At 45.4% G+C, this 60,948-nt stretch overlaps 1 protein-coding gene across 2 annotated transcripts; it reads left to right on the top strand.

Annotated features, from left to right (window-relative positions):
• The first annotated feature begins 344 nt into the window (after nucleotides 1-344).
• Nucleotides 345-25,645, top strand: fh (fumarate hydratase). 2 transcript variants are annotated; one of them, XM_085980306.1, is made up of 10 exons: nucleotides 345-498; nucleotides 8,115-8,249; nucleotides 10,180-10,290; nucleotides 12,588-12,764; nucleotides 13,170-13,352; nucleotides 16,604-16,769; nucleotides 18,506-18,709; nucleotides 21,364-21,491; nucleotides 22,369-22,522; nucleotides 25,429-25,645. In XM_085980306.1, exons 1-10 carry the CDS (start codon nucleotides 388-390, stop codon nucleotides 25,569-25,571), a joined length of 1,512 nt encoding a protein of 503 aa, XP_085836432.1. In that variant the 5' UTR covers nucleotides 345-387; the 3' UTR covers nucleotides 25,572-25,645. The 2 variants fall into 2 exon arrangements, with proteins under 2 accessions (XP_085836432.1, XP_085836434.1); XM_085980308.1 differs by lacking the exon at nucleotides 345-498 and adding an exon at nucleotides 548-1,116.
• Nucleotides 25,646-60,948: the final 35,303 nt, after the last annotated feature.

Genomic DNA, 60,948 nt, shown 5'->3' with positions numbered 1-60,948 from the left:
CTTTGTAATATTATATAATATGTAACTGTGAAAACATAGAACCATTGTCTGCACGTCTCATATCAAAATAACCCTAGTTCCATTGACGTTAGCAGTATCTCGACTTTGTAAACTTTACTTTGGAGTTTTATCAATATTGCAGTTAGGCAATAGATCAAAGTTCGGGTTTCAACATGTAAACAAACAACAGTTCAGAATTCCAGAACAAGAAAAAACAGATCATGTTTTAAACTTTTTTAAAAAAAAGCATATCTTCTGGTTTCCTTTTCAGATATTTAATAACACTACATTTAATTGCGGTTGCTGCGTGCTTTTGCCTCTGTCTGCAGCTCCATCTGGCGGCCTCTCCCACTCTGCCCTTGGTCCCTCCCCGGCCTCCTCTTCACCATGTTCCGCTTTCTCCGAAACCTCCAGCGGTTCCAGGCCAAACTCCAAGTGGCAAAGACCGCGCAACTATTTGGCAGAAGCTCGCACCCGGCCGCCATCAGCAAGAGGATGGTGAGTGCAATAAAATAAACTCCTGCACCGAGAGAGAGGCGCGCGCACACACACAGGCCGAGCGGCCTCTCCCGCAGTGCGGCTGGAGCACCGAGTGAGCACCCGGCAGCTCCGCTCACACCCGGCCTCCTATCGGCACTGTTAAAAATGTTATTTCTCTTTGCGTCTTTTTGCCACCTTATTGGCTCCTGCAGTGTGCGCAGCCCGGGGTTGCCTGGGTTTCTCCGGGAGACGTTCCATTGGGCAAGGTCACGGACAACCCCATAGGGAGCCATCGGGGTCACTTTGAGGATAAAAACGTGTCCCCTCCCCCCTGCTTTTGTTTTATATTCATTTAAATAAATGCCAAAAACTATTTGGTGTTGTTTGCATTGCTGCTTTCCCTGTTACTAGTGTTTGTACTGCTGCTTTCCCTGTTACTGATGCACATAGGTCAGGAAACTATCCAGCACACCGGCCTCAGATCTGTTTACCTCGTTTTTTCTTTTTAAATAAGAACCGTACACAACACGTTTTACTTTCCCCCCCTTCCCCACCGGCTGTGAACAAATGGATTGCAATCTTCGTGCTCCTGTTCTTGTAAAAGCCTTCTTTGAGACCAGCGAAGGAGTGCATATGGTAAGTACAGCAGGCAGACATCTTTCTTTTCTCGTAGGTTATAATCTTAATTAGTATCATTGTTAGTAGATAGTTGTAGAACTACAGGATATTATTATGGAGGAGTGAAGGGTATTTACTATTTTTAAATTCATGCTGAATCACAATTATAAATTTATATAGAATTTTACAGAATAGAAAGAAGCCTTTGAAAGTGATATCCACTTAGTCTCTTTTCCCAAACCATTAAAAAATTTTAAACAAATATTTACAACTTAAAAGTATTTATCCACTTCCATTTTTAAAGTTATGGATTGGCAGGATATTCTGTGAGTTAATAATTGCTTTGAAACCAGTTTTTTATCCTGAGGATTGGAGCACCAAAATATCTAACACATTGCAATGTTTTCCAAAAGGGGGGCAGATAGATTTGTAAAAAAATGAGTTCGAACTTGATCACACGAAGGCAGGAAGTTTGAATGGTGAAATATGTTACTCAAAAGAAGGCAGAGCAGAAAGGGAGGGACTCCTCCCAGGAGAAGATGGAGTGACAGCATCAAAAGCTGGAGAGTTGCCAGCTTGATCCAATGTGTGTGTATATATACATAGTGGGCTCAGGACTGACTTCTGGAGCAGATCCAAGGTGTGTGTTCCTGCCACCAATCCTTTTTTATCAGAAATGAGGAACTGATGACAGGTTGTAAAATTAGTTAAAAAATCAACCTATCAGACTTGCATTGTCAGCTAAATGATCATTTAATATAGTTAACTGCTGGAAAAGGCTTTGAGTGTTGCAGCTGCTTTTTCAGCCATTGTAGTGCAAACCTTTGCAACATGGATTTCTTACTTTAATTGTCATTTTAACTTTACATAAAATTACAACATGTTAATGGTAGACTTGATTAATGAGGAAATGTGAGGTTATTCACTTTGGGAGGAAGGATAGAAAAACAGAATATGTTGGTGTGAAACTATTAAATGTTGGTGTTCAGAGAGATTTAGGTGTCCTCGTACAGAAAACACAGAGTTAGCAGCAGGTACAGCAAGCAATTAGGAAGGCAAATGGCATGTTGGCCTTTATTGCAAGGGGGTTGGAGTATAAGAGTAGGAAGTCTTGTTACAATTGTACAGGGCCTTGGTGAGACCACACCTGGAGTACTGGGCACAGTTTTGGTCTCCTTATTTAATGAAGGATATACTTGCCTTGGAGGCGGTGCCACAAAGGTTCACTAGATTGATCCCTGGGATGAGAGGATTGTCCTATGAGGAGAGATTGAGTAGATTGGGCCTGTACTCTCTAGAGTTTAAAAGAATGAGAGGTGATCTCATTGAAACATATAAGATTCTGAGGGGGATTGACAGGGTAGATGCTGAGAGGCTGTTTCCCCTGGCTGGAGAGTCTAGAACTAGGGGGCATAGTCTCAGGATAAGGGGTTGGGTATTTAAGACTGGGATGAGGAGGAATTTCTTCACTGAGGGTTGTGAATCTTTGAAATTCGCTACCCTAAAGGGCTGTGGATGCTGAGTCTTTGAGTATATTCAAGGCTGAGATAGATTTTTGGACTCATGGGGAATCGAGGGATATGGGGATTGGCCGGGAAAGTGGTGTTGAGGTCGAAGGTCAGCCATGATCTTATTGAATGGCGGAGCAGGCTCGAGGGGCCGTAAGGCCTACTCCTGCTCCTAATTCTTATGTTCTTATGCTGTCATTGTGTTCCTCTATGTACAAACCCAGTAAACAGATGATAGTCTCTTATTTTTCAGTTCTGATGAAGGGTACCCACCTGGAGCATTGATTCTGTTCTCTCCACAGAAGCTGGCCAACTTGCCGTGTCCCTTTTAAGAAATTGTTTTTGGTTTTATACACTTAAATTCCAATTAATAAACTAGTGAAATGCACAAAAAGGCTCTTTTGCAAATAATGTGAAAGTGAAAAGATTTTCAATATGTATTTTTAAAAATGTGCAGCCAATATATGTTACTCAAAAAGCACTGGCATCTGATGTTTGTTATCCCAAGACATAACCACATTTTAAGAAAAAGCAATTTTTTTGCATTAAGTTTTCAGAGTGCAGAATTTTCTGGGCATTAGAATACCTAATAATAATAATGAATAAAGGATACTAGCAGCCGTACTGTAAAGTGGAGATGTTAGATCTGAACATTGAGTTTGAACAATAGGTTCAACCTATGAGGAAGAGCTTGAAGTTGATCCAAGCAAGTCAAGAGAACAGCTTTTGTCAGCTAGTAACAGTGATTTTGGTTTTTATTCTGAAGTATGCTGTGGACTGAGAGAACATGTGAGGATATTTCTTTCACTGAAAACGAAAGATCATTGAGGGTTAGTCCTCAGTGTTTTGAGTCATGGAGGTGAACCTCTTCAGAGTCCTGTTCCAAAGATGACGAAGCAAACTTATTAATGCCAGGACCTGCTGGACTACTAGTATCCAGTGTCATTGCTGACTGGAATAGCTTGGCTAGGGGAGCAGTTGACTCTAGCAAACAGGATTCAGCCCTCCTGCCAGGATGTTGTCAGGCTCCATAGCCTTTGCTGTGTCCAGTGCGCTCAGCTGTTTTTTAATGTCATGTGGAGCTAACCAAATTGAGGCTGGTTTCCATCGCACTGGAATTGGGTATATCTTTGTGCAATACAGTGGCACTTTTTTAAAAATTCGCTTATGGGATCTGGGCGTCGTTGGCAAGGCCAGCATTTATTGCCCATCCCTAGTTGCCCTTGAGAAGGTGTTGGTGAGCCGCTGCCTTGAACCGCTGTAGTCCGTGTGGTGAAGGTACTCCGACAGTGCTGTTAGGGAGTTCCAGGATTTTGACCCAGCGACGATGAAGGATCGGTGATATACTTCTAAGTCAGGATGGTGTGTGACTTGGAGGGGAACTTGGAGGTGGTGGTGTTCCCATGCGCCTGCTGCCCTTGTCCTTCTAGGTGGAAGAGGTCGCGAGTTTGGGAGGTGCTGACGAAAAAGCCTTGGCGAGTTGCTGCAGTGCATCTTGTAGATGGTACACACTGCAGCCACGGTACGCCGGTGGTGGAGGGAGTGAATGTTTAAGGTGGTGGATGCGGTGCCAATCAGATGGATTGTTTTGTCCTGGATGGTGTCGAGCTTCTTGAGTGTTGTTGCAGCTGCACTCATCCAGGCAAGTGGAGAGTATTCCATCACACTCCTGACTTGTGCCTTGTACTGTAGATCACAGAATCACAGAAACCCCACAGTGCAGATAGAAGCCATTTCGGCCCATCGAGCCTGCACCGACACATATCCCACCCGATCCCCGTAACCCCTACCCCAACACATATCCCAACCTATCCCCGTAACCCCACGTATTTAATCCCCCTAACACTAAGGGTCAATTTATCATAGCCAATCAACCTAACTCGCACATCTTTGGACTGTGGGAGGAAACCGGAGCACCCGGAGGAAAGGCTTTGAGGAGTCAGGAGGTGAGACACTTGCTGCAGAATACCCAGCCTCTGCCCTGCTCTTGTTGCCACAGTATTTATGTGGTTGATCCCGTTAAGTTTCTGATCAATGGTGACCCCCAGGATGTTGATGGTGGGGGATTCGGCGATGGTAATGCCGTTGAATGTTAAGGGGAGGTGGTTAGACTCTCGCTTGTTGGAGATAGTCATTGCCTGGCACTTCTGTGGCGCGAATGTTACCTGCCACTTATCAGCCCAAGCCTGAATGTCATCCAGGTCTTGTTGCATGCGGACATGGACTTCTTCATTATCTGAGGAGTTGTGAATGGCGCTGAACACTGTGCAGTCATCAGCGAATAGCCCCATTTCTGACCTTATGTTGGAGGGAAGGCATCAAGGGGTATGGGGAGAGAGCGCGAATATGGTAGAGATAGAAGATCAGTCATGATCATATTGAATGGCGGAGCAGGCTCGAAGGGCCGAATGGCCTACTCCTGCTCCTATTTTTCTATGTTTCTTTGTCATTGATGAAGCAGCTGAAGGTGGTTGGGCCTAGGACACTGCCCTGACGAATTCCTGCAGCGATGTCCTGGGGCTGTGATGATTGACCTTCAATCACCACAGCCATCTTCTTTTGTGCTAGGTATGACTCCAGCCAGTGGAGTGTTTTCCCCCTGATTCCCATTGACTTCAGTTTTACTAGGGCTCCTTGATGCCACACTCGGTCAAATGCTGCCTTGACGTCAAGGGCAGTCACTCTCACCTCACCTCTCGAATTCAGCTCCTTTGTCCATGTTTAGACCAAGGCTGTAATGAGGTCGGGAGCCGAGTGGTCTTGGCGGAACCCAAACTGGGCATCAGTGAGCTGGTTATTGGTGAGTAAGTGCCGCTTGATAGCACTGTCGATGACACCTTCCATTACTTTGCTGATGATTGAGAGTAGACTGATGGGGCGGTAATTGGCCAGGTTGGATTTGTCCTTTTGGTGGACAGGACATACCTGGGCAGTTTTCCACATTGTCGGATAGATGCCAGTGTTGTAGCTGTATTGGAACAGCTTGGCTAGAGGCGCGGCTAGTTCTGAAGCACAAGTCTTCAGCACGATAGCCGGGATGTTGTCGGGGCCCATAACCTTTGCTGTATCCAGTGCAGTCAGCCTTGTCTTGATATCACGTGGAGTGAATGGAATTGGCTGAAGACTGGCTTCTGTGATGGTGGCGACCTCGAGAGTAAGCCGATATGGATCATCCACTCGGCACTTCTGGCTGAAGATGGTTGCAAATGCTTCAGCCTTGTCTTTTGCACTCACGTGCTGGGCTCCACCATCATTGAGGATGGGGATATTCATTGAGCCTCCTCCTCCCATTAGTTGTTTAATGGTCCACCACCATTCATGACTGGATGTGGCAGGACTGCAGGGCTTTGATCTGATCCGTTGACTGTGGGATCGCTTAACCCTGTCTATAACATGCTGCTTCTGCTTTTTAGCATGCATGTAGTCCTGTGTTGCAGCTTCCCCAGGTTGGCACCTCATTTTTAGATACGCCTGGTGCTGCTCCCGGCAAGCTCTTCTACACTCCTTATTGAACCAGGGTTGGTCCCCTGACTTGGTGGTAATGGTAGAGTGAGGGATATGCCAGACCATGAGGTTACAGATTGTGGTGGAATACAATTCTGCTGCTGCTGATGGCCCACAGTGCCTCATGGATGCCCAGTTTTGAGCTGCTAGATTTGTTCTGAATCTATCCCATTCAGCACGGTGGTAGTGCCACACAACACGATGGAGGGTGCCCTCAGTGTGAAGACGGGACTTCGTCTCCACAATGACTGGCAGCAGTGACCACCGCACAATGCTGTCATGGGCAGATGCATCTGCGACAGGTAGATTGGTGAGGATGAAGTCAAGTAGGTTTTTCCCTCGTGTTGGTTCTCTCACCACCTGTCGCAGGCCCAGACTGGCAGTTATGCCCTTCAGGACTCCGCCAGCTCGGTCAGTCGTGGTGCTACCGAGCCACTCTTGGTGATGGACATAGAAGTCCCCCAACCAGAGTACAGTCTGTGTCCTTGCTACTCTCAGTGCTTCTTCCAAGTGGTCTTCCACATGGAGGAGTACTGATTCATTGTCTGAACTGCAATGGGTATCCAGTTGTGCTAGGATTAATGCTTGACTGTGGGTCTGCGATTGATCCAAGATTGCAACATCCACATTTGGGAGTTACTTATTTTCTACAATCATGCAGCAGGTCAGAAATTGGTCCAATAGATTTGCTCATCACTGCTGTCATTAACCTTCTCAAAATCTCTCTTTCAGCAAAAAAAAAAAAATCCTGCTTAGTCAACAGTCACACAATTCTACACCCATTCGTTTTACCGTCATGTTAAAGAGCAACTCTGATAAAGAACAGCAGATGCCATGTTTCGCCCTTTAAAGCTCACACTGAAGCCGTTTGGAAAAAGTTGCTTCCTCTAATATTTATAATTTTTCAAATATTTAATTATGCACATGCCTATTTTCAGTGAAATATTTAAGTACTGTGACGTGACGTCACTGAAAAGCTCCAACTGATGTTTAGAAATGATTAATTTCACGTACCATCTAAGTGCTGGTAAAGATCCAGATAAAACCGTGGCAAAATGAGTACTGGTTGAGCCATGACTCCAAAACGTTAGGTGAGGGCACAGTAGTAATAATATTCAAACTCTTGGCGGGGGGGGGGATGATTGAAAAGGGCCATTCTAAGATGCAATATTACCCTAATTTTGTTAATGCTATCAGACACATCTGTACTGGAATTCCCTCCCTAAACCTCTCTACCTCGTTTCCTTTAAGATGCCCCTTAAAACCTCCCTCTCTAACCAAGCTTTTGGTCACCTATCCTAATACAGGAAACTCTCGATTTACCAGCACCTAAATAACTGGAAATCTCTCTTAACCGGCAAAATTCAGGAGTAGGTTCAGGTAAGTTTTACTTCATATTAGTGGCTGTTCCTGGATCTGTGGCTGTGTAACCGGGGTTCCTGCACCTGTTGCTAAGCAACAGGGACGCCTGGATCTTGTGGCCGGGGTTCCTGCACCTGTTGCTAAGCAACAGGGATGCCTGGATCTTGTGGCCGGGGTTCCTGCACCTGTTGCTAAGCAACAGGGAAGCCTGGATTTGTTGCTGTGTACAGAGCTCTCGTACCTTTTACTATACCTCACTGTAATCCGGACATTTTGATAAACCGGCACCACGTCGGTCCCATTGGTGCCGGATAAAAAAGAGTTTCCTGTATCTGTTTATGTGGCTCAGTGTCAAATAACGCTCCTGTGAAGCACCTAGTGATGTCTTACCAAGTTAAAGACGCTACATAAATGCAAGTTGTTGTTTGTTTGTGTGTAGAGGGAAACCATTTTCTCGAAACAGCCATTGCTCGCAATCGATTGAAGATTTAAAAAGATTGTTTAATTTCTGTCCATGATTTCTAACTTTAGGCATGCTTCACCTCTCATGGAGTCTCAGATTTAACTTGGAAATGACACAAAACATTTTTATGCGATTTACTGAAGGAACTGAAACAATTGATGGTCTGTTTGTTTTTCCAGGAAAGCTCTGATGGCTACAGAATTGAATACGATACCTTTGGTGAACTGAAGGTGCCAAGTGGCAAGTACTATGGAGCCCAGACAGTTAGATCAATGATGAACTTTAAAATCGGAGGGGAATCTGAGAGGATGCCAGTAAGTAATTGGCGAAGTTTTAATTTTAAAGAAAACGGTTGGCAACTGATTCTTTTAAGCGTCATAATTTCCCCCCACATTCCTTGTCTCACCTCGTATTGCAGTAAATTTTAATTATTTCTCTAATTCACTTGGTGAAAAGGTTGCTTTGTTGCAAGCCTCTGAACGTGCAGTAATTGGTCGGGATTATAACTGATTTAAAGAAAATAGCAGGATTGCCTCATTGCAGCTTCAGGCCAAAATCTTGAGAATTGAAACTGACATCTTGGTGAGAGAATTTTTTAATTATGTAATTAAATACCTTTTTTAAAAAATAAAAAAAAAAATTATTTTAGCTTTTGTATCACTGATGCACCAAAGATAATGACGTGGCACTCAAATTGGTATTGAATATGTCTAGTTTGCATGGCAACTCTGCAGGCAAATAATTTTACCTAAGTGTTAATTAAATAGTGTGGATTGAGAATCATTTTAAGTGATTTAATAAAAAAAGGAAATAACTGTGGATTTTCCAAGAGATCTCGTGTGACAGTTTTCTTCCCACTAAAAAATAAATCACAGGATAAAACCTGTTTTACAGTATAAAATGGAATTAGTGCGTGACAGTCTGAAATAAAAATGCAGTGAAGCACGCCGTATAAAATCTGCATAAATTGCACTTCACGTGTCCGAGATTGAGAACTTGGCGCTGTAAGGATCACAGGCAATGTTCCCCCTAAGCTGCGTGGCCGCGCAGTAATCTCAAAGGTCCCGCGCAGGCCACTCACCGGCTTTTCCATTGTAAAGACCGCGCATGTGCAGAAATTTAAAGGGACCGCGCATTAAAAGAAACGGGCCGCGCAGAACAAAGCACAGCTGACAGGGAACATTGACCACACGTAGAGCCCCACTTCTCAGCACTCTGTGGTGCTGCATGTTGATGCGTCACTGAATCCACTACTCAGTGCTGCAAGGGGAGGAACTTTAGGTTCATTCTGGATGCATGGGCTGAATGGCCTTCCTTATCTGTAATTATCTTGTGATACGAGGGCTGTTGTACATTACCTTTTCTTGCTGCTGAAATTGGTCCTTTTTAAATTTGGAAATTCTGCCACATTTGTTCTCGTAGCAGTAATGGTCCGTGGTCCTTTCTGATTATCCACTCACAAGCAGCGCAGACCTACACTGCTTGGGAGGGAGGATAGAATGTCCTGCAGCACTTGAAAGAAAGAAAGAAAGAACGAACCTTCATTTCTCAGCATGTCCCAAAGTGCTTCACAGCCAGTGAATTACTTTTGAAGTCTAGTCACTGTTTTATAGGTAAATGCAGAAGCCAATTTGCACACAGAAAGGTACCACAAACAACAAGTGACCAAATAGAGTTTTATCCATATTGATTTAGGGATAAATGTCAGCCAGGCCACCGGGAGAAAGCCCCTGCTTTACCTCAAAGAGTTTGTGATCTTTTTGAACTCATCTGAACAGGCAGATTTAAACTTGTTTAAATTTTCATCTGGAAAACCCTTCAGTTTAAATTTTTTTTTAATGCTGTTCAATTTCTGACGACCGAAAGGAGCTGACTGTGCCATCAGTGAATCGCTGGAAGTTTTACTGGCTGTTGGCGCCCAGCAAGCATGATTTTGTGTGTGATTCAGTAAGCACATTTGGAGCGCTGTCTTCACTGCCCAGGGATGCAAGTGAGCAGTGCAATTGCAATTTCCCCAACTGCAGCATTCAACCGGCTCTCTTTGAATTGCTTGTTCCAATATAACAGCCATAAGTGAACTAGATAACAGATCATCTGTCACTAAACTAAAACTAAACCATGAGGAAATTACATTCTTTACTAATTCAATCGACATGCACTTTCCAGGCACATTATTTTAATACAACCCTTCTGTGAAGGAGAGAGAGATGTTCCATGTTGCTTCATCTTTGTTTTTGTTCACAGATCCAAGTGATAAAAGCCTTTGGCATTCTGAAGCGAGCTGCTGCAGAAGTGAACGTGGAATATGGTTTGGATGCAAAGATTGCAGATAGTATTGCAAAGGCAGCAGATGAGGTATGAACAGCCTGAAGGGTAATGGTTTATAACTTGTATCATGGTGCATTCTGAGGGGGAATGAGTAATAAGCCAGGATAGCTGAATCGGGAGGCAGGGAGAAAAGGCAGGAGAAGCTAGTTGGGATGAGAGAAAGCAGCCTTAATAGCTTTGTCAGAACTGGGACAGACCATGGTCAATGGCAGTGGCAGGATAGAGAAGATCGAAAATGTCCAGAGGGGGGAAATGGCATTGTTGGACATCCGGGAAACTTGTAAAGGGGCAAAACCTTTTAAAAAATAAATTAAAAGGTAAAGTTAGTCCTTACTTTGCTACTTACATTTACCAGGATGGCTGACATGCTGGCGGCTGAGAAACTCAAAACGCTGCTCTATAGTGACACCCATTGGCCAGATTGTGCAGCTTCATACTTGACTCAAAGCAGTTTATTTTAAACCATAATCTCACTATAAAATAGCAGGTATTGTGTGACACTTAGTGTTATGTGTTATCAAGCATTGTGTGACCGTGAAGTTGTGATAACTTTTAATATTATAAATCCTACAGGCATAACTATTGCAGGTAAATGTGGACACTTTTATAATAGAATTTCTCTTCAGAGGAGGTTGACACAAGCTTTCAATGGAACACTTGCCCCATGAACTGAATTTAATATATAATAGATCGCGAAGACACCCTTTTAATATGAAAAATTTCAATAGTATTGGCGGGGTGGGGGGGGGAGTTTATATGTGTTACTACACCCATTTCCAATTTTGCTACGAATAGCAAATAGCGATATCTTCACCCCCTCGCCCCACCAAAAACCTCCCATTGTTCTGTGTGTGCATAGGTACAGTTTTCTTTGTATTGGGGAAACCTTCACAATGGCCGTAACCTATAGTATTTCTTGTTAGAAAGGAAATGGGGCAAAGCACTTTCTGTTCAAAGTACATCTCCTATCTCTATTTGGAAAAATTATGAAGATCAATATGTTAATTACCTTATTACAACAACACAGATTTTGCCCCCTCATGAAGGCCTCTTCATTTTGTGCCTCCTTCCCTCCAGAGTCACTCCAGCGACCTCTGATACAGAGAGGGGATGTCAGCTTCCGGGAGAAGCTTGATTCATCGCTGTATATGATCAGATTCAATCAGACAGTTGATAATACAAATAACTTTTCAGTGTTCTGCTGACTCACTAAGCATGACTTTCAGAAAATTACATTAAAAAGAAAAGATACAGAACACAATTGCAACATAAGTTTTAATCTGTATCACGAAACTTATGTCAATGTAGTGTCTTACTGGCGCCAAAGGACCTAGTAAAGAAAACACTGATTATATTTTTCTGGCTATAAGTGCCGATAATTCCATTCCTATTAAAAAGACCTTGAATGTGGTGCGATGCTCGAAATCTTTTGAGTTTAGGTGTTGTAGTGCAAATCAGTCACTTCTGTAATCCTTGCTACAATGTTTTAAGAATCACATTCCTTGAAAATAGTCAATTTGTGTAATAGGTGTTTTGGATTTTTGGGTTTATAAGTCATTGGAAATTAGCCCCTAAGCATTCAGTGCACACTGGAAACTACTAGTGCTGACCTCCAAGTCACCGGCCCAGATATTATAGTCTCAAAGAAGCAATGAATCACATCCACTCTCTGCTGCAATTGCAGAGCATAAACACTAACATGGACTGGTTGCGCCTAAAGGCCTATTTCCGTGTTGTAATTTTAATGTTGTTCTATGTAATCCCGCCCCCTTTTTCTGCCCGCCCTCCCCCCAAAAAATCCCAATACTGGAAATCTCATGGGAGAAGATAATAATTGGTTCATGGTAGCACTATTACAGCAAAATGTAGTATTTTAAGAAATGTAGTGATTATGAACTTTTTTTCTGCTTAAAAACATTTTTCTCTCTTTCCCCTCCCTTTTGGAAATTTCCCAGCAGTATTTGTTGTAATACTGTAATCTAGCCAGTGGGTGGTGTTTTGCAATTGTACAGCAGTATTTTGCAGTGCTGTCCAGCGGCGACAGTAAGTTACAATTGCATAACTTCATTGAATAAAGAAGTTTGATTAGTAGCGCGAAATATCAGTATTAGATATGATAGCACAACAAAACTTTACCATTCCACTTACGAATCCCAATGTTCTTTGACTCGTGCAATATTCTATACGTTGTGTATTATGATAGTAAGAACAGTTTATTCTGTTTCTGTTTTTCTTTATCAGTTAAGGTGAATAAAAGTTGGTGCTGTCTTGTCCACTTGGTACAAGGATCTGAAAATGAGGTTTGCTGTGTGTTTATTGCGCAGGTGATTGCTGGGAAGTTGGATGATCACTTTCCTCTGGTGGTATGGCAGACAGGTTCTGGAACACAAACTAACATGAATGTGAATGAAGTGATCAGCAACAGGGCAATTCAGATTCTTGGAGGTAAACTGGGCACCAAGGATCCTGTACACCCCAATGATCATGTTAACAAGAGCCAGGTACTGGTCTAGGCCTCCGTTCTGTCCCCTTGGAGTTTAAAACCTCTTTTACTCTTTCACGGTCCAGGAAAAGAGCAATGGTGATTTGCAGTGTTATTTTTGTTCTATATGAACACCATTTGTTATCTCAAACGTAATAGGAAATGTATTTTTTTTTATCTGGGGGGAGGGCTCTTTCAGAAATGCGACTGTCTTAATGCACTAGAAGGTTCAATTTTAATTTGATTGCAGTTATTTACAAACAAAGTTGAAATTTTGCGGGTGCTCTATAGTTTAAAGTTGTTTTAAAATGCAGCCTATAAAAATAATTTTATACTAATGGTGCATTTAATGATTAAGTTCAGTACAGAGTCAGTTTTGATCTGTGGTTTCCCCCCCCCCCACCGCTCTTTCCCTCATTGCCAGAGTTCCAACGATACCTTCCCGACCGCCATGCACATTGCTGCCGCCAAAGAGGTCCACGAGGTGCTGCTACCCGGACTGCAGAAGCTCCATGATGCACTGGAGGCCAAGGCCAATGAGTTTGCTGACATCATTAAGATTGGCCGCACTCACACGCAAGATGCTGTGCCTCTGTCATTAGGGCAGGTAGGTTAAAAGAAAACTTAATCTATTGCACCATGAAATCTCTATAATTATAATTATAATTATAATCAATTATTATTAATCATTTTAAAAAGATAAATAGAGGAAAAATGTGAATGTTTAAAATCTGACCTAAAAAGGAGAAATTGCTTGAAATGCACAGCAGGGCAGTCGGCATCTGGACGAGAAAGGCCCGTTTAGTGTTTCAGGTGGGAGCCGTCGTCACAAGCCACCAGTCCGCATGAGGAGTTTCCTTTGATTGATGCTTCTCGATCAGCGCTACTGAGATTTGGAGCTCGCCCTGTGGGCCACAGTAAGAATGACGCTCCAGCTGGGCTGGCCCAGCAGTGTGCTGTGCCACTGTTCTGCCCATAGTCCCGAGTACTAAAGCCACTTTAACTTTGCAGCAACAAAAGCAAAACACTGCGGATGCTGGAAATCTGAAGTAAAAAAACGGAAAATGCTGGGAATTACTCAGCAGGTCAGGCAGCATCTGTGGAGAGAGAAACAGAGTTAACGTTGCAGGCCGATAACCTTTCCTCAGAACTGTTCTGACCTTTCGTCAGCGGCCTGAAACGTTAACTCTGTTTCTCTCTCCACAGATGCTGCCTGACCTGCTGAGTAATTCCCAGCATTTTCTATTAAATTTTGCTGCAGCTCTAAAGCGTTGTCCAATCGAAATTGCTGACTAGCCACAGGCATGGCTATGGCTAAAACACTTTAACCACAAGCACTAATTTTAGTAGAAAACACCTTGCATGTAGTACAGGTTACAAAGATCATCTACCATTCAGTCAATTGTAAAGAAAATCAACCGAAGTAGAAAACGGGCTACCGATTCGCTAGCGCCCATTTTGTGATATCACTGAAGACCAATTTCACCCCCATTCTCTTTCACCAAAGTTTTGAATTCTGGCATGAATATCAGACAACAACAACTTGTATTTATATAGCACCTTTAACGTAGTAAAACATCCCAAGGCGCTTCACAGAAGTGTTATCAAACAAAATTTGACATGCTACATTAGGGCAGATGACCAAAAGCTTGGTTGAAGAGTTAGGTTTTTTAAGGAGCGTCTTAAAGAGCAAAAGAGAGGTAGAAAGGCGGAGAGGTTTAAGAAGGGAATTCCATAGCTTAGGACATTGGCAGCTGAAGGCAGGGGTGCCAATTGTGGAGCGATTAAAATCGAAGATACGCAAGAGGCCAGAATTAGAGGAGCGCAGATATCTCGGAGGGTGTTGTAGGGCTGGAGGAGGTTACAGAGATAAGGAGAGGCGAAGCCATGGAGGGATTTGAAAACAAGAATGAGAATTTTAAAATCGAGGCATTGCTTAACCAGGAGCCAATGTAGATCGGCGAGCGCAGGGATGATGGATGAACGGGACTTGGTGCAAGTTAGGATACGGGCAGCAGAGTTTGGGATGACCTCAAGTTTCCAGAGGGTGGAAGATGGGAGGTTGGCCAGGAGTGCATTGGAATAGTCAAGGAGCGAGGTAACAAAGGCATGGATGGGGGTTTCAGCAGCAGATGAGCTGAGGCAGGGGCGGAGTTGGGCGATGTTATGGAGGTGGAAATAGCCAGTCTTAGTGATGGCGCAGATATGTGGTTGGAAGCTCATCTTGGGGTCAAATACAACACCAAGGTTACAAACCGTCTAGTTCAGCCTCAGACATTTGCCAGGGAAAGGGATGGAATCAGTGGCTAGGGAACGGAGTTTGTGGCTGGGACCGAAGACAATGCCTTTGGTCTTACCAATATTTTTAGTTGGAGCAAATTCCAGTACTGGACAAGCAGTGTGACAATTTAGAGACCGTGGAGGGGTTGAGAGAAGTGGTAGTGAGGTAGAGCTGGGTATCGTCAGCGTACATGTGGAAACTGACCCTGTGTTTTCAGATGATGTCGCCAAGGGTCAGAATGTAGATGTAGAGGGGGCCAAGGATAGATCCTTGGGACACACCAGAGATGATGGTGTGGGAGCGGGAAGAGAAGCCATTGCAGGTGATTCCCCGGCTACGACTGGATAGATAGGAATGTAACCAGGCGAGGGCAGTCCCACCCCGCTGGCGAGTGTGGAGAGACGTTGGAGGAGGATGGCATGGTCAGCTGTGCCAAAGGCTGCAGACGGGTCGAGAAGGGATAGTTTACCATTGTCATAGTCACACAAGATGTCATTTGTGACTTTGATAAGAGCCATTTCGGTACTGTGGCAGGGCGGCAACCTGACTGGAGGAATTCAAACATGGAGTTCCGGGCAAGATGGGCACGGATTTGGGAGTAGTTGTTGATGGAGCTGCTCATTATTGTTTGGACTGGCCTGTAGCAGTTATTCTGATTGGTCAAGCTGGCCATGATGACGGCCCCCTTCTGCATATAATATTGCTGGTGTTTCCATGGTGTTACACACCATTTTAGCAGATCGCCAATATGCAGTAAACAAGTTAATAAAGTGCACAATGATCAAAATACTCTCGCACACTCTGCTTTTCATCTGACCAACAAAAGTTGTATTAAGATCACATGCCCAACAATGGTGTTTATTAATTATTTTTAATTTACTAATCAAAAGTGAAATTATCCCTATCTGGATTCCCAATTAGCTACATGTGGCTAACTTATTGGAGAACGCTGCTCTAAAGTGACAACTGGCTATTGGCACCTACTTTTCATTCTATAATTGTCATAGCGAATTGATTTGCTGCATGTGTTTCTAGGTGTGGCTGCCACTGTTAAGCTAGATATCAAGTGTGAGTTGGGAAGAAGCTATTTGTAAATTTTTGTGTTCATCAAGCAAGGGATATTAGTGCTGGTGAATAGAACATTTTCCAATTCGAGCACACAGTGTCCGTATCAAACACTCACTGATGAGGTTTAGCAAGGTCAGATGTAAAACTCCCTCTACTCTGCTCTAACACTGTGCATTAGCCCTGAATTCAGCAGAGTTCCGTTATGGCAGCAGTGGGTTTTTTCCACTTTCCCACACTAGCAGTTCTTGCAGCTTCTTTGAGCAAAATTGCGGCCACTTTTATGCTGTGTCCCATACCAGGAACTGGACTGAAATTACCCAAGTGAAAAGAAACCTTCATCCCATCAAGATAAAACCTAGACTCTGCAAAACCATTTTTTAAAATGCTGTGTCCGTGGTATCCTGTTGTGAAGTATTCTTTCAAATTGGCTGAGTTACATTGTGTTAGGTATTTGTTTTAAAGTATTGATTTGAAATTCACAGTCTGTTGTTGCATTTATTCATGTTTAGGAATTTAGTGGCTATGTACAGCAGATAAAATATAGCATGGAACGGATTGCGGCTGCAATGCCGAGAGTATATCTGCTAGCAGCTGGCGGGACCGCAGTGGGAACAGGATTGAACACGAGGATAGGGTTCGCGGAGAAAGTGGCTGCCAAAGTCTCTGAGCTCACAGGTCAGACGGAGCATTGAACAGTATCTGTGCCATAGCTATTATTGATGATAATTCAGTTCTCTTTTAAAGTATTCAAATTTTACCATCTTTTACTGATGAACACAGTCATGTGAGGTGAACAAATCCAGTGTGTACCATTGCACAGAGCTGAAAAGAAAAACCACGAATGCTGGAGATCTGAAATAAAAACATCAAAATATGATCAAGGTTTTCCAAACATTAAACCCTCTTTTTCTGTTTTGGATAGCAACTGACCTGCTGTGCATCTTGTATGAGGACGCCATTCTCCCTTATACAGTACATATTGGGTAATATATTCCACAGCAATGTAATTACTCATATTAGGCACACCCTGCCACAGCACTTGCCTTGTATATTTTGAAATAATGGCGTTTAACAAGATTAGAAAAGTGCACTGAATTTTTGACATGTTAGAAAGAAAGAAAGACTTGCATTTATATAGCGCCTTTCACGACCACCGGACGTCACAAAGTGCTTTACAGCCAATGAAGTACTTTTGAAGTGGAGTCACTGTTGTAATGTCGGAAACGCGGCAGCCAATTTGCGCACAACAAGGTCCCACAAACAGCAATGTGATAATGACCAGATAATCTGTTTTTGTTATGTTGGTTGAGGGATAAATATTGCCCAGGACACCGGGGATAACTCCCCTGCACTTCTTCGAAATAGTGCCTTGGGATCTTTTACGTCCACTTGAGAGAGCAGACAGGGCCTCGGTTGAACGTCTCATCGGAAAGACGGCACCTCCGACAGCGCAGCACTCCCTCGGCACTGCGCTGGAGTGTCAGCCTAGCTTTATGTGCTCAAGTTCCATGGAGTGGGACTTGAACCCACAACCTTCTGACTCAGAGGCGAGGGTGCGACCCACTGAGCCACAGCTGACACTAAGCATGTTATTGACCTCTCCCTTTTAGGGTATTCTAAACAATCCTATTTTTTTTGTCTTTTCTATTTTTTCCATTTCTTGTCTCCAGTCTTGCATTAAAAGACTAAGGCCTAGAAATTGGGTTTTGGCTTAGCCAGGGCTTTAGCGCCGGAAATTAGTGCCGGCGCTAAGTCCCCTGCGCGCGCCAAAAATTCAGTGGCGCCGCGCCCAAACGGCTGCCGGCGCTACTGAAGGGTCTTAGCGCCTGGAAAAGGGCGCTAACTGCCGTTTCGCGCCGCAATTCCGGCGCTGCGGCACCCGATGCGGTGCGGCAGGCTGGGGAAGTGCAGGCCTCCTCCTTCCGTTAAGGAGGAGCTGCCTGCACCCGGCCGCGGCCCGCGCAAATCTCCTCAAAAATGAGCCCGGCACCTCGGACAAGTGCCGGGCTTGCATCTGTTCCGGGGGGGGGGGTGGGGAGAAGTCCGGGGAGGGAGCTGCGGGCAGGCGGCCGGCGGGAAAGCGGCCGGCCGCCGCGCCTCCTTAAACCGCAAAATCGGCGCTAAGGGCACTGAATTTCTAGGCCTAAATCCCTGCAGCTCTGGCTCACAGCAAAACAAAATCAATCTTGCTTTGATTAGTGAGTGGTTCTTCTGTGTTCAGTGGGATTAAGCGATCAAATGCTGGGCAGGACCATCAATACCTTTTTGCACAGAGAAATGTTTGTTTTACCTGCCGTTAATACTGGCAGTGGCTGGCATTCGGCGCACACCAGAACGTGTGCCTACAGCCCAATTTGGCAGGTGGTAAGTCGCAGCGTGACCACAGAAAATAATGTTGTCTCTGTTTTCAGGTTTACCGTTTGTAACTGCGCCGAACAAGTTTGAAGCCCTTGCTGCGCACGATGCCATGGTTGAACTGAGTGGTGCCATGAATGTTGTTGCCTGCAGTTTGATGAAGGTGGCCAATGATATTCGTTTTCTGGGCTCTGGACCTCGCTCTGGTTTGGGTGAACTCATCTTGCCTGAAAATGAGCCAGGGAGCAGCATCATGCCAGGTAATTCTGCAATCTGTGTTCAAACTAAGTACAGGAAAGTGTCTGTCAAGTTGCTGTATGTTGCTACCCTGTCTTGTGGAATGGATGCATGCAACAGAAATCTATAACTTGTGGCTTAAACTTTATCACAACACATTTTCAGTTTTACAAAGTGATGCAATGGAGCAAAAGAGCAGATATACAGGAAACTCTCGATTTACCTGCACCTAAATAACCAGAAATCTCTGTTAACCGGCAAAATTCAGGAGTAGGTTCAGGTAAGTTTTAATTCATATTAGTGGCCGTTCCTGGATCTGTGGCCATGTAACCGGGGTTCCTGCACCTGTTGCTATGCAACAGGGACGCCTGGATCTGTGGCCGGGGTTCCTGCACCTGTTGCCATGCAACGGGGACGCCTGGATCTGTGGCCGTGTATGGGGCTCTCGTACCTTTTACTGTACCTCTCTGTAATCCGGACTTTTTGATAAACCGGCACCACGTCGGTGCCGGATAAAAAAGAGTTTCCTGTACTTATAAGACCAAGCTTACCCCTGCAAAAATCTAAGTTGGTTCGCAGAAAGTTTGTGGTTTAAATCCCTTCAGCAGAACAACACTAGGAAAACTAGACTGATGTATTCCTGTCGGGGAAAGGTAGAGTATGTGCTGTAGGCCCATATCTCTGGGCTTTAAAAGCACTGCTGCTTATGCTGGTATATAAATGCCTACCATAGTCACATAACATCTTTGCTATTTTAGTGGAGGCTCTCATTCATTTATTTTAAATGTATTAATGCTTGCATTAAAGTAGTAGACAAATGAATATTTTGTGAATCTGCTAACGTCAGCAGCTCTATTTTCTATGGTTTTAATGGTTTGCTGTTGAGAGTTTCCTGTTGTGAATTTAACTGCTGTTTAATGGAATTTAAAGGTGATTTCCTCATCTTTGCAATAAATTGTTTAGCAAGTTAGAATTGTGCCATGTACATTTTTGTGTCTATTTTTAATTCCTGTTTTATTTTCTCTTCTCTCTGATGGCCCGTGTACCATATAACATTCCTCAACCAACAGCCCAGATCGGTGACCTACACTCGTGCCTCAGAGTTTCTCCTGTCACTGCTGTAAATGGCACTTTATTCTTTTAATGGGTCCTGGGGCAGCGGTGCTCAACCTCTGTGCATCATTTTCCCCTTGTACTTTAGCTGATGCCACTGTTTGTAATCGAATCATGTTGGAAGCCAAAGAGTTGCAATTTCTAGGACTAAAATGGAGGTTATTTAGCTCTGTGGGCTTAGAGGTAAATGGAGCCATGACAGCAGTTTGCAAAATCCATAAAAATCTGTCCCACTGACAGCATTGTGTCCTTTAAGTACTGTCAGTAGCACAAGTACCACAACTCCACTGGTGTCAGCAGTTCTTCAGTGTAAAAGTGTGTTATGAGCTGAGTGAGGACAACCTGAAATGACCTGTACTCTGATTTTTTTTTTTAATATCGGGGTGAGTATTAATACCACTGTGTTAATCAATGAGTTGGAGGCAGGGCAGGACTTACGACAAGACTTGCAGCAAACAGTGTCTATTTTACAGTAAACAAAGTCTATTTACTCAGGAAACAGAGTATATTTAAACAGAGTCTCTACGTATTACAGTAAGAAAGACTTGCATTTTATATAGCGCCTTTCACGACCTCAGGATCTCCCAAAGCGCTTTACAGCCAATGAAGTACTTTTGAAGTGTAGTCATTGCTGTACTGTAGGAAACGTGGCGGCCAATTTGCGCACAGCAAGCTCTCACAAAACAGTAATATGATAATGACCAGATAATTTTTTTTTAGTGATGTTGATTGAGGGATAGATATTGGCCACGACACCGGGGATAACTGCCCTGCTCTTCTTCGAAATAATGTCATGGGATCTTTTACGTCCATCTGAGAGAGCAGACGAGGCCTCGGTTTAACTTCTCTTCTGAACGACGGCACTTCTGACAGTGTAGCACTCCCTCAGTGCTGCCCTGGAGTGTCAGCCTAGATTTTGTGGTCAAGTCTCTGGAATGGGACTTGGGCCCGCAACCTTCTGACTCAGCGGCGAGAGTGCTACCCACTGAGCCACGGCTGACAACCTCATGACAAACAGAACTCGTGATCGAAACACTCCTGATAAAAAGCAGGATTATTTCTCCAGCAAAATGCAGCGAGTGGAGGATAGTTACAGAATACAAATTATGTGCGTAAAATCAATCCTAGTTACCTACAGCAGTGATTGATGGGGGAATTACCCAATCATCTCCATTCTGGTCGGAACTTGTGATATCACGATATGCAGCCATTTTTAATTTCCTTTTTCCCCATCAGGAAGGGCTTAGCCTGAGTTCAGCGTTCCCCTGACAAGTCGCTGTTTGGGGAAACTGCAGGTGAACCTGATTGTCCTGTGTGTTAGCACTCCAAGAAACTGCACCACCAGGTTTTGGGGACTCACAGCTGACTGAGACAATGTTGGGACTAAACAGGATAATTGCTAAACTTGGGGGAGGCAGTTTCACTTTTAGTTGCTAAAAGCATTTTCTTTTGCTATCGTGTTGTTGCAGTCAAAAATCAACAATTTAACTAAAATCACAATTTCTGGGAATGGGTGAGATTTCATTTTCACAAAGTACTAATTGCATTTTCTGTGTTTTGAAAGGTAAGGTGAACCCCACCCAGTGTGAAGCTGTTACCATGGTAGCAGCACAGGTCATGGGCAATCATGTTGCTGTTACTGTTGGAGGAAGTAATGGCCACTTTGAGCTGAATGTTTTCAAACCCATGATTGTAAGTACTAAGAAAGCTGATTTTTCAAAGGAATTAGGTAGTGTTAAGTGTATGGTCCTTGGCAGATTGCGACATATAAAGTGGTATAACATGAAGAAATGAGTGGCTGTAAAATGTTAATTGATTTTCTTCTAACTACAACTGTATTTGATGCATAGACCTTCATAAATGTGTGTGTTTTAAATAATATAAGAACATCGGTCTATGCTGCTGCGCTCCACACGAACCTCCTCCCACACTTTACCTCATCTCACCGTATTAACATATCCTTCTATTCCTTTCTCCCTCATGTATTTATCTAGCTTCCCCTTAAATGCATCTATAATATTCTCCACAACCATTTCATGTGGTAGCGAGTTCCACATTCTCCCCACTCTCTGAATTGTATGTCTGGTTTTGTTAAGGCGCTTTAAAAATGCATGAAGCCTACCTTTGTAGTCCTTTTATAAAAAAAAAAAAGAAAGCCAGTATGGTAAACTGAACTGTGTGCTGGAGTGGATGACAAAACAATCTTTAACTTCAGTGGATCTTAAAGGTCTTAATGAGAATGAGACGGTGTTATCCCCACGCACACACTTGTTATTACATAGCACAGCAATTTTGCAGTCAGCTGTTTTAGCTTGAGAGGTCTGATATTAAGGTTTGGTATATTGTAGAACTTTCTGGTGCAGAAGAAAGCCTTTTTTTTTTAAAGTCTACAGTGATGGGTCATCATTGGGTTGGGGGAAAGAGGAGTTTGCATTGCTATTAATCCTCACCATTCCTGATTTGGATGCATTCGATATGATCACAAAGACTGAGTAACGTTCAGCTTTTCATATTAACTACATTTTCTAATCACCAAGATGATTTAATGCATTTTGTTTTTCTCTTCCAGATTAAAAATGTGCTGAATTCAGCACAATTGATTGGAGATTCCTGCGTCTCCTTCACAGACAACTGTGTGGTTGGAATTCAGGCTAACACAGAAAGAATTAACAAGTTAATGAACGAGTCACTAATGCTGGTGACAGCACTTAACCCACATATTGGTAAGAGAGTAAATGGTGGATTTTATTGCTTTTTGAATTTACTTTGGAAAACAGCTGACTGCCAGTAGGAAGCAGAGCGGTGAAATACGTGGGATCAATATTCCTGCTGTGATTGACAATCGCTGCATGGTAAAATCCCTGCTAGATTCGAGTACTGATTTTTGAATGTTTTTGCTCCTCTGTGCTTCTTTGTATAAAGATTCTACTAAGTGCCTACTAAAAACTTAGTGTGTCACCATGCAATGATGGGTAAGACAAAACAAAAGACTAAACCATCTCTTATCTTTGAACGGAGGCCCTACCTTCACAGAATAAAATCTCTCATGGCTGGAATCAGGGGAGCTAGTGGAATATTGCCAACAGTTCCTGAATGGAGTTGTTGACTCAAAAATACAAATGTTCAATCTGAAGTGTGCAACATTTTCAGGGGAGAAACGGTGACCTTTTTGGGACTGCTGTTGTGTCCAGCATAGTAAAAGAACAGCAGGCCAGGCACCATCCGTGGAGAGAGAAATAGAGTCAATGTTTCAGGTCGAAACCCTTCATCGGGACTGTTTCTCTCTATTTCTCCACGGATGTTGCCTGGCCTGCTGAGTTTTTCCAGCATTTTCTGTTGTTATTTCAGATTTCCAGCATCCGCAGTATTTTGCTATCGTAATAGTAAAAGAACAGGTTGCTGACGCAAGAGGCCTCAGGACAGTAGCTCAGCTGACTTGGATGCTAAACCAGTTTGTTAACTGGAAAGTGGGTCTCGGCGGCTCCAACCAGTACCAGTAAATCATTGAGTAAAACTTAGTGGATTGGGATAATTGGCAATGCTATGCTTGGTGCTTCAGTGCCAGTTTGTTGACTTTTGTACTGGTCAATACTGCAGCCCCCGCTTCTCAGAATAAAATAGAGGAATCCACAGCAGGTTCAGGTACTTGTTATCAAGTGACTTGGTACTTTGGAGCATCCATCACTGAATACACCACCAGTAGAGACGTAAGGAACTTGTATGGCTGGCTACCAATGATTTGGGTTGACTGCCATAGCAATACTTTGCATTTATATAGCACCTTTAACATAGTAAAGCATCCCAAGTTGCAGCGCAGAGGCGTGAGGAAGATGGATGCTGAGCCAAGGAAGGAGAAATTAGGAGAGATGGCCCAAAAGTTGGTTGAAGATGTAACTTTTAGGGAGGGTCTTAAAGGCGGAGAGGGAGATGGAGGGTTTAGGGAGGAGATTCCAGACAGTGATCCCTAGACGGTTTAAGGCATGGCTGCCAGTGTTGGAGCCAGGAGAGAAGGATGGCCAAGTAATTAAACTCTACTGAAGTGGATGGGACTGACCTTGGATGAGTTGAAGACTGGTGCTTGTGTACTGCCCTGGTATGGGAATGCTTAGGTGGCACTGGCGTTAACTTATGCAATCCAGTGCACAATCCTTTGTCCTTGAGGAGAATCTGAGACACAGCCTTCAGATTCTGCTCCAGGGATAAACGCCTCAGGCATTTGCTATGTCCACCAGGAAAGGTGAAGACACTTCATTACATTTAAGATGAAATAAATGTGGAGTCATTTTTAAAAATTACTCATTTTTGGTATGCGGAGGTCGCTGGCCGCCCCGGTATTTATTAACCTGAGAGGGTGGTGGTTGGCCCTCTTTTTGAACCGCTGCAGTCTGTGCTGTTAATGTGCTCCCAAAATACTGTTAGGTAGCGAGTTCCAAGATTTTGACCCAGTGATGATGAAGGAACAGCGATATATGTCCAAGTCCGTATGGTGTGTAATTTGGAGGGGAATTCTAAGTTGAGGGCAGTAATTGGCCAGGTTGGAATTGTTCTGATGTTTGTGGACAGGACATACCTGGGTAATTTTCCACAGTGGTGGTTAGATCTGTACTTAATTTTATCCCACATAGCACAATGGTAGTGCCAAATGACACGATAGAGGGTGTCTTCAGTATAAAGATGGGACTTGGTCTCCACGAGGACTGTGCGAAGGTCACCTCTACCAATGCTATCATGGACAGACTTTAATGCGACAGGCTGATTGGTGAGGATGAGGTCAGTAGGTTATTCCCTTGTGTTGGTTCTCTCACCACCTGCCGCAAGCCTAGACTGGCAGCTGTGTCCTTCAGGACGCAGCCAGCTCAGTCAGTGGTGGTAAAACCGAGCCACTCAGTGATGGACATTGAAGTCCCCCACTCAAAGTATATTCTGTGTCCTTCATACCCTCAGTGCATCCTCCAAGTGGTGTTCAACATGGAGGAATACCGATTCATCAGCTGAGGGAGGTTGGCAGATGGTAATCAGCAGGAGGTTTCCTTGCCCATGTTTGACATGAAACTTCATGGGTTCCGGGGTCAACGTTGAGAACTCCCAAGGCCACTCCCCTGTCACCAACTGCATATCACTGTGCTGGCACCTACTGGCGGGTCTGTCCTACTGGTGGGCCAGGATATACCCAGGGATGGTGATGGATGAGTCTGGAACTTTGACTAATTGGTATAATAGGGTACGACTAAGTCAGGCTGTTGTTTGACTAATCTGTAGAACAGCTCTCCCAACTTTGGCCTCAGTCCCCAGATGTTGGTGAGGAGGACTATGCTAGGTTGACTGGGATGGATGTGCCTTCTTCACGTCCTGATTTAGTGGGGTCTTGTTCTGTATGTGTATTGAGTAATACTCTTATCAAGTTAGATTCATCCTGCAGATGCTAATGTATATTTTTGATCAATAACGGCCCATCTAGTTTTTCATTGCCATTTTAGCACGCTTCATATGCAGACAGCTGAGAATGAAATGCACTTGCATGGATTGCTCTGTGGGGTGATGTGAAACACTACCTGCCATGAAATTGCTGGAAGCGGTCTGGGTTGTTAGTAACCAAGGAATAATGGTTTTTATTTCTCATTATAAACAGGCTATGATAAAGCAGCAAAGATTGCCAAGACAGCCCACAAGGAAGGCACAACACTAAAAGAAATGGCAGTCAAGTTGGGATTCCTTACACCGGAGCAATTTGAAGAGTGGGTCAAACCACATGAAATGTTGGGCCCCAAGTAACTTTTCAGAGTACTTCAGCTCCAATTGTTCTAAAATAATGGAAAATAAATGTTTTGTGAAACTGTTAACTGCAATCCTTCTGTGCAATCTTTATTATTTAGCGTAAAGATTACATTGCCAGTGTGCAACGTTTACACTCTCCCCAGCGTTCAGTTCTAAAGAGGAGGAACACAGCACTTGAGCTCATATGAATAATGCTCCATATTTCTTTCTACTACTGCAATCTGCAGCTAAATGAATAGCTGCACCTGAAGCTGAGACTTTGTCCAGGCTTGAGACACTGCACTGCATTTCATAACAGCCACAGTCTAATCACGAGGCAAGGAATTATTGTGCATGATTCACCTGATCAGTAAAAATATGTTGTAACCACCCAAACTTGTGATTTTTAAGGTTTTAATCGAACAGATTAAAATAGTTTGGTACTTTTGGGACCAGCAAACCGAAGTGCCTAAACCTGGCCTTATTGCAGCATGCTGGGGAAGGAACGTTCACGCACATGCTTGCAATGCCCTTGGAGTTTGGAGCGTGGAAAGAAGACAGGTGACCTTGAATATAATGTAGGATGACGCTAACCTGTACTCTTTATTTCTATAACACTTTTCAATGTGCCTTGTACTTGCCAAGATCATAGCAATGTTAAGAAAAAGAGAAACCAACTTATTTCCTGCCATTTTTTTCCTCACCTTGAGATAATCTGAAGAGGCTGTTGAGATACCAAGGACACTAAATAATATTTATAAAATAAACACCATCATAGAATCATTCGGCACGGAAGGAGGCAATTGGACCCATCGTGCCTGTGCCAACTCTTTGAAAGAGCTGTCCAATTCGTTCCATTCTTTCCCCACAGTCCTGCAAAACCATCAAATAAACTGGAAAAGAATGTAAAATGCTATAAGCGGTTCATCCTTACTGTCTGCCGCCAAGTCTCTTTCTTGCTCTCTATTGATCTCTCATCTCCTGTGTATTACTGATGTCTGCTTTACTAGCTCCACTTATTTCTGACTGGTTGCCATCTTGCTCTGCTCTTTCTTTCCCTGACTACCCTTAACACCTTGTTTGCATCCTAAATGCCACAGCAACCACACCATGAGCTTTATTTGGCTGCTGCTTCAGAACAATTTAACAGTCCTCCCAATCACACACATTATATTTTCACAATTCAAAGACAGTCAGTATAATCATGGGAATACTATACTACACTGGTTCCTTAATATCTGTCTGAGGCTGAACCGCATTGTTTGCAACCTTGGTGTCATATTTGACCCTGAAATGAGCTTCCGACCACATATCCGCAGCATAACAAAGACCGCCTACTTCCACCTCCATAACGTCATAACGCCCTTGCCTCACCTTATCCGCTGCTGAAACCCTCATCCATGCCTTTATTACTTCTAGACTTGACTATTCCCTCCTTCTCCTCTTAGAGAAGAAGAACACGACTATTCCAACACACTCCTGGCTGGCCTCCCACATTCTACCCTATGTAAACTTGAGGTGATCCAAAACTCGGCTGCCCGTGTCCTAACTCGCACAAAGTCCCGTTCGCCCATCTCTCCTGTGCTCGCTGACCTCCATTGGCTCCCGGTTAAGCAGCGCCTCGATTTCAAAATTCTCATCCTTGTTTTCAAATCCCGCCATGGCCTCGCCCCTCCCTATCTCTGTAATCTCCTTCAGCCCCACAACTCCGAGTTATCTGCGCTCCTCTAATTCTGCCCTCTTGAGCATCCCTGATTATAATCATTCAACCATTGGTGGCTGTGCCTTCTATTGCCTAGGCCCTAAGCTCTGGTATTCCCCCCCCCCCCCCCAAACCTCTGTGCCTCTCTACCTCTTTCCTCCTTTAAGACGCTCCTTAAAACCTACCTCGTGCCCTAATTTATCCTTATGTGGTTCGGTGTCATTTTTTGTCTTAAAATACTCCTGTGAAGCGCTGTGGGACGTTTTACTACGTTAAAGGTGCTATAAAAATACAAGTTGTTGGTTCTGATGCAGTATGATATTTAACTGCTTGGTCTGACTGAACTTAACAGACTTGTGTTATGTGGTCAACCCTGTGCGTTGTTGAATCATTCTGGGACCTGTGATATGCTCTATTCAGTGCTCCTATATTCTTGGGAGTCGAGCATTTTCCATCTATTATTACTAAATGTCCCATAATTGAGTTTAATATCATAGGCCAGTACTTATATAACTGATAAATTGTTATAACGGACCTTACTGATGAAACCTGGGTATATTCATTAAGTGAGTTTCTTTTGATTACTGGAAAGAAGTGACAAATGTATTTGATGAAAATATATATAACAGTAGGCTATTCAACAAAGAGTGAGAACTGAGACAGATCGTTGTAGCAATGTGTCATACTCGGCGTGTGCAAACAATGTGTTGTCGACCGGACTTAATCAGTTATCTTTTGAGAAATAAAGTTTTGATAAATGAGCTAGTTTGATTGTTTTTTTTGTTTGTTACTTCCACACTTTTTTCCCCCTCTAATCTCCCTGTGCTGTACACCTTCCGTAGCCAAGAGGGAGACTTGGTCCTAAAACTCTGAATGCCATTCAAACTAATAACTAGAAGTGTAAGAGTGACTAAGATAACTAGCATTACAATTTTTCACTCCCAAATGTGGGGCTCACAGTGCAGAAGGAACTCACCACCTGAAGAAAACGTAGGCATAGAAATCAGGCAGGGGGATTGTGATATACTTTAACAAATTAGTATTGAGAGGGAGGAGGTACTAGCGGTTTTAGCAGGCTTAAAAGTGGATAAATCCCCAGGCCCTGACGGGATGTATCCCAGGCTGCTGTGTGAGGCAATGGAGGAGATTGCAGGGGCTCTGACACAAATTTTCAGAACCTCTCTGGCCACAGGGGATGTGCCAGAGGACTGGAGGACAGCTAACGTAGTACCATTATTCAAAAATGGTAGTAGGGATAAACTTGGGAATTACAGGCCAGTGAGCCTAACATCAGTGGTAGGGAAATTATTGGAAAAAATTCTGAGGGACAGAATTAGTCTCCACTTGGAGAGGCAAGGATTAATCAAGGATAAGTCAGCATAGCTTTGTCAGGGGGAGATCATGTCTGACCAATTTGATTGAATTTTTCGAGGGGGTGATTAGGTGTGTGGATGAGGGTAGTGCAGTTGATGTAGTCTACATGGACTTCAGTAAGGTTTTTGACGAAGTCCCACATGGGAGACTGGTCAAGAAGGTAAGAGCCCATGGGATCCAGGGCAATTTGGCACATTGGATCCAAAATTGGCTTAGTGGCAGGAGGCAGAGGGTGATGGTCGAAGGTTGTTTTTGTGACTGGAAGCCTGTGTCCAGTGGTGTACCGCAGGGATCAGTGCTGGGTCCTTTGCTGTTTGTAGTGTACATTAATGATTTAGATATGAATGTAGGAGGTATAATCATTAAGTTCGCAGATGACACGAAAATTGGTGGAGTGGTAAATAGCGAGGAGGGAAGCCTCAGGCTACAGGATGATAGACGGTTTGGTTAGATGGGCGGAACAGTGGCAAATGGAATTTAACCCTGAAAAGTGTGAGGTGATGCATTTTGGGAGGACTAACAAGGCAAGGGAATACACAATGAATGGAAGGACCCTAGGAAGGAAAGAGGATCAGAGGGACCTTGGTGTGCATGTACATAGATCCCTGAAGGCAGCAGGACAGGTAGATAAGGTGGTTAAAAAGGCATATGGGATACTTGCCTTCATTAGCCGAGGCTTAGAATATAAGAGCAGAGAGGTTATGATGGAGCTGTACAAAACGCTAGTTAGGCCACAACTGGAATACTGTGTGCAGTTCTGGTCGCCACACTATAGGAGGGATGTGATTGCATTGGAGAGGGTGCAGAGGAGATTCACCAGGATGTTACCTGGGCTGGAGCGCTTCAGCTATGAAGAAAGACTGGACAGGCTGGGGTTGTTTTCCTTAGAGCAGAGAAGGCTGAGGGGGGACCTGATTGAGGTGTACAAAATTATGAGGGGCATAGATAGGGTAGATAGGAACTTTTCCCCTTAGTAGAGGGGTCAATAACCAGTGGGCATAGTTTCAAGGTAAGGGGCAGGAGGTTGAGAGGGGATTTGAGGGAAAACTTTTTCACCCAGAGGGTGGTTGGAATCTGGAACTTACTGCCTGAAAGGGTGGTAGAGGCAGGAACCCTCACAACATTTAAGAAGCATTTAGATGAGCACTTGAAACGCCATAGCATACAAGGCTACGGACCAAGTGCTGGAAAATGGGATTAGAATAGACAGGGCTTGATGGCCGGCGCGGACATGATGGGCCGAAGGGCCTCTTTCTGTGCTGTATAACTCTATGACTATGACTCTAAAATCATGGGTATGGACCAGTATCCTACCACACCATGACATCCCATACTGGAGCTCCTACACACTGTGCCGCACCATCATAATGGCATAATTTCAAGCTTCATTTATTGCTTTTGCAGGACATAGTAGCTTTTACCTAATATATGTATTTATAGTGTGCAACCATAGCCAGGTCCCAGGGTAATAAGAGTAAACGCGGAATGACGTGAGTAGAATTCATTCACTTAGTCTGTACAAGATCATTGACGTCTATTTTTCAACACTGTGGAATAACTACTAGGCTGTTAACAAGTGGCTGAGTCATTTTTAAGAGGAAAGCAATTCTAGATTTCTCCATGAGAGCTGTATGTCACAGTGCACTGCAAAGAAAAGACATCCCAAATCAGTGTGACAACACAGTTCAGTAGCAACGGGTAACGAAATGGGACTGCTATCTGAGAGGTTGAGTATGTTTATTGCATTTGGGTAAAATATACTGGAGTATAGTATTTAATTTGGGAGAAATAAGGATTAATAAGTTTAAGTAAGAACTTGCATTTGCATAGTGCTTTTTCACTATCTCAGGACATCCCAGCCAATGAAGTACTTTTGAAGTGATATTGGTTAAGAGATAAATATCGGCCAGGACATCGGGAGAACTCCCCTGCTCTTCGAATAGTGCCATGGGATCTTATACATCAACCGAGAGGGCCGTGGTCTAATGCCTGATCCAAAAAGACGGCACATCCGTCAGTGCAGCACTATTCTCATCCCTTCCTGGATGCAGATAGCACAATAGTGTGCTATTTTTACAGGGGCAAGGCAGAGAGAGAGAATAAATCAAATTAAATTGATTAGCCATGATTATGCCATTAATGTGATTAATTCGCTTAGAAGTGGCTCCATTTAGCACAGGTCTGAGAGCTGCTGAAGACAGCGTCATTAATATTTTTGAATTATTCAGCATCACTGTAACTTGATTTACAAAGCTGTCATTAATCACAGAATTAAAAAGCTGAAAACTGCATGATATTGCTAAAATGACTCCGGCAACGGTGCTATACTGTAATTTTCTGCATTAGTTATAGTGACTGAATAATTCAAAATATTTAATGTAATCTTGAGCTGCTTCTGTGTTAAATCAGTGCTATACAATGATGACAGTGTTGACTGAATAATGTAATCAGGTATTAATTTCAATTCTTAAGCAGTGAACACCTTTTCCACTATCAAAATTCAAAAAGCAGCTATGGGGTTATAATCTGACTTGTCAAAACTACTACCAATGTGATTTCCACTCAATACAGATAAATTAAAATATTTGTACATAAAGTATCCTACTGTTTCCTCCAGTTTGGGGAGTCATTGATGATAGGTCATTGTGAAGAAAGAGGTTGAGATTTTTCTTTTTACATATTGTTGCTGGAGCGTGGGATGATTTATGACAGGGCGTAGGCAGAGACTATTTCACCTTAAAGGATCCGTGGATAAATATTTGAAACAGAGGATGACACAGGACTGGGGGGAAAAGCAGGGCGATGGGATTAGTTTTGGATTATTCTAGCAAAGAGGTGGCACAGACACGTACTTATCAACAGGAGTCACTGAATTGTGATCAGGTGGGAAGCAGGATTGATTTTGCACCTTAACTGGGACAGAGATTAATGATAGAATAGCACTCAGTCTGGTATTGACCAGTGGTGAAACCTGAAATTTGTTCAGTCTGTGGGGCTCAGTACCACACAAGTGGTACATTTTGCCACTGAGGAATTGGGAGAGCTCAAATTGGTTGCATTTAACTGCAGTTTAGAGAAGTTAACTGGTTGCAAAGTATTTTGCACCAGCATTTAACAATGTGAACAACTACAATCAAAAACATCAAGTTAAAAAAAAATACAAATCTTACAGAAGAAATGAAACTTCCCATCAGTGAAGAAAGTCTTAACTAAAAAATTGTATCAGTATTTTCTGCCAATTTAAACCACTAAAAAAACTTCAAACATATATAAAACTGAATTCTACTGTGCATTTTACAACCTGTTGTCCAAAATTATAGGGTGAAATGAATTACTGAGCAGAGCTAACTCAAAGTGACATGATTAGAGTTCCTTGCTGGTGATCTGTAAATCACACCCTTAGTGATTAAATACAACAAATGCAAATAACTCATAGCTAGAAAACAGGAAGGGATTAAATAATTTAACTTGAGTGACAGCAATTCTTACTCTAAAGCTCTAATATGTTTTATAATTTATTTACCTGAAAACAATTTTTTAAAATGTTGATAAAGTCAGATCTCAGGGTGAGCAATGGTTTGTGCAAAATAAACCACCAACTGGGGTGGCTGCATAATTCACAAGTAGTCCAACAACAATGTTTTTTGGTGGTAGCAGCTGTTTTTTTTTAAATAAACCCCTGGCCCCCTATGTAAGCACCATGTTTCCGCTTTGAGCGCAATTAGGGATGGGCAATAAATGCTTTTTGAATAACGTATGAGGAGAGATTGGGTCGATTGGGCTTGTACTCGCTGGAGTTTAGAAGAATGTGAGGGGATCCCATTGAAAGTTAGAAAATTCTGACAGGACTGGACAGACTAGATGCAGGAAGGATGTTCCCGATGGTCGGGGAGTCCAGAACCAGGGGTCACAGTCTAAGGATAAGGGGTAGGCCATTTAGGACAGAAATGAGGAGGAATTTCTTCACCCAGAGGGTGGTGAACCTGTGGAATTCTCTACCACAGAAGGCAGTAGAGGCCAATTCATTAAATATATTTAAGAAGGAGTTGGATATTTTTCTTAAGGCTAAAGGGATCAAGAGGTATGGGGAGAAAGCAGGGACCGGGTACTGAATTTGGATAATCAGCCATGATCGCATTGAATGGCGGAGCAGGCTCGAGGGGCTGAATGGCCTACTCCTGCTCCTATCTTCTATGTTTCTGTGTTTCTATGTTTCTATGTTTCTGGCCTTGCCAGTGACGCCCATGTCCCATAAACAAATTTTTAAAAATTGGCGATCCGGGCGCAAATTGCGCTCAAAATTGTGCCAATTTTGCAAACTGAATTTTTTGCTCAAGTTCCCGCTCAAACACATTTGCATATCACCGAACGTAAAATCTTCCATGAACCAGCACCATCGGGCAGCGTTTTAGAATGTAATTTTTAAAACATTTGCATTAAGAAATATTCCTTGATATATTTAAGAGTGGTAACCTGGTGCAGTTTTGTTAATACAGCTGAAAATGAGTATCATAAAAATTAAGCATTTTTAATCAGAGTGTCTAGTCCACCACCTGTGAGTAACCCGATTTTAAATCACTGAAAATGACTTTAAAAAACTATACAGGACCATTTACTAGTTACATTGCTGTACACTAATCAGTTTCTTAGTCATTTAAAAAAAATTTAAAAGCATTTAAAAGGTGCCCTTGTGCCTTAAAAAAAAAGCTTAATTTTAAGAGCTGCTTCGAAGGGACGCAATTAGCAGAAACTCGCCATGGCGATTAATTCGATTTGGGGGCGTGGCCAGTTTTGTGGGCGGGACTGGCTTCCAGTGCGATTTTTTTTTTAACACAGCAAAAGATCGCGGAAGCTCGATTTGCGCTGGACCTGATTTGTCGCTTGAAATTCCTCGATCTTTTGTGCTGGTTTGGCCAATTCTGGACAAATTGCGCTTAAAAAAAAAGTGCAACATAACAGAAACTCCAAGCCTATATGTTTTTCTTAAGAATTTAGATTTCTTTTATATGATAGCATGTGAAGCAGTTGAAATCAAGAAAAAAACATTTACTTCAAATTCTTTTTCAAAAATTCTAACAAACATATTAAAATATAATAAACATCACAGCCGGTTGTTGATGGAAAAATGAAAAAATCTCTTGTCCCAAAGGTTTGAAGAACAAAAAAATGTTCTGCTGATGTAGGTAAAACCATTGAGGTAAGCCAAGTGCCATATTGTTCAAAGGATGTTTTGAAGGATGTGAGCTCTGACTTAAATTCCTTGGCATGATCTTGCTCTGAAGAGGTTTTCTGTGATTGTATTTTCACATACAGACATATGTGAATGCTGTTCATCCATATATTGTCGAAACCACAAGCAGAAATCTATTTTGGACAACATTGCTGTTAATTGATTTTGCAGTTTGTTACCAATATGGTGCACATTCACTTTAGAACTGTGATTGAAGGATCATCGAGAGTGCATCATTATTTTGTAATCTGCTTTGGACTAGCTGGGTTATACTCCATGCACAAAAAAAACTTAAGTGCTTTAAATAATTCAGACGAACGCAGGAAACTTGTTTAGATGTTGTTGTTGCTGGTAGAGCAGAGATGAACTTGCCATGGCCTCATATAATTCAAATGAATCCCCATTGCTTACTATTATTGGCATTTTCTTTTTATTACTAGTTGGATTGCAAAAGTGTCTATCTTAGAGAATTTGCACGATGTTACACTTCATGCAATTGCCATGCTAGTAAAGTACAGTGGATAAGATAGCTCATCAAGAACAGATTGCTTTCTCAATACCTTTCAACGCCTCCAATCTTCCATTAACGACATTAATGAAAACAGTGCCACTTCCTGAAGGCTGCTCTAATGGAGACATTTAGTTATTTTTTTTGTAGTTCAGTCTCATTCCTTAAAGTACAAAATCAAGAAGCCTTTTGCTGTCTTTTTACATAATACCCGAAGGTGTTGTAAATAACCAATTTATTGATAAATGTGTATCTAGCTAACAAAAGGTGGAATAAAAACAGAAAATGCTGGAGAAACTCAGCAGGTCAGGCAGCATCTGTGAAGAGAGAAACAGAGTTAACGTTTCAGGTTGATAACCTTTCGTCAGAAAAGGTGGAAGTTGCACATGCCGAGTTTATTTGGATGTGTTGCTGATTTACCAACTAAAATTTCAGCCAATAATAATGTTGTTGACTAACCTTGATCTAGCGACTGATTCTGAAATCTTCTTTATCAAGACTGTTTCTTAAAAAAAAGTTTGGGTTAGCGTTTTTGTTTGTTATTTTTGTGCTATTTTAAATATGCATGCAGTTCTGGTCACCATATTACAGGAAAGATGTGATTGCACTAGAGAGGGTACAGAGGAGATTTACACGGATGCAATAGCAAAATACTGCGGATGCTGGAAATCCGAAATAACAACAGAAAACACTGGAAAAACTCAGCAGGCCAGGCAACATCCGTGGCGAGAGAAACAGAGTCAACGTTTCGGGTCGAAACCCTTCTACAGAATGTTGCCGGGAGTAGAGAATCTTAGCTATGAGGAAAGACTGGATAGGCTGGGTTTGTTTTCCTTGCAACAGAGGAGGCTGAGGGGAGACCTTATTGAGGTGTATAAAATTATGAGGGGCCTAGGTAAAGTGGATAGAAAGGGCCTATTTCCCTTAGCAGAGGGGTCAAAAACCAGGGGGCACAGATTTAAAGTAATTGGGGGAAGGTTTAGAGGGGATTTGAGGGGAAATTTCTTCACCCAGAGGGTTGTGGGGGTCTGGAACTCACTGCCTGAAAGGGTGGTAGAGGCAGGAACCCTCATCACATTTAAAAAGTACTTGGGATGCTGTAACCTGCAGAGCTACGGACCAAGAGCTGGGAAGTGGGATTAGGCTGGCTAGCTCTTTGTTGGCCAGCGCAGACACGATGGGCCAAAATGGCGTCCTTCCGTGCTGTAACTTTCTATGATTCTAAAGTACAGTGTCCCAAAACTACTTTGTAGGTGCACGAAGTTTGGATTCGATTTGTCATTAGGATAGTGAGATGATTCAGCACGGTGGCATAGTGGTTAGCACTGTTGCCTCACAGCGCCAGAGACCCGGGTTCGAATCCGGCCTCGGGCGACTGTCTGTGTGGAGTTTGCACATTCTCCCCGTGTTTGCGTGGGTTTTCTCCGGGTGCTCCGGTTTCCTCCCACAGTCCAAAGATGTGCGGGTTAGGTTGATTGGCTATGATAAATTGACCCTCAGTGTTAGGGGGATTAAATACGTGGGGTTACAGGGATAGGGTGGGATATGTGTTGGTGTAGGGGTTACGGGGATCGGGTGGGATATGTGTCGGTGCAGGCTCGATGGGCCGAAATGGCCTCTATCTGCACTGTGGGGTTTCTGTGTCTGTGTGTGAGGTGTGCGCTTCCAGTACAAAATAACATTATTCAGGGCTTCAATGACATTGTAGATATGTTTAGTTCACAATACTCAGCATTAAGAACATAAGAGCATAAGAAATAGGAGCAGGAGTGGGCCAGTCAGCCCTTCGAGCCTGCTCCGCCATTCAATGAGATCATGACTGATCTTCTGCTTCAACTCCATTCACTGGCCCTATTGCCATATCCCTTGATGCCCTTACTAGTCAGAAATCTATCGACTTCTGTTTTGAATGTACCCAATGACTGAGCCTCCAGAGCCCTCTGGGGTAGAGAATTCCAAAGATTCACCACCCTCTGTGTGAAGAGATTTCTTCTCATCTCAGTCCTGAATGGCCTACCCTTTATCCTGAGGCTGTGGCCCCTGGTTCTAGACTCCCCAGCCAAGGGAAAACATTCTCCCAGCATCCACCCTATCAAGCCCTGTAATAATTTTGTATGCGTCAATGAGATCCCCTCTCATTCTTCTGAATTCAAGAGAATACAGGCCTAATTTACTCAATCTCTTCTCATATGACAGTCCCACCATCCCAGGAATCAATATAGTGAACCTTCGTTGCACTCCCTCTAAGGCAAGTATATCCTTCCTTAGGTAAGGAGACCAAAATTGTACACAGTACTCCAGTGTGGTCTCACCAAGGCCCTATATAATTGGAGTAAGACTTCTTTACTCCTGTACTGAAATCCTCTTGTAATGAAGGCCAGCATACCATTTGCCTTCCTAATGGCTTGCTGCACCTGCACATTCACTTTCAGTGACTCATGTACAAGGACACCCAGGTCCCTTTGAGCATCTGCATTCCCCAATCTTTCACCATTTAGGAAATACTCTGCCTTTCTGTTTCTTCTACCAAAGTGGATAACTTCACATTTATCCACATTATATTCCATCTGTCATGTTCTCACCCACTCACTGAGCCTGTCGAGATCCCCTTGAAGCCTCTTCACATCCGCTTCACAACTGACACTGCCACCTAGCTTTGTATCATCAGCAAATTTGGAAATGTTACATTTAGTCCCCTCATCCAAATCATTGATATTGATTGTGAATAGCTGGGGCCCAAGCACCGATCCTTGCGGTACCCCACTAGTCACAGCCTGCCATCCTGAAAAAGACCCGTTTATCCGTACTCTTTCTTTTCTGTCTGTTAACCAATTCTCAATCCATGCTAGTATATTACCCCCAATACCATGTGCCCTAATTTTGTTCACCAACCTCTTGTGTGGGACCTTATCGAAGGCCTTCTGAAAATCCAAATACACCACATCTACCGGTTCCCCTTTGTCTACTCCACTAGTTACATCCTCAAAGAACTCCAATAGGTTTGTTAAACAGGATTTCCCTTTCATAAATCCATGTTGACTCTGCCCAATCTTACTAGTAGTTTCTAAGTGCCCAGTTATTGCATCCTTTATAATAGATTCTGGTATTTTCCCAACTACTGATTTGAGGCTAACAGGTCTGTAGTTCCTCGTTTTCTCTCTCCCTCCCTCCTTTCTTAAATAGCAGGGTTACATTTGCTATCCTCCAATCTGCAGGAACCATTCCAGAATCTATAGAATTTTGGAAGATAACAACCAATGTGTCCACTATTCCAATGGCCACCTCTTTCAAAACCCTAGGATGTAGGTCATCCAGTCCTTGGGATTTATCGACTTTTAGTTCCATTCATTTTGCTAGTACTGTTTTTTTACTAATAGTAATTTCTTTAAGTTCCTCATTCTTGCCACACCCTTGGTTTTCTCGTATTTCTGGGAGGTTGTTTGTGTCTTCCTCCGTGAAGACAGAAACAAAGTATTTATTTAATTACTCAGCCATTTCCTCATTCCCCATTATAAATTCTCCCGTCTCTGAGTGTAAAGGACCTACATTTACCTATACCAGTCTTTTCCTTTTCACATACCATTCTATCAGAATTTTAAAAAAATGAACATTGGTGCCACCAATTTATGGCTCCACTATGATCTATGTATGTATATATATATATTGTACTGGCCACGCTAGACGTGCTCCTATCTAGTTATCCAGCAAGTTAAACACTTATTCAAAAATAATTCTTCGCGAAGCCGTTTGCTGTTTTGAAGCTTTACTTGAACAAATTTGTGAAACTGTAAACAAAGATAAAGTATGTTTTGTACATAAACTGAGTACTATACATTCGATATTACATAAGATATAAACATATTTACAACAGTAGAATAGACTAATTGTATAACTAACTAACATTTGGACTAACTTCTATAACTATCAAATATTAACCTTTTATAAACATAGTGTTATCAAAATACTACTCTGACAATGTTGCTATTATGCTAAGAAACAAAGATACTCACAGATATTGTGCTTGGCCTAACATATGAAATCAGATTACATTGGATTGTGAATCCCTTATGGAATCCTCCATTACTGCCAGGTTCTTCCTGGGATTCTACTTCCTGGGATACACAGGAAGAAAGGTACGAAGGTCAAATGACCTCTCACAGGAAGAAAGGAGCAAAGGTCAAATGACCTCTCACAGGAAGAAAGGAGCAAAGGTCAAATGACCTCTCACAGGAAGAAAGGAGCAAAGGTCAAATGACCTCTCACAGGAAGAAAGGAGCAAAGGTTAAATGACCTCACACAGGAAGAAAGGAACAAAGGTCAAATGACCTCTGCTTCATACAAACACACTGCTAACACAATAACCACCACCAGAGGGTGCTACTGCATGTAAAAATGTCCAGAATGTCACATAATGTCCAGAACACTCCCTGCCTGGGGTCATTAATGACTCCACATAGTCTGAACTCTACTTGTCACTGGAGTCCTCTGGCGACAAAAGAAGAACCACCTCGGAGACGGTCCGTCGGTGTCGATGATAGGATGCAGCTTCCGTAGACTGCTGTGAGGAGGTAGGTTGCGTTCTGCTACGCACAGTTCCAATCTGGGTATGGTGAGGTCTGGCTGGGGCGCCAACTTGCCTCTATCAGCTATATAAGCTGTGTCTTTATGCATTTCTCCACTTCACCTGAAGAAGGAGCAGCGCTCCGAAAGCTTGTGATTTCAAATAAAGCTGTTGGACTATAACCTGGTGTTGTGTGACTTCTTACATCTATCAAAGACGAAGCTGATTTTGCTTTGTCCTTCTTGAGTGGTGACCTTCAGATAAGCCACACTTGCAATGGCCTTAGCGGATGCGTCTGCAAAGACACAAAGCTCTTTGAACTGGGCATTTAAGGGAGAGAAAGACGAATAGCAGTGAGGTATTCGGATCTCCTGTAAGTCTTGGAGTGAGTCTCTCCATCTGTCCCACTCTGCTTCCGTCTCTTCGGGGAGAGGTGAATCCCACTCTTCAGCGCATGTGGAGAGTTCCCTGAGGAGCAGCCTGCCTTGTATGGTGACAGGGGCTAAGAAGCTGAGAGGGTCGTATAGGCTGTTGACTGTAGAGAGCACTCCTCTTCATGTGAAGGGTTTCTTGGCATCTAAGACTTGGAACGTGAACGTGTCTGTTGCTATGTTCCACGACACCCCTAGGCTATGCTGTAGGGGGAGGTCATCAGTGAAGAGGTCTAGGTCTTTGATGTCCTTAGCACGATCTTCAGGGGGGAATGCCTCCATCACTGCTGGTCTGTTAGAGGCTATCTTATGCAGCCCGAGGTTGGATAGTGCAAGTAGTTCCTGGGCTCGTCCGAGGGTACTGATGGCCTCTGCTTCGGTCGGGAATGACTTCAGTGCGTCGTCGACATAGAACTCTCGTTCGATGAACCCTCTCACATCACTGCCAAAGTCGTCGTCTTCTTCCTTGGCAGCCCTCCTTAGTCCATATATGGCGACAGCAGGGGATGGGCTATTCCCAAAGACATGGACATGCATTCTGTAGTCCACAATGTCTCTATTGGGGTCATTGTCCCGATACCGCAGGAAGCGGAGGAAGTCTCTGTGGTCTTCTCTCACCACGAAGCAATGAAACATGTGCTGGATATCGGCAGTGATGGTGACGGGCTCTTTCCTGAATCTCATGAGCACTCCCAAGAGGCAGTTGTTAAGATCGGGCCCTGTGAGGAGTACATCATTGAGAGAGACTCCCTGATATGGTGCACTGGAGTCAAACACCACGCGGATCTGTTCTGGCTTTTGGGGGTGATAGACTCCAAAGGAAGGGAGGTACCAACACTCTTGGCCTTCCTGGAGTGGAGGAGCTATCTCTGCATGATCGTTGACAAGCATTTTCTTGACAAATTCTAGGAAGTGCGCTTTCATCTCTGGCTTCTTCTCTAGTGTGCGACGGAGTGAGTTAAGACGATTATAGGCATACCCCATGTTGTTCGGCAGCCGCCGTCTGGGGTTCCGGAAGGATAAGGGTGCAACCCAGCTGTTAGAGCTGTCACGAGAGACCTCATTGTCCATAATCTGGAGGAACCTCATGTCGTCGATCGATGGAGCAAGTTTGTGGTCATTGGCGGTGCGACAGAAGACTGACTGACCCGGGTTCTCTCCAGTAAGCATCATCTGTGTGCTGTCTGCGGAGATCAGCGCTGGGGTTTTCTGAGGCTGAGCCGTATGACTGAACTTCTCTGTCACTCGGATCTGACTACTGCATGGGGTAAGGTAGCTTGGACGACCATTCTCCAAGATGGAAGTCTTGAGTGTGCTCACCTGAGATGGCTTGTGAGCGCCCTTGAGGCACACATCTCCAACAACGACCCAGCCGAGGTCTAGCCTTTGGGCGAAAGGGGCGTCATGTGGACCGTTGATCTGTTCCCTTATCTTATGTACCCTCAGGATGTCTCTTCCCAACAACAGAAGTATGCTTGCATCTGGATCAAGAGGTGGGATCTCGTCTGCAATGCGTCTCAGATGACGGTGATGACTAGCTGCATTCGGAGTGGGAATCTCAGAACGGTTGTCGGGGACTTGATTACATTCGATGAGTAGGAAGGGGGAGACTAATCTTCCCGTCGGCTGACTCAACAACGTAACTGCAGGCCCTCCTGCCGGCTGTCTCTGAAAGTCCAGCACACGTCTTCAGCGTGTAAGGCGACGGACTTCCTTTGACCTTGAAGATGTTGAAGAACTCGGATCTTGCTAGAGAACGATTGCTTTGTTCATCTAGTGTGGCATACATCTTTTCAGATTCCTGGCGACATCCTGCAGGGTACACATTAACGAGGCATATCTTGGAGCATGCTCTTGCGCTCACTCCTTCTCCACACACCTCAGTGCACCTGGATTTAATCTCCGGACCAGCTGCTCCCTCTCTCTCCCCACCGTGCTCTGAAGCGGGAGGAGGCGTCTCTGACTTCCAAGGAGCTGGGCCTGGGTGTAGTGCTGAATCGTGCCGATCACTTTCACATTCAGTGCATTTTGCATCTACCTTGCAGTTCTTGGCGAGATGGCTCGTGGAAGAGCAGCACTTGAAACATATAGAGTTCTCTTTAAGATATTGTTTCCGATCTTCCAGGGACATCTCGCTGAAGCCTCTGCACTTCTTTAAAGGATGGGGCTTGTTGTGGATAGGGCATTGTTTGTTCATATCGTCAGGTTTCTTCTGAATCTTTGTGTGCTCAGTTGAGGACACTTGCATTTTGTGGACAGATATTGGTGTCTTTCCATGTCTGTCGAACTTGTCTCTTCTGGCAAGTGCTGGATGGGAGTAGAAGAAGTTGAAGCTGGGGTCGTTCCTGGCTTTGGCTTCTTTACGGATGAATTTAACGAACGCAGAGAATGGTGGGAATGCCACGTTGTGCTTTAGCTTGAACTTTGATCCAAACGTTATCCACTTCTCCTGCAGGTTAAATGGAAGCTTCTCAATGATGGGACTTACCCCTCTGGAAGTGTCTAAGTATGATAGACCGGGTAGGTAGCTGTCCTGCTTTGCGGCTTCGAGTTCCGACAGCAGATCTCCAAGGTCGCGGAGCTTCTGGGGTTCCTTACTCGTCAACCTCGGAAAGTTCTCCAACCTGTCAAAGAGAGCCCTTTCAATGGCTTCGGGCGAGCCGCAGCTTTCTTCCAGCCTCACCCAAGCCTTCTTCAACCCCTCTGGCAGCTGTCCCACATTGGCTGCTTTTATCCTGCAGGCCTGTCCGGCGGACTCTGGGCCGAGCCATTTGATAAGGAGGCCGAGCTCTTCTCCTGCTGACAGGTCTAAACCCGATATGGCATCGTGGAAACAGGACTTCCAAGCCCGATAATTCTCCGGCCTGTCATCAAACTTGATTAACCCCGAAGTCACCAGCTGGGTGCGTGCAAGGTATTTGGTGAGGTCGTAGGTGCTGGGACCTATGCCAGGGTTGCCTTGGCTTGGGGCTCTGTTGGGGGTCTCAAGGAACCGAGAGGGGATTTGCCTCTGACTTTCTCTATTCAGCGTCCTATTCCTCTGCACCGTGTCTTCCGTTCTGCTGGGGGAGACTCTGCGGCTTGAGGCACGCCGTCTGCTTTGACCTTGTTTGGCAACTTGTGGCATGTTATACGAAGTGCTTGCGTCTGTAGAGATGTGCGGGCCTCCATCCCTTTCTCCTGTAAACTGTATGTCGGCATGGTCGGTCACGTAATCTATGGTGCGCTGTCGTGGACTCTGCCACGGAATGGGAATTAAAGGTTTGTAAGCTGTCTCGGGAACAGCTCCCTCCAAAATTGCCTCGAATACTTGTGTCTTGGCTAATGCAGCATCTACCTCTTTTTGTTGCTGCAGAGCGTCTAATGTGGCTTGGAGACGGGCCTGTTCAGCTTGTCGTTGAACCTGGTGATGGGCCAGGTCAGCTTGGTGTCGGGCCTGTTCGGCTTGTGATTCAGCTTGGAGACGGGCCTGTCTTACTTTTATTTCTATTTCACTGTCCGCATGCGCAGCTCTGGCTTGAGCTGCTACTAGCTTAGCCCGTGCTTTGGCGATGGCTATGCTTACTCTAGAACCACCCGATGACCGTGAACCAACTTGCGATCTGTAGTAACCGGAGCTTATAGACCGATTGTCACGTTCTACAGTTTCGTCTGCCTGTTTAAGGTCTTCTACTTGCTGCAAAGCATTTTCGTTATTATCTTCTGACATGTTGATGTGAGGTAGATGTGCTCTACGAGGTTAAGGCTTACTCTGGGTTCCTCCTGCTCCGCTCTTCACAGCTAGCCGTATTGCTATCTTTTCACTGATACCTTTTCACTGATATCTTTTCACTGATATCTTTTCACTGATATCTTTTCACTGTACTGGCCGCGCTAGACGTGCTCCTATCTAGTTATCCAGCAAGTTAAACACTTATTCAAAAATAATTCTTCGTGAAGCCGTTTGCTGTTTTGAAGCTTTACTTGAACAAATTTGTGAAACTGTAAACAAAGATAAAGTATGTTTTGTACATAAACTGAGTACTATACATTCGATATTACATAAGATATAAACATATTTACAACAGTAGAATAGACTAATTGTATAACTAACTAACATTTGGACTAACTTCTATAACTATCAAATATTAACCTTTTATAAACATAGTGTTATCAAAATACTACTCTGACAATGTTGCTATTATGCTAAGAAACAAAGATACTCACAGATATTGTGCTTGGCCTAACATATGAAATCAGATTACATTGGATTGTGAATCCCTTATGGAATCCTCCATTACTGCCAGGTTCTTCCTGGAATTCTACTTCCTGGGATTCTACTTCCTGGGATACACAGGAAGAAAGGTACGAAGGTCAAATGACCTCTCACAGGAAGAAAGGAACAAAGGTCAAATGACCTCACACAGGAAGAAAGGAACAAAGGTCAAATGACCTCTGCTTCATACAAACACACTGCTAACACAATAACCACCACCAGAGCGTGCTACTGCATGTAAAAATGTCCAGAATGCCACATAATGTCCAGAACATATATAGATATAAAAAGAGGCATTGACTGCCTCCCTGTTCTTGACAAGTACCTCTCAGTTATTGGCCCGCAGTGGGGTAGGACCTTGGGTGCTTGGGCCGTAGGCGGTCTTGACTGCACTAAAGAATCCACGCACGTCGTGGTTGTCAGCTAGCTGCTGGATCTCCTGCGCTTTCTTCACCCACCATCTGTTTTTAGGTCGCAAGTTTTTTGTTGGACCTCGGCCTTCAGGCGTCTGTAGAGCTGCTTTCTTGTTCTCGAGTTCTGTTGCTGCTTCCAGATCAGGAATGCCTTGCGCTTGTGGCTTATTAGCTCCTGGATCTCCTGGTCGTTCTCGTCGAACCAGTCTTGGTGTTTCCTGGTCGAGTGACCGAGCGTCTCTTCACAGGTGCTGATTATGCGTCTCTGCATCACTGGGTGTAGTGAGGTTGTTTGTGAGGCGCAGGCTGAATAGGGCTTTTTTAGCGGGGTCTTTGAGTGCTCCAGCGTTGATTTTCCTGCGACATTGTTTCTGTTGCCACCGTTGTTTTGGGGCTACATTGATGGAGATGACAGAACGGATTAGGCAGTGGTCTGTCCAGCAGTCGTCAGCTCCGCCTTGTATTTGTCTCTCTGCCGGAACAAGGTGTTGGTTATGACAAGGTCATGTTCTAAGCATTTCGTCAGGAAGAGGGTACCATTGGAGTTGGCTTTCCCTGCCCCCTCTCTGCTGATCACACCTCCCCAGAGGTCTGTGTCCTTTCCAATTCTGGCGTTAACGTCGGCAAGGAGGATCAGCTTGTCGCCCATTGGGACTCGGGACAGGGATCGTTCGAGGCTGGAGTAGAATTCCTCTTTGGTCTCGTCTGTGGCTTCCAGTGTTGGGGCGTACGCACTGATGAGGGATTATGGAGTGTCCTCCTCAAATTCGGCTGCCCTCAAAAGTTTGTCACCATCCTCCGCCTGCTTCACGACAACATGCAAGTCGTGATCCTGACCAACGGTTCCACCACAGACCCAATTCATGTACGGACCGGGGTCAAGCAAGGTTGTCATCGCACCAACGCTCTTCTCGATCTTCCTTCCTTGCGCCATCTCACCCTCAGTAATCTCCCCGTTGGAGTGGAGCTAATTTACAGTACAAACAGGAAACTGTTCAACCTCCATTACCTCCAGTCCAGATCCAAGGTCATCCCTTCCTCTGTTGTTGAATTACAGTATGCAGACGACATTTGTGTCTGCGCACACTCGGAGGTCGAACTCCAAACCATTGTTAACACCTTCACCGAAGCGTACGAGAACATAGGCCTTACACTAAACATCCGTAAGACAAAGGTCCTCTACCATCCTGCCCCGCCACACAGTACTGCCCCCCGATTATCAAAATCCATGACAAGGCCTTGGACAACGTGGACCACTTTCCATACCTCAGGAGCCTACTGTCAACAAGGGCAGACGTCGATGACGAAGTCCAACACCGCCTTCAGTGTGCCTGTGCAGCCTTCGGTCGCCTGAGGAAGAGAGTGTTTGAAGACCAGGACCTCAAACCCGGCACCAAGCTCATGGTCTACAGAGCAGTAGTAATACCCGCCTTCATGTATGCCTCAGAGACATGGACCATGTACAGCAGGCACCTCAAAGCACTGGAGAGGTACCACCAACGCTACCTCCACAAGACCCTGCAAATCCATTAGCAGGATAGGCGCACCAACGTTAGTGTTCTCGCTCAGGCCATCATCCCCAGCATCGAAGCTTTGACCACGCTCGATCACCTCCGATGGACGGGTCACATCGTCCACATGCCCAATACGAGACTCTCAAAACAAGCGCTCTACTCGGAGCTCCGACACGGCAAGAGAGCCCCAGGTGGGCAGAGGAAACGCTTCAAGGACACCCTCAAAGGCTCCTTGAAAAAGTGCAACATCCCCATCAACACCTGGGAATCCCTGGCCCAAGACCGCACAAAGTGGAGGAGAAGCATCCGGGAAGGCGCCGAATACCTTGAGTCTCTTCGTCGGGAGCAAGCAGAAGCCAAGCGGAAAGAGTGCACGTCAACCCAAGCACCCCACCCACCCGTCCCTTCGACCACCGTCTGCCCCACCTGTGACAGAGACTGTAGGTCCCGCATTGGACTCATCAGTCACCTGAGAACTCATTTTTAATACGGAAGCAAGTCATCCTCGGTTCCGAGGGCTGCCTAAGAAGACGAAGAAGAATAAAAAGAGTGTTTGGTTTTAAAACCTTGCCTCAAAATACTAATACTATGGATCAAATCAGTAATGCTTTACTGGAGAGTATGATTTTTTTTTCCAGGTGTTACTCACCAAAGAAACTGCAACCATTGATTCCATTCCAGTGGAAGATATTTATGAGCAACAAATAGAAGCAGGTCCCATGAGCTTGTCTGGGGATAGATTTAATATTATCTCCACTGATAGCCCATGAGACCAGATATAATTTCTAATGCACATTCACTTGATCTGTATTGATCACATGTGATCCTTCTGTCCTTGATACATGGACAGTTTCACACACACACACACGTACACTTGCACATTTACATAGAAACAAATCGATAGGGACAAATAGAGTTCCTATTCTCTGTAACATGACTCCCTTTACATTAATTACTTTATATAAGAACAAATCTGTTAAAAGTAAGTTCTCCTTTGTTCTTTAAACAGGTAACATCAGATTGAACTCAGAAAACCAAAGGAGGAAAAATTACAGGGATAATGTCCCTCTAATATCAGTAATATTCTAATGTTCAGATAGCAACATATGGGGGTAAAAATTCGGTTGCTCAGCGCCCCCCGTTAATGCCCTAAGAGGGTGCAAATGGGGCACAACACAACTAGCGACCGGGCGCGGCGATGTTTGCGCCGCTCGCGAAATTGACCAGACATTTTGCGGCGGCGCTAAACTCTACCGCCCCGATCTCCTGCGCCCGCAGATCGTGACGTCAGTCGAGCGTGCAATGCCCCGGTGGCGCCCCGGACCAGATATTGAGTGGCGCCCCCTTCCTTTCCGCCTGCCGCAATCACCGACAGGGAGACTGGAACGTTTTCCAGTCAGCAAGGGGCTGGGGGAGCGCTATTTAAAGGCGCCCTCTTCCTGCCTTTTTTTGTGGGAGACATTTTTGCACCACTCATTCTGACAGAGAGAGAGAGATTCTGAGAGAGAGAGAATTCTGCAGAGAGTCAACGCTGGGTGAAATAGTTTTGGGTACTGAGCAGCACTTTTCAGGTTCTTTTGGGTTTGACTTTCATTACTTCGATTGTCAAGAGACTTTGGGGACTACACTGATTCGGGGCATTGTCCTGCACCTGTAGAATTGGAAGCATCAGAGACGCAGAGAGAGAGTGGCAATCATGGCCAGACAGAGGAGGGCCAACAGGCCTGTGCACAGGAGATCTTACCCTCCCAGGGTATTCCGAGAACAATTCTCCTACATTCATTTGTCTGAGGAGCAGTGTTTGCGCAGGCTGCGCTTCAGCAAGGAGGTGGTCACTGAGCTCTGCCACCTGCTGCAACCAGATCTGCAGCCTCAACTGAGGACCAGGACGTCTCTGTCGGTGGCAGTGAAGGTCACAGTGGCTCTGAATTTTTATGTCACCAGCTCCTTTCAAGCAGCTGATACACGCTGTCAATGCCCGCTATCCTGGCAGCAGTCATGATGCTTTCATCCTGTGCCAGACTGGTGTGCCAGACCTTTTCCAGGCACCACATCAGCCAATTGGTTGGCTCCTCGGGGACAAGGGTTATCCACTTTGTACCTGGCTGATGACACTGCTCCATAACCCCAACACTCCTGCTGAGCTGCGGTACAATGAGAGCCATCTCGCCACCAGGAACATCATTGAGCAGACGACTGGCATGCTCAAGTAACGGTTCCGCTGTCTGGGCCACTCAGGAGGAGCCCTGCAGTACGCGCCTGAGCGAGTCTCCCTCTTCATAGTTGTTTGCTGCATTCTTCATAACCGTGCAATCCTCAGGACCCAGCCAATGCCACCAGGCCTTGGTGCACCACCGGAGGAGGAGGAGGATGATCAGCAGCAGCATCAAGGCGGGAGGGAGGCCCAAAATTTTGAGACTGCAAGGGCCATCCGTCAAAGACTGATAACAAGTCGCTTCTAGGCCCCTACTCAGGAAATGGCTTCTGGCATGGAGAACAACATGATGGAAAGCAACCCGCAACCCCTATAGCCGGCCAAGGCAGCAATGATTCCAAAGGCCAAACATGTACATTTTCAATACAATAACATTTTTATTTTACAAACTCTGTATGTGTCATTTATTCATGACAAACTAATAGAAACAAACACAAAAAATCATTACTTAACAACTGGTTCTCACAACCTGGAGATAATGGCCAAAACACTAAACAGCTATCAGACGAACCTTGGCCTTTAATAAAAACATTCCCAACATTTTGTCACACCTCCTACTTTTTACCCTTCGAGGGTGATCGCCTTCCCTTGCCCACTTGCCCCCTTCCCACCCTACTGCTCCTCCATAATGGGGCCCCAGTGGCCGCAGTAAGGCTGGTGGAAAGCTGCTGAATGTCAAATCCTGAGACTACAGATGCCCTTGAAGGACGGCCTCGACCAGCTCTGGGCCTGGAGGGCGTGGCTGCAGACTGCACCAACTCTGCATGGGTGGCAGCAGTCAGGGCTGCAGGCGGTGGTATTACGTCCGTGAATGATTGAGACACGGACAGCAGGAGTGGAACAAAATAAGTCTTTACTGATGGAAGTCAATAGTGAAACTGAAACAACAGAGGCTCACTAACGCCTTTTATACAGGGGTGGTCACTGCCGGTACTGCAGTCTGAGACCAGTTTTTCTCTTAAAGGTACATACACAACAATTCCGCCCCTTTTAGCTAAACAGTACATAACATTCATTTAACAACTAAATGATAACTAATTACAATCACAATTACTGTTGCTAGATACATTGGTTAAGTTTAAGCAATTATAAGTTCAGTCTTTGAGGAGGCTTCCTGATTCTGTCTGGATAACGCCTCTTTGGGGTATCAGGTTCTTCTGGCAATGTTGAGTCGGGATCAATGTCGTTGTTTGGTTCATCTGCTTCCAATATTACTGGTTCTGCGGTAGCTGCAATTGGAACGTCGATTTCATTACCAGGTGTATCAGATCGTGGTGTGGAGTTGACGTTTTCCAGTGACTCTAGAATCTGGTCAGCATGGCATCTTACAATGCTCTCCCCAACGTCCACGGTATACATGAGAGGTCCTTGCCGTGTACAAATCGTTCCTGGCTGCCATTTCTCAGTGCGGTAGTCCCGGGCAAAAACTGGTTGACCTATCTTAAAACTCCTGGTCGGCCTTTCATTCATATTCTGAAACTGCCTGTTCTCCACATCTCTTCCGACGTTTGGCTTAACCAAATCCAAGCGGCATCGTAGTCTTCGATTGAAGAACATCATGGCTGGAGTTTGGTTGGTAACCGCATGTGTCGCATTGCGGTAGGCAAACAAGAAGTTGTCCACCTTGTGTTGTAGGGGTATATCTTCATTACACATTGCCTTGATAGCCTTCTTGAATGTTTAGACAAACCTCTCGGCCAATCCATTAGTGGCTGGATGATATGGGGCAGATGTGTAATGCTTAACACCATTGTTCTTTAAGAACCTCCGGAATTCTTCAGACACAAACTGTGGTCCATTGTCAGAGCAAATCTGTTCAGGCAGCCCATTCCTGGCGAATATGGTTCGTAAAACTGTGATAGTTTTTTCCGTGGTGGTTGAGGACATTTTTATTACCTCTGGCCACTTTGAATGTGCATCCACCGCAATTAAAAACATCGAGTCCATGAAGGGACCAGCAAAATCAATGTGCACCCTTTGCCATGGAGATGAGGGCCACTCCCATGGATGCAGAGGAGCTTGTGGTGGGGCGTTTTGGACCTTCTGGCATCCTGCACAGCTCTTGGTCATCTCTTCGATTTCTCTATCGATTCCCGGCCACCACACAAACGCTCTGGCTAAGTTCTTCATTTTTACCCCACCCAGATGACCCTCATGAAGCTCATTGAGCACTCTATCCGTCAACTTAGGTGGAATTACTACTCTGGATCCACACATCAAGGTTCCTCTGCACACTGACAGCTGTTCTCTTCTTGGCGAGAATACTGGCAGCAGTGGTTCGCCATGTGCTGGCCATCCCTTCACCGTTAAATCATAGACCCGTGATAGTGTCGGGTCATTCCGTGTTTCCTTTTCTATGTTTGCATTCATCACATGGAGACATTCGACTATGGTCGAGTGGAATAACTCCATTGGATCCACTGCAAGGTCGTCTTCTTCCACCGTCGGCAATGGTAGGCGTGACAATCCATCAGCATTTCCATGCTGTTTAGTTCCTTTGTACTCGATGTCATATTGGTGTGCCCCTTGTAATGATATCAGCAAATAGTGATGTTATTTACCTGTTCGATTATGATGCCTTAATAGCATGTTTGCAGGTATTGATTGCTTGTGCCTGACCAGCAGAGGGCATGTGACCGAGAGAAGCAAGGCAGTCAGCTTAGTTTCAGTTTCGTTCTAGATGCTTCACAAGCATCGTGTCTCCTGTAAAAGCAGTATAAAAGAGTTGAACAAGCTTTAGATTAAAAGTCATTCTCTTTCATAAATGTCTCATCATTGAACCCACAAAGAAATCAATACATGGTGTCAGAAGTGATTGAAAGAGATGAAGAGAAAAAATCTGAAGTTAAATCAGCTCTCCACAGATTAGCAAGCCAAAAGAGAACATCGTTACTTACCATTAGAGAATAGCTAACGAAGTGAAAAATGGAAGGTTTACTCCCACCGGCGACGCTTCAGTTGACAGGTAATGTGGCTGAAAATTGGAGGAGATTCAAACAACATGTAGAGTTGTATTTAGCGGCAATCGGTGCTAACGAGAAAAGTGATAATAAGAAATCGTCAGTGTTCTTACATGTCGTGGGTGATGAAGCGCTGGAGGTGTATAATAATTTCACATTCGCTGCTGATGGAGACAAAATGAAGCTAGATAAAATAATGGAACAGTTTGAGGCCTACTGCATACCTAAACGTAACGTGACATTTGAGAGGCACAGATTTTTCACATGTGTACAGAAAACGGGTGAGACTATTGATCAGTATGTGACTGAACTGAGAAACAGAAGCAAATCGTGTGAATTTGGGGGACTGACAGACTCGCTGATAAAAGACAGACTGGTGTGTGGTATTCCAGATAATGGTCTAAGGGAAAGGCTGCTAAGAAAGCAAGATCTAGACCTGGGAAAAGCCATAGCACTGTGTAGGGCTACAGAGACTGTGAAGTTGCAGGCAAAGGAGCTGTTCAGTGACAATAGCTGCAACGTGGATGCAGTGAGTAAGAACGGACACAAACCGTTTAACAAAAAGAGCGCCAATGTGAAAAAAGAGGCGTGGCCAGCGAACGAAAATGAAAGGGACAATCGAAAGACATGTAGTCGATGCGGTACACAGCATCCACCAAAAAAGTGTCCAGCATATGGTAAAACATGCAATAGTTGCAACAAAAACAACCATTATGCCCGTTGCTGCAAGAACCAAGTGCAACAAAGCAAGGTCCATGCAGTAGATGAAAGCGACATAGAGGAGTTCTATGTAGATGTTGTGTCTGAAAACAAAAAAGAAGAAAGAGACTGGATGTTGACACTAAAAGTGAATGACATACACATTCCATTTAAATTGGATACTGGAGCACAAGTTCATGTGATATCAGAGACTGATTTTAAGAAAATTAGACCCAGACCAAAGATACATGGAATAAAAGTGAAAGTGACAGGATACTCAGGTACTGATATACCAGTGAAAGGAAGATGCATTGTCAAAGTGACACACAAGGACAGAGAGCACATGCTAGCATTAATCGTGGTGCCAAAGGATGTGCAAGCCATACTAGGTTTAAAAGCCTGTGAGAGACTGAACCTGGTAAAGAGAGTCCTCGTTGTGGAAAGCGAAAGAGAGACAGTCTATGATGAACTGAATGTTGCGTACACACCGGGTAAGCTGATGTATACAGCAGACACGTTGTCCAGAGCTGTTGACCCAGGAGAGCCCGCAAACACAGTGAAAAGACTGATGTACAAGGCAAAAGACAGTGGAACTGACTTCTACCAGAGCATGCTTGTATACCGCACAACGCCGCTCAAGTGTGGTATGTCACCAGCCCAACTCCTGATGGGACGTCGGCTAAGGTCAAACCTACCCATCCCGGAGAACCTCTTGAAAACGAAAGAGGGGGAGAAAGTGAGGAAGTTCAAAGAGCAACAGAAAGAAAAGCAAAAGTACTACTATGACAGAGGAACACAAAACCTACCTGAACTCCACACTGGTGACCAAGTAAGGTTCAAAGACAAAACAAACACATGGACTCAGAAGGGAACTGTCCTGAGTGAAGTTCAACCAAGATCATACACCATTCAGACAGATGAGGGTGCTGTTCTGAGAAGAAATCGTCGAGATCTTCTCATGGGACCAGCCACAGCAGGTCAAGAGACTGATACTGTTGAACAACCTGATCACACAGCTGAGAACCAATCATCTGAGGCAACAACTCAGATTCAAGGACAATCAATCAGAAAATCCTCAAGACACATGAAGCCTCCTGAGAGACTCATTGAGCAAATTTAAGGACTATTGTTATAGAAGGAAGTAATGTTATCTTATTCTTTCTTCAAGTTCTAGTGTATAAAAAACCTTGATCATGATAATGATAATGTAAGTTCATTAAGTGTTACAGTTAAAATGCAGATTAATACAAAGAAAACATGTTGTTAGTTAAAAGTAAAATACTTTTGTTTTAAGAAAAGGAGATGTAATGATATCAGCAAATAGTGATGTTATTTGCCTGTTCGATTATGATGCCTTAATAGCATGTTTGCAGGTATTGATTGCTTGTGCCTGAACAGCTGAGGGCATATGACCGAGAGAAGCAAGGCAGTCAGTTTAGTTTCAGTTTTGTTCTAGATGCTTCACAAGCATCGTGTCTCCTGTAAAAGCTGTATAAAAGAGTTGAACAAGCTTTAGATTAAAAGTCATTCTCTTTCATAAATGTCTCGTCATTGAACCCACAAAGAAATCAATACACCCCTAGGAAAAGGGACCATCTCTGCAGCCGTTGTGCTGTCATTATCGGTACACCCTTCTGAGGGTTGAAAATGGAGACAAGAGGTTGATGATCGGTTAGTAGAGTAAATTTTTGACCGTGCAGGTAGTGATTGAACTTTTTCACCCCCCACACTAGGCTGAGGGCCTCTCTGTCAATCTGGGCGTAGTTACGCTCGGCAGAAGTTAACGAGCGTGACGCAAAAGCTATCGGCCTCTCTAAACCATCAAGGAATTTATGTGACAGTACCGCCCCAATGCCGTAGGGAGACGCATCACACGCCAGTCTGATCGGCAGTGCTGGGTTGTAGTGAGCCAATACTTCCCTTGAAGTGATTAAGTCCATACTCTTCTGAAAAACACGCTTACAATCATCGCTCCAGTTCCATGCTACCCCCGTTCGTAGCAGGGCGTTCAGTGGGTGCAGAATTGTCGACAAATTCGGCAAAAACTTATGATAGTAATTCACCAATCCGAGGAATGACCTCAGTTGTGACACATTTTCAGGCGCTGGGGCCTTAACAACCGCTTCAATTTTGTCAGGGGACTTATGTAACCCCTCTTCATCAATCACGTGGCCACAATACGATATCTGTTTCTTAAAAAATTCGCACTTGGGACATGTGGTAAACCACTGTTTGTATTCCACTGTGTACGTGCCTGGACATGCCTCGGCTGACTCCTCCCACAAGTCCTAGTATAAAGGTGACTGCTCCCCAGCCCTTTGTATTTTCTGGACCGGTCGACCACTCGAGGCAGACCTTCATTCTTTTGTTAATAAAAGCCTTTAGTTACTCTCTTAACTCTCAGTCTTTTATGAGTAATTGATAGCGCATCAATTTTATTAACAAAATTTTTATAATGGAGAAGATCCTCACACCAGCATGCCTGGACTTAGATCATCGGGAGGCGGACTCATCCACCAAGTTTACTCACTGGCTTAAGTGTTTCGAAATATTCCTGACCGCCTCCGCAGCAATCAAATCGGACGAGGACAAACTGAATGTCCTGACCTCCAAAGTGAACCACCGAGTGTACTCGGTCATCCAAGACGCGACCTCGTACGCGGACGCTATCAAGCTCCTCAAGGACCAGTACACGCGCCCAGTGAACGAAGTGTACGCCAGGCACCTTCTGGGGAGTCGTAAACAACAACCTGGGGAATCGACCGTGGAATACCTTCAGGCACTGTCTGTGCTTGGCCGGGCCTGTGGTTGTAAGGATGTAAAGGCTGCCGTGTACACAGAGGAACTTATCCGGGACGCTTTTGTAGCAGGCCACAGATCCAATTACACCCGACAGCGACTGTTGGAGCAGAGTGACCTCGACCTCAACAAGGCCTCTGAACTCGCACTATCATTGGATGCAGCCTACCGGGGCATGGATGCCTACTCCTCTGCACCGTGGACGCCGCGGGGAATGACAGCCTGGGACACGGTAGGACCGCCTCATAGCGCCGTGCCACCCCAGCCACACCCCAGCAATGGCCCAACTACCGCAGCAGTGTCCCAAGGCCAGACAGCAGTGCCCCAAGGCCAGAAATGCTACTTCTGTGGCCAGGCAAAACACCCCAGAGCGCGCTGCCCGGCGAAAAACGCGATCTGCTCGGGCTGCGGGAAGAAGGGACACTACGCTAACGTCTGCAGGGCCAAAGTCACCCCGAACCCCAGCAGCGCCACGTGTGGGCCATGCGGGCCGCCATCTTGGGCCTCCCCGGCCATGTGCGAACCACCGGTACAGCAGCCATTTTGGATGCCTCCAGCCACATGGGGATCATGGACGCCGCCATCTTGGACGACAGCCGGAATGCAGCAGGCCCCCAACACTGCCTCATCTGATACCCGCAGCGACACACCGACCCCTACGCTGGCATCCGTTACACTGGACCAAGCGAGACCGCACCAGCTGGCCAGTTCCACAATGGACATTAAGGTAAATGGCCACGATACAATCTGCCTTTTTGACTCTGGGAGCATGGAGAGCTTCATCCACCCCGACACGGTGCGGCGTTGCTCTCTCCCAGTCCTGCCTGCGCACCAGCGGATTTCTATGGCCTCCGAGTCCCAGTCGGCGGACATCGGCGGCTACTGCGTAGTGACACTCGTAGTAGACGGGACCGTGTACGATCATTTTAAACTTCTGGTCCTGCCCGACCTCTGCGCTGCCGTCCTGCTGGGGTTAGATTTCCAGTGCCACCTTAAAAGTGTTACGATGGCGTACGGTGGACCCCTACCCCCACTCACAGTCCGCAGCCAGCAGCTCCCAAATTGCCCGCCGCGCACCAGGTGCAACCTCTCCACACTCAGAGTCACCCCCCCCGCACTGTTTGCTAACCTCACCCCCGACTGTAAGCCCATCGCCACAAAGAGCAGGCGATACAGTGCCGGGGACAGGGTTTTCATTAAAACCAAAGTGGAGCGGCTCCTGAAGGAAGGGATTATTGAGGGCAGCACCAGCCCCTGGCGAGCCCAGGTTGTGGTCGTTAAGACCGGTGAGAAGCAGCGCCTGGTCATTGACTACAGCCAGACAATAAATCGCTACACCCTGCTGGACGCCTACCCACTCCCCCGCATAGCTGATATGGTCAACCATTGACCTGAAATCAGCGTACCACCAGCTCCCTATCCGCCCTGAGGACCGCCAGTATACTGCCTTTGAGGCAAACGGCCGCCTCTACCACTTCCTTAGGGTTCCCTTTGGCGTCACCAACGGGGTCTCCGTCTTCCAAAGGGAGATGGACCGGATGGTAGATCAAAATGCGTTGCAGGCCACTTTCCCATATCTGGACAATGTGACCATCTGCGGCCGTGACTTGCAGGACCATGACGCAAACCTCGAAAAATTCCTCCGCACCGCCCAACTCCTGAACCTGACATATAACAAGGAGAAGTGCATATTCCGCACAAACCGCCTCGCCATCCTTGGCTGTGTTGTGGAACACGGAGTCATCGGCCCCGACCCCGACCGGATGCGTCCCCTTATGGAACTCCCACTGCCCCACTGCCTCAAGGCCCTGAAGAGGTGCCTAGGGTTTTTCTCCTATTATGCCCAGTGGGTCCCCTACCATGCGGACAAGGCCCATCCGCTGATCAAGTCCACCTCTTTTCCCTTGACGGCAGAGGCCCGCTTAGCCTTCCACCGTATCAAGGAAGACATTGCCAAAGCCACCATGCACGCAGTGGACGAATCCATCCCCTTCCAGGTGGAAAGCGACGCGTCCGACTTTGCCCTGGCCGCTACCCTCAATCAGGCGGGGAGACCCGTGGCCTTCTTTTCACGAACCCTCCAAGGCCCGGAGACCAGACACTCCGCTGTTGAGAAGGAGGCCCAAGCGATTGTGGAGGCTGTGCGTCATTGGAGGCACTACCTGGCTGGAAAACGATTTACCCTGCTCACTGACCAACGTTCAGTTGCTTTCATGTTTAACAACAAGCAGAGGGGCAAAATCAAAAATGACAAGATCTTGAGGTGGAGAATCGAACTTTCCACCTACAATTACGAGATCTTGTACCAGCCCGGGAAGCTCAATGAACCCCCGGATGCGCTATCGCGTGGCACCTGCGCCAGCGCGCAGATCGATAGACTGCGGGTCCTCCACAATGACCTCTGCCACCCGGGGGTCACCAGGTTCTTCCACTTCATCAAGGCCCGCAACCTGCCTTACTCTATTAAGGAGGTCAGGACCATGACCAGGAACTGCCAAGTCTGCGCTGAGTGCAAACCGCACTTTTATAGACCAGACAGGGCCCACCTGATAAAAGCCACTCACCCCTTCGAGCGCCTGAGCGTTGATTTTAAAGGGCCTCTCCCCTCCTCCGACCACAATGTGTACTTCCTCAATATTATTGATGAGTACTCCCGTTTCCCGTTCGCCATCCCCTGCCCGGACATGACCAGTGCCACGGTCATTAAATGTCTGAACGACCTCTTCACCCTGTTCGGTTTCCCCAGCTATATCCATAGCGACCGGGGCTCATCGTTTATGAGCGACGAACTCCATCAGTACCTGCTAACTAGGGGTATTGCCACAAGCAGGACCACCAGTTACAACCCCCGGGGGAACGGACAGGTGGAAAGAGAAAATGCGACAGTTTGGAAGGCCGCCCTGCTAGCCTTAAAGTCTAGGGGCCTTCCAACCTCCCGCTGGCAGGATGTGCTCCCCGATGCGCTCCACTCTATTCGGTCACTGCTCTGCACTGCCACTAACGCCACCCCTCATGAGAAAATGTTTGTCTTCCCAAGGAAGTCCACATCGGGGACATCGCTACCGCCATGGCTGACGTCCCCAGGGCCAGTCCTACTGAGAAGGCACGTGAGGACCCATAAAATGGACCCCCTGGTCGAGAGGGTTGACCTCCTCCACGTCAACCCCCAGTATGCTTACATTGCATACCCGGACGGGCGGGAGGACACAGTCTCCATAAGAGACCTTGCACCCTCGGGGGCTGCAGTAACCCACTACTCACTACCACCCCCCCCCACGATCCGATATCCAGCCCCAGCTGACGGCAGGCCTGGGCCCTGCGACCCACTCGACATCTACGAGGACGACACGCCTGTGCCACAGCCCACGCAGGACTCGACGCCGGAAGCTCCACTACCCCTGCCGTCGCCACGCTGATCACAGCGGCAGACAAGACCTCCAGAGAGACTCCAATACACTAACGTTTAATACACTTCACCCCGCCGGACTCAATTTTAAACAAGGGGTGAATGTGGTAAACCACTGTTTGTATTCCACTGTGTACATGCCTGGACATGCCTCGGTTGACTCCTCCCACAAGTCCTAGTATAAAGGTGACTGCTCCCCAGCCCTTTGTATTTTCTGGACCGGTCGACCACTCGAGGCAGACCTTCATTCTTTTGTTAATAAAAGCCTTTAGTTACTCTCTTAACTCTCAGTCTTTTATGAGTAATTGATAGCGCATCAGGACAGTTGGCTCGCAGCCCATGTTCCCGTAGTCTAGTGAGCACCTGTTCTAGGTTGTTAAGGTGTTCACTGTCATCTTCACCTGTCACAAGGATGTCGTCCAAGTAACACTGAGTCCCCGGAATCCCTTGCAGGACATGTTCCATCGCTCTTTGCCATATCGCCAGAGCCGATGCTACTCCAAATACCAATCGATGATACTGGTAAAGACCTTTGTGAGTGTTTATCGTGAGATACTTCCTAGAGGACTCTTCAACCTCCATCTGCAAATATGCTTGTGCTAGGTCAATTTTTGTAAAATGCTTCCCTCCAGACAGTGAGGCGAAGATGTCTTCTATCCTTGGAAGAGGATATTGTACTGTGTGAAGGATTGGGTTCACCGTCACCTTGAAATCCCCACAGATGTGAATCTTCCTTGGCTCCCCGGACTTATTGCTTAACGTTTTCTTCATGACAGGAACGATGGGTGTCACCCACTCGCTCCAGTCGACCTTAGACAAAACGCCCGCCTTCTCCAGATTCTCCAGCTCTGCCTCGATGGCTGGGCGAATTGCATATGGTACCGGTCTTGCTTTGAAAAACTTGGGAACTGCATTCTCTTCTATTTTTATCGAGGCGGTTACGCCTTTAAGCGTGCCCAGTTCTTGCTGAAATACCTCTTTGGCGTTAGCTAAGATTGTTGACAATCGTCCAGGAGTGACGTCTTCATCTTTTTTACCGTCCACCATCATTGCATGAAAGGAGTGCCAATCTAAGTTTATCTTCCTGATCCATTCCCGTCCCAATAACGGTGGTCCACCATTTGGCAGTATGTAGAGATACAATTTCCGTATTTTCTTGCCGTTGCATTCGACAGGCACCCTTATTTTTCCTCTGGGGTATACTCTTTGCCCCGTATACATCGTCAAGACGATGGATGTCTCTCTCAAGGGTATGTGTGAAAATAGCCGCTCGTAGTCTCGTCGATTCATGACGGTTAGCGCTGATCCTGTATCCAATTCCATTTTAACTTGGGACCCTGCTATCGTGAGGGTGACCCAAATGGTTCGGTGATCCTCTTTTGCGATTACATTGTGAAGTTTGAGACAGCTTAGTCTCCTGTTCCCGGATTCACTATTGCTCATCTGGTCTTCGGAACTACTGTCCGTCATCTTTTGTACTTTCTTGTACGGTTCCTTAGTAGCCTTTTTGTTGTCGCTGGTCTTCTTCCCAGACCTGCAAACTCGTGCAATGTGTCCCATCTTCCCGCATTGCCTGCATATTTTGTCTTTGGACCAGCAGTCCTTCTGGTCATGGTTAGTTCTGCCGCAGCGATAACATTTTGCAAATCCCCGTGTCATTTCATGGGTGCCGTATTCCTGTGGTTTTTGTTGAATTTCTGCAGCTCCCCTGGCTGCTGCTTCATACGATACTGCCACGCTGAAAGCCTTATCTAGCGTCAGCTCTTTCTCTGAGAGTAACTTCTTCTGTGTTCCTTCACTCAGGAGTCCACAGACAAATTTGTCCCGTAGGGTATCTGCCAGTCCTGCTCTGAACTGGCAGTGCTTTGATAGCTTGTGTAGTTCCGTAAGATACTCAGCATTGCTCTCACCTTTGTGCTGAGTTCTCCTGTGGAATTTAAATCTTTCTGCTATCAACAGCGGTGCAGGGTTTAGGTGTTCCTGTAGGACAGCAACAATTTCGTTAAAACTCTTCGCCTTCGGTTTGGCTGGAGTAATCAGGTCCCGCAATAGGCCGTACGTTCTAGCGCCCATTAAGTTTAGCAATATCGATGCCTTTTTCTCCTCCGCTATTTCGTTTGCCTCGAAATATACCTCGACTCTTTCCACATACGTGGTCCAGTCCGCTATTGTATTATCAAAAGCAGTGATACAGCCAGTCTTCGGCATCTTGCAAATCTAAAATGGTGCCTCCCGCGCTTTGCCTTCTTCCCCACTGATTAAGATGGCGCCTCCCGCGCTTTGCCTTCTTCCCCGCTGTTGTTAGCGCTGCTTTCCACGGTTTCTTGCGCGTTTAATATATATATTTTTTTTATTATTTTCCCGTCGTGGAACAACCCTGTGGGACTATTGCCTCCCTCTTCGCGGGTCTATACGCAGCCCGGCTTCGTAGCACCGGCCGCGCCCTGTGTGCTCCACCCTCTCTCTCTCTTCTTCCCGACAACGCTGCTCGGCCCCATTGCAAACCACCCGCTCGAGTTCACGACCGCCGCAGCCCAGGAAGGACCAGTGCACTACCTGCCACCAGCCCGATTAGCTGAAGCACCGTCGACAGGAACCAGGCCCCGCATCCGACAGCTTCTCCAGCAATCTTCAACTCTGCAACACAGGGCGGATGCCCACGGTCGACGCCCGTTTCTACTGCCTCTTACTTTCTTTTCTTTCTGGCCTCGACCTCTGCTCACTTCACTGTAGGAATGGATCCCAGGAGGTGGTGCAGACTGTAGGTAGGTTCGTATCTGCTCATCTCCAGTATTACGTCTGTGAATGATTGAGACACGGACAGCAGGAGTGGAACAAAATAAGTCTTTACTGATGGAAGTCAATAGTGAAACTGAAACAACAGAGGCTCACTAGCGCCTTTTATACAGGGGTGGTCACTGCCGGTACTGCAGTCTGAGACCATTTATTCTCTTAAAGGTACATACACAACAGGTGGCAAGTGCAATGGGGAAGTGACAGTGGTGGCAGCAGGAATGCTGTCATCTTGAGAGAGGACAGCAAATCCCTGCTCGACCGACTACTGGCACTCCCACGGGGCAGCACCTCAACATCCGGAGCAATCTGCTCGAGCACAGATTGCTGGCTTGCTGCGGCGCGGTGAGAGCCCCAGGGAAATATGTCTGAACCAGCGACAATGGCAGCAGTCAGTGCTTGCGTGGCTTCAATCTGAGACTGCATGAGAGCAGTCTGAGTGAGATTGGATCACGGCAGCCAGTGACTGAATTGCAGCACTAAGCATTTGCGTGGCGTCCGCCTGTGCTGCAGCAGAGTGCTCCACACTCCTTGC

The sequence above is a fragment of the Somniosus microcephalus genome, chromosome 3 (assembly GCF_052327205.1).
Source record: "Somniosus microcephalus isolate GS21.2 chromosome 3, FLI_Smic_1.0, whole genome shotgun sequence".
Lineage (NCBI taxonomy): Eukaryota > Metazoa > Chordata > Chondrichthyes > Squaliformes > Somniosidae > Somniosus > Somniosus microcephalus.
This window is presented reverse-complemented; position numbering and strand designations above follow the sequence as displayed.

Coding starts and splice junctions, on each gene's coding strand:
- fh (XM_085980306.1), top strand. CDS start 388: ATGTTCCGCTTTCTCCGAAACCTCCAGCGGTTCCAGGCCAAACTCCAA. Junction 499..8,114: donor CCGCCATCAGCAAGAGGATG/GTGAGTGCAATA, acceptor TTGTTTTTCCAG/GAAAGCTCTGATGGCTACAG. Junction 12,765..13,169: donor ATCATGTTAACAAGAGCCAG/GTACTGGTCTAG, acceptor CCTCATTGCCAG/AGTTCCAACGATACCTTCCC.